This window comes from Lactuca sativa, chromosome 3, assembly GCF_002870075.4.
Source record: "Lactuca sativa cultivar Salinas chromosome 3, Lsat_Salinas_v11, whole genome shotgun sequence".
NCBI classification, from domain to species: Eukaryota; Viridiplantae; Streptophyta; class Magnoliopsida; order Asterales; family Asteraceae; genus Lactuca; species Lactuca sativa.
This window is the reverse complement of record NC_056625.2, coordinates 41,975,901-42,047,989: the sequence shown is the minus strand read 5'-3', so window position 1 is coordinate 42,047,989 and position 72,089 is coordinate 41,975,901. Positions and strand designations below refer to the sequence as shown.

Genomic DNA, 72,089 nt, shown 5'->3' with positions numbered 1-72,089 from the left:
GCGTGGGAATCGAAGAGACAGATACGCTGTTTGACTTTGAGGGAAGGTTTTACAATATTTGTACCTAATTGTCCAATGTTAGTATCTTACCATTTGGATTGGACTGTTAAGATGTTTGAATTTTTAGATGTGTGATCTTACGATTTGGATCGGATAATTTGTGTTCAGATGTTTGAATTTTTAGATGCGTGATCTTAAATTTGGATCAGATAATTTGGATTGGACGTTTGAATTTGAATTGGATTATTTGGTTTAAAAACTTTCAACAAATATATTATTTAATATATATTTTTATCAAAAGTTTTTTGTCAATGAAATATTAAATTATAATTAATTTTTCTTAAGTTGTTTATAAATTATAATTCACAGCTAAAAAGTTTTATTTAGTTACTTTTAAAGAGTTATTAGCTAATATTTAAGTTCTATATTATTTAAAATGTCTTGCCTCTTAAAAAACTGAATTGTAAAAACCGATCCAACCGAACTGTAATTTGGTTGTATCAGATTTGATTTGAATTTAGTTTGAATTATTCGGATCCATGTTTTGGAAACGGATATCCATTTGGATTTATTTGATTGGATCGGATCAAACCGATCCATCCAAACGAACACCCCTAAATATTTGTGGGAGGGGGTAAAATCTAAAATGAAAAAAAAGGGTAAAATTGTTTATTTGTAAAAAGTTGTATGTTTCTATTTTTAAATATATATATTTTTGGTCAAACCAACAAAAAAACAGGCCTTATTTTACTTAACAACCATTTCCTATGCGTAACCCTTGCAACGTCATTTGGCTTAGTTCAGGCTAACGTGTGTCATGCTTGAACATGGGAAAGTTATTTTAGAAAACATATGGTAGTATTTAAATAAATTTATGGAAGAAACTTGTAGTTATTAAAAGAGATAATCCTATACTTAATGACATATATATGTTGTATCAACACGTACAAGTAATTAACAATGTTTTAAAAACCGGTTTGAACCGGCCGATTGAACCGGTTGGACCGGGAACGGGAGGAGGGAACGGTTCAATTATTACCGGTTTTATATTGATTTATGAACCTGTTGTTTTTTAGAAAAAACCGGTTGAACATGTTAAACCGAATAAAAAATACGAAAAAGAACAATTTACATAATAAACTTTGATGATTATTTTTTCACATCTATTAGTTTTCTTTAAATAAAAACATATGATAAATGGTATAAAGTTTTTTGATGTGTTTGTATTCATTTAAAACTATATTTCATTACGGTATTATATTTCATTTTCTTTTTGACGTATATGGATTGATGTAAAACACTAAAACTTATGGTTATGTGTTATTTTAATGTATTTGGATTCATCTACAACTTAAATTTATGTGTAGGAAAATAGAAAAAAACATGAAAACTATAGAAACCGGTTGACCCGGAGGTCGAACCGGTTAAACCGGGAACCAGTCATCATACCGGTTCAACTAAAAAACCGGTTTTTAAAACATTGGTAATTAAAGTATACTTCCGAATTTTGATGTCTAAGTACCACTGTTTTCGGTCTTTACAAGTCCTTTATGCATATTTTTACATCAACCTTTCATCTTTTCTTATGGATTTTGTATGCATGATATTGCAACCTCACGTGCTATTTATTCCAAAGACACTTTTTTCCAGTTAGAGTGAGTGAGTGACCATATAGTGTTAAGATATGTTACTTAACCTTTAGTCTTCATATATACCCATTTATTATATAAAACACACACACACACAATAAAAGTGGAACGTTATGGAATCCATTATCATGAGCATAATATTGGAATCCAAGTTTTAGATTATGCTTCTTTGAATTGTCGTATAGCATTCTTGGGTTATTTTCTTTCGATGACGAGATTCCAAAAGAAACGAACCTTATAGAGGGAGAGTTATGCAACTCTAGTCTCTAAAAACTGCATGTAATTAGGATCACGATCTATCTTACTAAATTTAACTTAAAACTTGTTAACTCATCATACATCAACTAAAGGCCATTTACATAGACATAAAAAAACTTTTTCAAACTTTGACTTATTGAAAGTTATCTATATAAGATGTCCCTCAAAACTCTTGTCTGACTAAAAGTTATGACCATTTGAAATTATGCCTCTTTCCACCTCGTTTTTTTTCACCGTCACAAACTCTCATTTATCCATAAAATACTCTATTAAGTCCTTGGACACTTAGAAATAGTTTGCATCACATTTTGTTTGGGATTAAGCCAATAAATCATACTTAAGGAAAAAAGCCCAAATTTTAAAAAGATGAGGTAACTACTACAAATTATTATGTTTAACTCGTAGATTAACTAATTGCACATTCCATGTAGTAAAATTGTTTCTTCGAATATATGTCACCAAGTAGTACCTTTGAAAAGTGTACTACATCTTCGAAAATTCATGTTTCCGAAAATTGTGGTTATATGATGTGATTTTTGAAAAGTCTGGTAAATATGTGATATGAGTTTTTATTAGTTTGTCAATAAAGTCAATAGCTCTTTTTAATTTATGCTCCTGGTATTGTTTATAGAAACAAAACAAACCGGTGATGAAGTGGTGGTTTATTAATATACTTTTAACTCAGGTTGTTGAGTAATTGATTCCTTCCACATGGCACGTCCTATGCTTAATAATTGTGTCTTAAAATCTTATGTTTCTTGTTTATGTATTTGTGATTATGTAAGTCTCTGGATGTGCATACGGTAAACTAGGAGATGTGTTGCATAGGGTAAAATTGGGTAAAATTATATGGTTAAATTTTGATAACTATATATATCGAAAGTAATTATGTTATTAATACTAACCATGAAATAGTAGAATTTTACATTAATTTATTATGTAAATTTGTAATTATTTTGAACTATGTTATAACATTTGCTAAAATCATATCATTTAGTGATCCTTATTCGCATGTAACATCCTGATTCTTATGTATGAGATTTATTATTCAAAAGACAAATTTTCCTTAGAACTCGGCGAGTTGATGGCCTCAACTCAACGTATTGAAAGGCTTTGGGTCGTGCATCTTTTTAGACCAACTCGACGAGTTGGAGAGGAAAACTCTACGAGTTGGCGGCTGATTGCGAAACCCTAAATTTTAAGGTTTGCACCTTATATAACCTCCTTAAGTCCTTGAGGCTGATCTTTAATCAGCCTCCAAACCCTATTATCAGCCTTGTGAATCTTAATCATCATTTCATCTCTTATTGTGAACTAGTGTGGCATTTTGGAGCAAAAGAAGAAGAAGATTGAGAGAAGGAAGCAAGGATCTAGCAAGCAAAGCTCTTATCTTCAGTTTGACACTCTTTTGGACCGTTGTAACTGTTCAAGATCCGATTTTTATCTATCTATGTAGCTAGATCTTGAGTTTTGTCCCTTTTTCTCCTTTTTCTTGGATGTTGCAATGGATGTTTGCAACTTTATGAATCTCCAGGTCACGGTGACCTTATAGTGGGTTGGATCTGGTCTTTAGCCAAGCTTTGATGTCATGCATGGAGTTTAGGTCATATTTCCCCTTTTTGACTAATTTTGGGTTCAATACATGCATTGGACATGCATGTCTATAAAGCATTAACCTTTGGGACGTTTTTTAGGCTAGAATCTCTTCTGGAAAAGTTGGGTTCCAGATCTCAAGGATTTTGTGCTTAATGGTTAAGCCTTTGAGTTTTCAAGCCTTGTAGAAGGGTTTTTGAGCATTTGGAGTAGCCCCAAAGGATAAAGTTGGAAACTTTATCCTTTTAGACACATTTGGAATTCAGATATGAGCCTTAGAGTCCCTGGAATCAAAGAATCATCTAAATGTGTTAAGCTGGGAAAAACTCAACGAGTTTCCCAACCAACTCGGCGAGTTGGCTAGGGTGTTCCCCGACGTTCTGAGTACTGTGGAACTCGACGAGTTCAAGAGGTACACTCGACGAGTTGGATTAACATAGATTGTTGACCTTGACCGTTGACTTTGACTTTGTCCATGGTTGACCAAGTTGGACTTTTGAGGGCATTTTAGGTATTCTGGGATTTTGATGTGTTTGGTCATGATGGTTGTAGGCATTGATTCAGGAGCTGAGATTCGGAGTCAGACCTTATCAGTTTTGCACTACTTGTGAGGTGGGTTGTCCTGACTGTACTTGCGGGTCGAAGGCACCAATGTCGACCCATTGTATTGATATCCTGTTATGCATGCTATTGTATGTTTATGATATGTTAGATCGGTATCCTAGTAGATATGATTTTGTTATGCTTAGTGATTTGTAGATCTCTATGACTGGATGTAGACTGTTATATGATTATCTGTTATATATGCACATGGTTTTTTGGTGGTTGAGGCTTCACTACTTTGTGCGTAAGCCAATAGGTCGATGCATTCTAACCCGATGGTTGAGGGCCTAGGGTATTCCATCTCGAGGATAATTGGACCCATAGTATGTTGGCATTCCAACCCGATGGTTGAGGGCCTGTGTTATTCCATCACGAGGGTGATTGGACCCATAATATATTGGCATTCCAACCCGATGGTTGAGGGGCCTAGGGTAGTCCAACCTAATGGTTGATTCAACCCAAAGTATGTTGTTATTTTAACTGTGTTGTTTGTTATGTATTGGTATTTTGGGGGAACTCACTAAGCTTTGGGCTTACAGTTTGGATTATGTTTCAGGTACCTCATTGGATCGCAGAAATGTGAAGGCGTGATCGTGCACCTCCTCATGTTTTGATTTTACGATTTTAGGATTTCTATGATGTGAAACTTATTTTGAAAACAAATTGTAATAAATGATGGTTTTGTGTTTGTTTAAAAATTTCAAGAATTTTTTGAATGTTACAAGTTGGTATCAGAGCCTTGGTTTGAGTGAATTGGAGGAACAATCGTGTGAATCCAGTCTCAAACTAAGGAAATATTTTCAAAATGATTTTTCAAATGGTTTTCAAAATACCCAAGGAGGATGCGATGTGTACGATTAGCCGAAGCCAGTAAGTAGACCCCAAAATACCATACTGTTAGAACAACATGCTAATGATAGGATAGGGATCTTCAGAAATTACACGATAAAATTACCTGATTATATGATGCCTGATATCCTGAGAATGTTTGGTTTGGCCTTATTTCCTATTCTTGTTTGATGAAGGGCTTAGGGTAGGATCAGATATTCGAATGTCTATAGGGTCTAGTGTTATGTATGGCTAGCATACACGAGTGCCTCAAGGTTGGTGGATGTTTCATGGATGAGTCGTCTGGGGTCAGTCGGCCAGTCATGAGATATTTAGCCTTTCCTCTAGGGAGTGAGGGTTGAGTGTTTGTCTATGCTTATGAGTATTGTTAGGGCATTGTGATGATCCTTGAGACAAATACGGTTAGGTGTGGAAGGTAGTATGGGTCCGTACTACTGAAAGTAGAAGACCCATACGCGTAGCAAAGAAGTCACAACCCCTAGGGCTTCGTTGGGAGTTGGTTCCCCGTTATGATATGTGGATTATCTGATATCTTCCTGGTGTATTTTTAGTATGGTGACTACGAGGCGAGTTGAGATCGGATTCGAGTTGGGATCAAGCGCAGGCAGACAGGGTGAGTCAGTATTATCAAAGGACTGCGTCAGGGAGATCATTCACAAGGAGGTAGTTGCTATTATCTGGGGTCAGATTCCGGAGATGTTCGGGTCTATCAAGACCACGATGATGGAGTTCTTTGATGATCGCTATGCAGCTATTGTTGAGACGGCTGCTGCTGCGGCCTCCGCAGCCGTGGCGGTTGCAGGTAATGGGACAGGGCAAGTCTTCCAGTATTGGGACTTCGATAATACGAATCCCCCGACTTTTGATAGAGTTTAGGACCCGATCATAGCCGTGAGGTGGCTATCTGATGTGGAGGGATGTTTTTTCACTTGTTTATGCCCTGCTGACCAGAAGGCCAGGTGTGCTTTGAACCTTCTGAGGTCCAGAGCGAAGGATTGGTGGAGGCTCGCTACTAGTTCTTATCCTGTTGAGCAGAGAGCTGTTGTGACATGGGAGTAGTTTTCTAAGATGTTTCGCTCCCGATATGTCCCACTGGTGGAGCGTGAGAGGTTGGCATAAGAGTATCTGGATTTGAGATAGGGTTCTGAGACGGTGACGGAGATCACTAAGATGTTCATGGAGAGAGCTATGTTCTGCCCTATGTTTGCTGCATTTGAGCAAGCTCAAATGACCTGTTACTTGAGTGTGCTCAAGACGGAGATCAGACATTTTGTTTCTACTTAACGTTATGGTTCTTTGTTAGAGATGCTAGAAGCCGCCATGCAGCGTGAGATTGAGATTGAGTTGCAGACTCAGGAGTTGAGACTGGCCCTGGGGCAATCGTAGCATGCCCCGAAGCAATTCAGGACCGCTGACTCTAGGTCGGGGAGTCAGAGGGGTCACACTTGTGGGAAGTGCAGCAAGCTACATGATGGTGTTTTTCAGTCTTCTTCGGGTTGCCACAAATGTGGCAAGCAGGGCCACATTGCGAGGGATTGTCGGCAGCAGACTCCAGCTTCTGGCATCAGAGTTTGTTACCATTATGATCAGGTGGGCCATTTGAAGGCCCATTGTCCCATTTTAGCAGCTAAGTCGGCGTAGGCTACAACACCAATTACTTTGAGGATCATTGACAGGATTCAAGGTAGGGTGGAGCCCCCGAGGACTCGAGGTCGCGCTTTCCAACTCACTGCCGAGGAGGCCAGGACAACACCAGATGTTGTGACTGGTATGTTTATATCCCTTATCTTATTTATTATGTTTGTTTTATGCTCATTTGTTTGTACCTTTGGTAGGTACATTTCTACTGAACTCCTTGCCTGCTTTAGTGTTATTTGACACGGGTGCGAGTCAGTCCTTCGTTTCACGGTCTTTTAGTAGGGAGTTTGCTTTGCCCTTAGGGGAGTTGGAGTGTCCTTTGCGAGTTTCTATCGCCAATGAACACGGGGTTCCGGCTTCTTCGGTTTATCAGGGTTGTATTCTGGAGATCTTCGGAGTATCCTTCCCGATCGATTTGATTCCTATTCCCATGGGGGATGTTTGCGTGATAGTGGGTATGGATTGGATGAGCCATTTCAGTGTCATGATCGACTGCGAGGGTCAGAGCATGATAGTTCGAATCCCAAGTGGGGGTGAGTTGGTTATTTATAGAGAGGGTACCAGGTTGGGTTCAGGGTTTTGTTTGGCATCCAGGGCTCGACAGTATATTTAGCACGGGTGTGCAGGTTACTTGGCTTATATGGTGGACACGTGAGTTGGGGATCAGGTGTCAGTTGCTGATGTTCTGGTTCTCAGGGATTTCGCTGATGTATTCCCGGAGGAGTTACCCGGTGTGCCTCCTGAGAGGCAGATTGAGTTTAGGATCGAATTTGTGCCAGGTGCGGCCCATATTGCCAAGGCACCATAACGATTGGCACCGCCTGAGATGCATGAGCTGTCATCTCAGTTGCAGGAGCTAGTAAGCAAGCAGTTCATCCGTCCGAGCAGCTCTCCGTGGGGAGCGTCGATTCTATTTGTCAAGAAAAAGGATGGTTCACACCAGATGTGCATTGATTACCGAGAGTTGAACAAGTTAAAAATGAATAACCGCTATCCCTTTTTACGGATTGGTGATCTCTTTTATCAGTTGCAGGGAGCATCTTGGTTCTCCAAGATTGATCTGAGGTCTAGGTACCATCAAGTCAGGGTGAGGGAGGACGACGTGGATAAGACTATGTTCCAGACTCGTTATGGGCATTACGAGTTCGTGGTGATGCCATTCGGGCTCACCCATGCGCCTTCAATATTTATGGATTTGATTAATCGGGTATGCAGGCCGATGCTTGATCGTTCGATTATCGTGTTTATTGATGATATCTTGGTGTATTTCAAGACCAGAGAGCAGCATGAGGAGCACCTTCACGAACTTCTAGGGATGTTGAAACGGGAACGAATTTATTCTAAGTTCTCGAAATGCGAGTTTTGGTTGCGAGAGGTTAAGTTCCTTGGACATCTTGTTAATCAGGATGGGATTTTGGTCGATCTGGCCCAAATCGAGGCGGTGATGTAGTGGGAGGTTCCGAAATCTCCCTCAGATATCAGGAGTTTTCTGGCTTTGGCAGGGTACTATCGGAGATTTATTCAGGATTTCTCTAAGATTGTCGTACCCATCACTCGTCTGACGAGGAAGGGAGCGGACTTCTAGTGGGGCCTTGAGAAACAGTCAACATTAGAGACCCTTCGGCAGAGACTTTACAAGGCCCCAGTTTTGACCCTCCCTGAGGGAGTCAATGATTTTGTGGTTTTCTATGATGCGTCCATCACCGGGTTGGGGGCAGTTCTCATGCAGAGAGGACGAATGATAGCTGATGCTTCACGGTAGCTAAAGTCGCATGAGACGAGATATCCCACGCATGATCTTGAGTTGGGGGGGGGGGAGGTTTTCGCCCTCAAGATTTGGAGGCATTACCTTTATATGGTTGTTGTACCATCTACACGGATCACAAGAGTTTGAGGTATATAATGGATCAGCCGAACATGAACATGAGGCAACGCAGGTGGATGGACGTAGTTAAGGATTATGATTGCGAGATCCTTTACCATCTGGGTAAAGCGAATGTGGTGGCGGATGCCCTGAGCCGCAAGTCAGCTGGATCTTCTGTTCCGATAACATGTATGAGGACATCTGTGGATTCTCCATTTGTGAGTTTGATTAGTGAGGCTTAGACTGAGGGTGTTCGAGAGGAAAATTGGAAGATTGCGAGGATTGGGGGTGGGATTACCAGATATGTTCCGGACAGTCGTGGTTTGTTGACCTGTTGCGGTCGGGTATGGGTTCATGGTTTGTTGACCCGTTGCGTTCGGGTATGGGTTCATGTGTCTGCTGCTCACCATATGGTTCCAGTCTCTATTGTTTCAGACCGTGATGTTCAGTTCACCTTCTGATTTTGGCAGAAGTTCCATGAGAAACTAGGTACGAGGCTACACTTCAGTACTGCTTATCATCCGCAGACCGACGACCAAAGTGAGCGGACCATTCAGACTCTCGAGGATATGTTGCGAGCTTGTGTTATTAATTTTGATGGGAGTTGAGACTCGTACCTACCTCTTGAGTTCTCTTATAACAAGAATTTTCACTCTAGCATTGATGCTCTGTCTTTGGAGCTTTTTTATGGGCGGAGATGTCACACCCCAGTCTGTTAGGGCGAGGTTGGTCACATGATCATGGGTCGGACCGAGGTGGTTCTGCAGACTACAGAGATGATCTAACAGATCAGACATATATTATAGACCGCTCAGAGTTTTCAGAAAAGCTATGTCGACCGGCATCGATCTGAGTTGGAGTTTCAGGTCGGGGGCATGGTGTTACTGAAGTTCTCACGTTGGAAAGGTGTGATTCGCTTCAGGAAGAGGGGAGGTTGGGCCCCCAATATATTGGACCATTCTGGATTGTTGCCAGGGTTTGCAAGGTTGCTTATAGATTGGATCTTCCAGAGGAGCTTAGTCAAATTCATAACATTTTCCACGTTTCGTAGTTACGGAAGTGCGTATTGGACGAGGATACAGTGATATCATTGGGTGATATTCAGGTTGACGAGTGCCTGACTATGTTGAGAGGCCGATAGCTATTCTGGAAAGGAAGGTAAAGTGTAACATCCCAACTCTTAGGTATGAGATTTATTGCTTAAAAGACAAATTCTTCTTTGGGAACTCGTCGAGTTGATGGACTCAAACTCGACATGTTGGAAGCTCTCAACTCGTCGAGTTGTTTAGAAAAACTCAACGAGTTGATGGTTGTGTATGAAACCCTAATTTCCTGGGTTTTGCACCCTATTTAAAGACCTTATGACTCATTGTTGGCCTCCCTTATCGTCCCCTCAGTCCAGAGAAACCCTACTTAGTGCCTCATTTCTCATTTTAAGTGTGTGTGAGCTTGGAGTGTGATTTTGGTGCTCTTTTGGAAGGAACTTGAAGCTTGGAGAGGATTGATTCAGAGGAAGGCTTTAGATCCAGGGTTTTCATTGTTGTGGCAGTCATTTTGAGGTATAAAGTTGATACCTTGACCAATCCTTTGCTAGATATCTTCTTTTGAAAGTTTATGGCCATTATTGGCCCATTTTGGGACCATTATGGGATTTGAGCATGTTATGAAGCTATGAATTCAGATTTGGGCATCTCATGGACTCCATGGACTTAAAGTCGCCAACTTTATCAAGTCTTGGCCCTCCTCCATGCTCTAAGTCCCTTAATAAGCTTGGTTTAAGTGTTTTAGTGTAACGTCCGCGTTTCCAGACTAGGCATTTTCATTGATATAATAGTCTAGGTTAACCGTTGTAACCCGTTTTGAAATAATAAGAGTGTATTATTTGAGTATTATGTGTTTTGTGCTTAATTGCTTAATTATGTGGTTTGATTAATTAAGAATAAAAATAAGCGTCAAAATTTAAGTGTAAAATAAACTTGATATCTTTGAATAATGTTGTAGTAGTTGAAACGAGGTTTCCGAATATATATAGAACGCCCAAATCTGACTTCGTATGAGGAAGTTATGATTTATTGAAGTTTCGATTTAGCGGTATGCAACCTGAAATACTCGATTTGAGATCGAGCGGTTTTTAGCCGAAACAATCTAAACGAGAATCGAAGATCTCGTTGTTCGTATCGAAGCGATGAAAAGTTAGGCGAGAACGGACGTCAAATGAAGAAGTTATGAATTTATAACAAAGTTTTCCTGTCCAGGCCTACTAAAAATAAATAATAAAAATAAAGTCAACATTAGCCGACGAAGTCTAAACGAAAGTTATAGAGCGTAGTCTCACCTACGCGTGGATATAAAGAACGTAGAAAACGGAGTTCGTATAAAGAAGATATGAATTTCCGAAGTTTATTAAATAATTAATATTTAAATTTAATTATAAAAGCCGGCATTATCCGAAGAGGAGTCACCGATCTGATCCGAGGTACGCCCCGCGTACTCGCGTACGCCCAACGTACCCCGATGCATGCACCGCCTCACACTCAAGTGACTTCGGATACGTAAGCCATGACGACCGAGGCAGTACCCCCCGCGTAAGGCCGTACGCCCCGCGTACTCCGAGGCTCTAGCCTCCTATAAATAGGATGCGAGGGCAACCGACTCATTTGCTTTTTTTCTCTCTTCTCTCTCCCGTTTTGCATCGTTTTGCGTGCTAGAAGTACCCCGAAGCCCCGGTATCATTCCCGAGCCCCGAAGCAAGTCCCGAGGTCCCGAAGATCCCGAGAAGTAAGATTCCCGAGCCGAAGCTCTGCCCGCGAGGAGTCCGGTTTTTGTGAAGATCTTCCAGATCTACGGAGAAACACTACTTCTATAAGCCGTAGTGCTGTCTGATCATCTTCTGATCAAGTGAGTGTGTAGTTATTTTCTTCTAACGCATAATTATGAAGTATTATATATAAAATACGTGTTATGTGTATACTTTGTTGTTATATGTATGAATGTATATTCACTTTCTTCTATCTTATAGATCTGATTATTTCTCTATGAAATACGTGTTATATGTGTGTGCCTCATCTGTTATATGGAAAATGTATTGATTGAGCATGCTATACAGGTTTTGAAACTATGTATAAAAATGTATATTTTATCTACTAATATGTTGGGTAGAACATGGGTAGATAGTTGGTGTGTAATAAACAGATGAGAGGCCTCGATGTTGTTTTGATCCAGTCATCTAGCGTAATTTAGATGACGACCACGGACTTTTCTAGACAGTCCAGTGGAACGCTAGTAGGCTCATAACCTATAGGTGTTAATGAACTTGGGTGTTCATTCGCTGTATTCCATTCCCCCTCATGGTTGCCTTTTTTGACTTATATTGCTGAGGAACCCCCGAAGCATGTGTTGTCGCCCTGATGAAATATTCTTAGACTAGGTCCCTTATGTTAGTTGTCTTAGGGACGTAAAGTGAGAATAACGGTAATGGGTAATTGGGTTATTGTTGGTTGGTGGAAATTAAATATATTTATTTATTGTGGGTTGAAAACCCTATATGCTCACCAGGCTCCCAAGCCTGACCCACTCAGTTTTATTTGTATTACAGGAAGTGGCACAAGTGCATAAGATGGATGAACCATCAAGTTGTTTTGTTTACAAGTCTGTATATGTATATATTTGTTGAATGACTTGTAATGTTATCGTTTATGCTTTATGGTCTGTATCGAAACATGACATCCCGAGTTTAGATTATATAATAAAAATACATTTCTTTTATGAAATGCTTTGGTAAACATTGTTTTATCACGTTTTGTTTTTGGGAACAAATTTCGCAACTCTTTCAAATCAAAAGGATTTAGTCTGAAATTATTTTAAAAGCATAAATGAAAATCGGTCTTTTCTGGCCGAGATTTTGGGGATGTCACATTTAGCCTCTTGATTCCATGCATGGACGTAAAGTTAGCAACTTTACGTAGTATTTCAGTTATAAGGGACTAAATATATGGTTTATAGCACTAGATCCGCTTAGGAATGGGCTGAATGCTTTATGACGAGGAGAACTCGACGAGTCGGATTAGGGTTGTCCCGCTTTTCTGGAATACTAAAGGAACTCGACAAGTTGCCCAGGGACTCAGTGAGTTGGCTTGGACTTTCCCCCGTTCCCCTGAACACTGTAGAAACTCGACGAGTTGTTCTAGCAACTCAGCGAGTTGATTCGGGTTTTCTCATTTTCTGAAGCACTGAAGGAACTCGACGAGTTGGCATGTGCAGTCGACAAGTTGGGTCAACATGGATTGTTGACCTTGGCTGTTGACTTTGACTTTGACCATGGTTGACCAAGTTTGACTTTGAGGGAATTTGGGGTATTTGGAGGTTTTGATAGAACGTTCATATGGTGGTTGTAGGCTGTAGAGTTTGAAGCTGAGTTTTTGGAGTTGGATTTCACGGGTTCAGCACTTCTTGAGAGGTGAGTTCTCCTCACTATACTATCACGGTCGAAGGCACCAATGCCGACCCTTTGGATTGTATCCTGGTTTATCATATGATGCTATGTTTAGTGATTTATTAGATTCGTGTCCTAGTATATAGGATAATGCTATGATTGATGATCGGTTAATATTGGTATGATTATGTATATGCTAGCTAGCATTTGGTATTTATGTGATGTTGTGTGATTGTGGGTGGGTTGAGGTTGTCATGCTGTGTGCTGAAGGCTAAGAGACCCAGGGTGGCCTGGAGAGATTGAAGGCACAACGAGTCGTACTAGTTAGGCCGAAGGCCTAAAGAACGGTCCAGATAGGCTGAAGGACCAATGAGGCGGTCCAGTCATGCTGAAGGTTCTGTGAGTGGTCCATTCAGGCTGAAGGATCTGTATGCATACTGTTTGTTTATGATATTGTTTTGGTTTGTATGATATTGGTATTTTGGGGAAACTCACTAAGCTTTGGGCTTACAGTTTTGGATTATGTTTCAGGTACCTCTGATGACCACGGAATGACGAAGGCTTGATCGTGCTCCTCCCCACATTTTGTGTTATGATTTATGGGATTACTCTGATGATAAACTATTGTCAAAACAATTTGTAATAAATGGTGGTTTTTGGATGTTTGAAAAAGTTTAGAATTTTTATGAAATTTATGGATGTTACATAAAGGTTCTGCATAGCAAGGAGGTACCTTTGGTAAAGGTACAATGACAGCATCGGTGGGGATCTGAGTGGACCTGAGAGCCAGAGGCTAAGATGCGGGAGCATTATTCGGATTTGTTCACTGCAGCAGGCTTCAAGGACGAAGATGTTAGATTAGATGTCTGAGCCGATAACTATTATTGATATGTACTCGACCCGAGAGTAGCATGGTCCATTTGGGTTACATAATACCAAGACAATTTGTTAGGATGGACTCTTGAGATAAGGTTATATATGATTTATTAATATATTATAAGTTCTAATATATTACTATGAAATCATATGTTCTAATTAGTATTAATCAAGAATTAATTTAGTGATCAAAAGAGACTAATTAAAACTATGTGGACTGATTATGTTAATTAGTTATATTTATATGTGTTGGGCTATGATCCATGTTGGACCAAATTTATGTTTGGACACATAAAGAGTTGGGCCACATGAACCATGGATCATAACAACCATGGGTATGGATTTGGGTTATACCCATGACCTTTGGAATCCTACATATAAATATGTTATTTCATGACCAATTTTGTGTGCTTCTTTGGTGACAACATGTAATTTCTATCTTGTACAAATTCTACATTCAATCAAAGTCAAACATACTTTGCTAACTTTTAGCACTTTTAGAGTCCGTTTGGGTGTTTTAATCTTAAATACATCAAATGAATAAGTGAAAGGGAGTGTCAGTTGAACTTGTAAACTGTCAAGCAAGCCTTAAGCCCTCAAAAGAGGAGTTTACGGCCAAAACCTTAAAGTTTACGGCCGTAAACTCAAGGTGGCCGTCAACCCCTTAGTATATATATGATCATTAGTCATTTTAATCACTTTTCACCCTTCAAACCCTAGAACTCGGAATTCTCTCTCAAGGATCTTGATACTTTTGCTTCTAAATCTTCCAAAAATGTAAGTAAATCACTTCATCTAGGTGTTATACATCACTTCTTCTTGATTCACTCATGATTTCATCCATGACATCCTTTCATTTTGGTAGATCTTCAAGTGTTCTTCATTTCACCAAGAACACACACTAGTGTTCTTCGACTTTAAACACCCTTACAAGCTTCTATATTGTAAGTACTCTTACCCTAGTGATGTGCACAAAAGTACCCACTAATTTTAATATTTATAACCTAACAAACTTAGACTATCTATGCACTTATAGGCAGTGTACCTAGTCAGATTACAGTATAGCTTAGGTAAGTCGGGTGTCGATCACAGGGAACGGTGGATTAATTTAATATATTTGATTATAGGTTATAGATCACACGAAAATAATAAATAAAATGGCTTAATAAATCTCAAATTAACAATTAACAACTCTCGATAAACTAACAGGAAAGCACATCTCTTCAGGTACTTTGGTTTAGATAAATTACACTTTAAAAACATAGACAATTGCATACACAAATTCATTTATTCATGTTCACCGATTCCTAAAATGATTAGATTCGCGTTCACTATAACTAATCCTTTAGCAAACAAGTCAATTCAAACAGTGATCAGTTGATTAAACTAACATGCTTCCTAGTATTCAGTTCGTATCAAGCAAGACTTGTAAATATAGTTAATTAATGTAAACATTTAATCAACCTCTTGTTGATGGTCATCAAACAAGGCTCACACATTAACTTACTTATTCTCAAATTAATCCTAGTTTCACATTCGTTATTTCTAGTCTTATAATCTCGATGGTCATCAAAAATCATAAGAGACAAGCAATCGAGCAGATGTTCAAGCACTCAATTTACTTAACAATTAACAGAAAATAATCATCATTAACACATGAGGATCTTTTAACAAGCTTGGCAAAATAAATTAAACACAAATAAACTATTTAATATAGCAATTGGTCTAATAATCAAAGCTTCATTCAATCATAAACACAAAGTAAAAGGTTTTTACACCTAAATCAGAAACTAAATACAGAAAAATACCACCATAGAATGCTAAACATGGTCACGTCAGCAAACCATATGATAATCAACATGTATCCGCTCTCCAATCCTTCCGATCTCCGCTCCCGTTAGCTTAACGGCCTTCCGGCCGCCTTCTAGACCCTCAAAACGGCTTAACAGAAGTTAATTGTCGACTAAATTAGGTTAGAAGTCGAATCCCCCTCTCTGGTTAGCTATAAATCGACATTTATAATCTTTATGACCGACCTAAGTACGCTGGGCGTACTTAGAATTACGCAGCGCGTACTCAAGATAATCACGCGATCAAGTATATCTGTTGCAAGCAGGTACGCGGGGCGTAACCTTAAGGTACGCGGGGCGTACTCGCTACCTCAGCATTCTTTTCTTTCTTTTATCTTCTAAGCCCGGTTTCCACTTCAATCTTTTCTTTTGTGCTTTATCGACAACGAATAGCTGCAAAACATAATTTAAAGTATTATGAGTACTTTTTAGTTCTAAAATAGAATAAATAAGGCCAAAATATTAAGATAAAGTGCATAAAAATATATATAAAAATACACATATCAAAATACCCCACACTTAGCCTTTGCTTGCCCCCAAGCAAATTTACTTTTATTTTACCAATATTGCACTAAACAATCCTTTTAAAACTCAGCCATTATGCCAAGACCTCAACGCGTACATTTGTGTCTAATATTTTCCTAAAGTACCCCCCCATATTTTAAATACTCACAATCTTCATAAACACTCGCCCACTTTTTCCGAACAATGCTCATTTTATGCAACCCTCCGAATCCATCCGCAGAAAACCTCCTAACCTCAAGGTATTTTTAGTTGAGCAACCTAAGCATACATATTCTAGAAAATTACAACTTTCCAATACCACTATGGAGCTTTATTTGAATTCTTCATTTCTTTGGCATTTTGATCTTTGATTTCTTTGAATTCAACACCTTATTTGATTTGATTTCTGGTATCTTCAACTTTTTGAATTTCTTAGAATTTTAATCTTTTGATCTTTACTTTATTTGCTCCAAAATTCTTCAAACTTTTTTCGTAATTCTCTCTTTTTTTTTTCTTTTTTTTTTTCACATGTAACTCACTTTTTTTTCACTCAAAACCCTACATGCTTAAGCAGAGGCGCTCAACCTCAACCTTTATTGGTTAATGATAATAATTTTCCTGGATACATTTCAGGTTTAGGCTGCTAAACATATTGCATCCCTCAAACCAAGCGGGGTTATGTTTTTGTTCCATGATTTCACTAAAATAAGGGAGGCCACAAATGCACTATAACGTATATTGGCTCAACTAAACATTTGAGTTCTCATCGGATCATTTCATACAATATTAGCAAATTTTAAATTATCACTAGATTTTTCTAAATTAAACTATTATTTCAAGTTTTAAAATTTTTAAATTTTCCTAAATTCTAGCAATTTTTTTTTTCTTAATTTACTAGCAATTTTTTTTCTTAATTTACTTTTACCGATCCCCTACCCCACACTTATTTCATACAATGCCCTCATTGTATGCTAAAACAAATTAAGAACATAAAAAGGGAGAAAAAGGAACAGACTCCCCTGGGTAGTTGTGGCGAGATCGAATGGGGCTGCTACAAGTTGCTTCAAATTTTGCCGAAAGACTGAAAACTGGAACTGCTGCCTCTGAATTTGCCGAAAAATAAAATCAAGACCGCCATCTTCAAAAATGTGGTGCAAAATATTGCAAATAAATGCAAAGTATAGTAACCATGACGTGGGAAAGTGTCGACCACGTCGTCTCGTCAAGAATGACATCCTCTACTCGCGATGAAAAATCCCCCATAACATAGGAAAGTGTCAACCATGTCGTGGCAGCCGGGACGATACTTCTTCCTCGCGTCGAAATAAAATTCTATAGTATGGGAACTGCTCATCCATATTATAAGAGTCAAAACATCGTAATAATGCCAATCTTCAAAACGATCGCTCATGAAATAAATATGCACTCCACACTTATGACAAATCGTGGGTCTCGACTATAATCTTCAACCCTCATACCGCTCTCTCAAGCAACAGTCGGACCTAGCTGCTGAACTTACTGCCAGCTTCCTAAGGGCGAAAATTCTGCAGAAATCTAAACAACCAAAGAGCATCAACATGAAAAACAAACTAAATCAAAGTTTAATTACATACCAAATACTAAAAACTAAACTAAACTAAAAATAACAAAAAACAAATAAAACAAAATAAAAAAGATCACTCGTCATCTCCATCATCATGTGGCTGTGTCCCAGAAGTACCGGCCCCATCAAATCGTGACTGAAATGGTGGTGGAAAGGGAACCGAATACTGAAACCCCTGGTGAGCAAAGAATGCATTCAATGCATTCCCTTGCCACCGTTGTTGCGCGTCCACATGTGCAACATACTCGCTAAGACGATCAATGCCCTGAGCCAGATAGCGCATATCAATCTCCCGCTCAGGTCCCTGCTGCGCTCCCCGAGGAGCAGGTCGACGCCGCTGGATCCGTCTCGGCTGTGGCTCGGCAGCACCCTCCTCATCTGCCTCATCATCTGCTCGAACTCTCAAAACACCATCACCTCCCCGCTCTAATACGCGCATCGACTCTAATAGCTGAAGACTCATCGGCCTCATGTCGTGAAACACCATCGATCTCGTGATCTCACGTGTCATCAACTGGTATGATCGAGCTAACCGTGTGATAAAATGCCCTCCGCATATCGGGCTATCTCCCCGAAGTCCCCTGGCCCTCCGTCCCAAGTATGCAGCTAAAGCAACTGGAAGGTTCAGGTGCCTCCCTGGAGTAACTAGTGCCCATAGGAAATACAGGTCTGTCGAAGGCACTCTCTCACTATTCTTGTGATGCGTGAGAGACATAGAAATCAACCGGTGCAACATTCGGTATGTAGTGGACCGAATCATCCCCCCTCGAGCTGTAGATGGTGTATACACTCCTCCTGTAATCTCGGCCCAAAATGTGTTCTCATTATAGTCCGCTGGCCGTTCCGTGAGACAGTCAGCAAGGAATGTCGGGAAGTGGACACTCCTCGTCTCGTCGGCTGTGTAAATACCAACCCGAGTAGCTAGCTCTATCACGCTGCATTCCCGGCTCACTCCTCCCAGTCTGAAAGCAAAGGCTGTCCTGTCATCGAGTGGCTTCCTAGGATCATAGGAAACTGTAGCGTAGAACTCCAGCAAAAACTCCCGATACACAGGCTCCTGGATCCTGAACAAACGCGCCCATCCCTGACACACAAACAATTCCACACCACTCGCGTCCGAGTGTGTGTATTGCAAAAATTCCTGGATCAATGCAGCAAGTCCGGTCCTGGTAGCCAATTCCCAATCAAATGAGGGTGCAATATCAATCTCCTTTGTGAGAAGCAGGCTCAAGTTGGTGACATAACGCGCCCGGGTAGCATCGTTCAGCGTTTGCGGAAATTGTAAAAAGCGATGATCGGTCACATCCTCGGGAGGGTTGGTTCTTTGCGCCCTTCGAGCCATAATCTGCACATATTAACAAAAAAAAAACACAAAACCAACAAAATATGGCAACATTAGTAGATTTTTAAACCAAAAAATTGGAGCTGGATAAAGGCAGTACGCTGGGCGTACGTCCAGCGTACGCTGGAATCTGTGTCCTGGTCCCAGTCCCTTTCTTGTGCTAAATTCATAATCCGTATCCAAATAAACACAGCAGGGGAATCAACACAATTAATTTTTAAACATCCCATGGTCCAAAGGTATTAGGAGAAAAATCGGGACCTCCTAAAATATTAATTTTAGGGTCAAACACATGGGGAACCAACCTTGAGGTTCAAGGCAGTAGAAAACAAACAAAGAAAAATCGAAGCCACCCTTTAAACTTATGAACAAAAAGATAACTCAATCCCCTATTAGTTCCTGATTTATTCAAGATTGGTAAACAGAAAAACTTCACGGGCGTACGCTTGGCGTGCGACCCCAAGCTTTAATCGATGGAGCTGGGACGGGATTTAGATGAAATTAGGTTCGAGGGTTTAGCCTATGGATCGAAATCGGTCCATTTAAGCCATAATCAAACACGAATGTGTGAAATCGACCCCTAATTTGAGAAATATGTAAACCCTAGATTTCAAGCAAAAGCTAAATGCAGCTTATTCCACCGATTGAAACACGAATATATGATATTGAGTAATCGAAAATCTTACTTGTGTGTTGAATTTGACAAGAAAAGAAGCAAAATCGAGATTATTGGATGAAATTGCCGTCACAGTCCGTGTTTGAGAGAAGAGTTGTGAATAGAATAAAGAAGACGTCAACGGGTCAAGAGATATACCTAGTCGCTGTGTTACGCGGGGCGTAACTCAAGGGTACGCGGGGCGTAACCCCAACACCCTGAGATGTTCATCCGCGATTCGAGTCTTATTACGCATGGCGTAATTAAACATACGCGGGGCGTAATTTTTAAATGAAAATTTCCTTTTTCCTTTTAATTGAATTTCCTTTTCTCTTTAATCATTTCATCTAGGGACTTAAAACTTATTTATTTTTTTTCTTTTTAATTTCTTAAGCTAATGATGACTTCACGATGAGTGATAAAAAAAATTAAAAATGTGAGACATCATAACCACTTATCTTTGTCGAGATCAAACGACAACGGTTGATCAAAAACCTTTGCATGCAAGAATTGGTTTGCGAAAACACCCACTTTCGGGACCCGTTAGAATATTTCCTTTGTTTTCCTTGCACCTTTAACTAAAAGCGGAACAAGAAGTGACCTAACTAGTCAAGAACAGCAAGAGCTCGGTCTTCCACTTAACCACCACAATACGCCTTGCTATACTACGCCTCATGGATTGAGTAGGACAAATCAACAAAGTAGTAGGCTAAGCAGGTCAAGAATTCCCTAGTCGCTTTTATTCCCGAAACCCATGCCAAAAGTAAAGTCAAGCAATGTGTACAATCCCAAATTCCTGCAAAATAAAAACAAGAACCTTCCCGACAAGTGAAATGATATCATCGAAAATCAAATTAAAAATAAAAACTAAAAATAAAAACTAACTAAAAACAAATAACGAATAATCAAATAAAATAAATTAATGACAAGCCGTTCCCCGGCAACGGCGCCAAAAACTTGATGTGCACAAAAGTACCCACTAATTTTAATATTTATAACCTAACAAACTTAGACTATCTATGCACTTATAGGCAGTGTACCTAGTCAGATTACAGTATAGCTTAGGTAAGTCGGGTGTCGATCACAGGGAACGGTGGATTAATTTAATATATTTGATTATAGGTTATAGATCACACGAAAATAATAAATAAAATGGCTTAATAAATCTCAAATTAACAATTAACAACTCTCGATAAACTAACAGGAAAGCACATCTCTTCAGGTACTTTGGTTTAGATAAATTACACTTTAAAAACATAGACAATTGCATACACAAATTCATTTATTCATGTTCACCGATTCCTAAAATGATTAGATTCGCGTTCACTATAACTAATCCTTTAGCAAACAAGTCAATTCAAACAGTGATCAGTTGATTAAACTAACATGCTTCCTAGTATTCAGTTCGTATCAAGCAAGACTTGTAAATATAGTTAATTAATGTAAACATTTAATCAACCTCTTGTTGATGGTCATCAAACAAGGCTCACACATTAACTTACTTATTCTCAAATTAATCCTAGTTTCACATTCGTTATTTCTAGTCTTATAATCTCGATGGTCATCAAAAATCATAAGAGACAAGCAATCGAGCAGATGTTCAAGCACTCAATTTACTTAACAATTAACAGAAAATAATCATCATTAACACATGAGGATCTTTTAACAAGCTTGGCAAAATAAATTAAACACAAATAAACTATTTAATATAGCAATTGGTCTAATAATCAAAGCTTCATTCAATCATAAACACAAAGTAAAAGGTTTTTACACCTAAATCAGAAACTAAATACAGAAAAATACCACCATAGAATGCTAAACATGGTCACGTCAGCAAACCATATGATAATCAACATGTATCCGCTCTCCAATCCTTCCGATCTCCGCTCCCGTTAGCTTAACGGCCTTCCGGCCGCCTTCTAGACCCTCAAAACGGCTTAACAGAAGTTAATTGTCGACTAAATTAGGTTAGAAGTCGAATCCCCCTCTCTGGTTAGCTATAAATCGACATTTATAATCTTTATGACCGACCTAAGTACGCTGGGCGTACTTAGAATTACGCAGCGCGTACTCAAGATAATCACGCGATCAAGTATATCTGTTGCAAGCAGGTACGCGGGGCGTAACCTTAAGGTACGCGGGGCGTACTCGCTACCTCAGCATTCTTTTCTTTCTTTTATCTTCTAAGCCCGGTTTCCACTTCAATCTTTTCTTTTGTGCTTTATCGACAACGAATAGCTGCAAAACATAATTTAAAGTATTATGAGTACTTTTTAGTTCTAAAATAGAATAAATAAGGCCAAAATATTAAGATAAAGTGCATAAAAATATATATAAAAATACACATATCAAAATACCCCACACTTAGCCTTTGCTTGCCCCCAAGCAAATTTACTTTTATTTTACCAATATTGCACTAAACAATCCTTTTAAAACTCAGCCATTATGCCAAGACCTCAACGCGTACATTTGTGTCTAATATTTTCCTAAAGTACCCCCCCATATTTTAAATACTCACAATCTTCATAAACACTCGCCCACTTTTTCCGAACAATGCTCATTTTATGCAACCCTCCGAATCCATCCGCAGAAAACCTCCTAACCTCAAGGTATTTTTAGTTGAGCAACCTAAGCATACATATTCTAGAAAATTACAACTTTCCAATACCACTATGGAGCTTTATTTGAATTCTTCATTTCTTTGGCATTTTGATCTTTGATTTCTTTGAATTCAACACCTTATTTGATTTGATTTCTGGTATCTTCAACTTTTTGAATTTCTTAGAATTTTAATCTTTTGATCTTTACTTTATTTGCTCCAAAATTCTTCAAACTTTTTTCGTAATTCTCTCTTTTTTTTTTCTTTTTTTTTTTCACATGTAACTCACTTTTTTTTCACTCAAAACCCTACATGCTTAAGCAGAGGCGCTCAACCTCAACCTTTATTGGTTAATGATAATAATTTTCCTGGATACATTTCAGGTTTAGGCTGCTAAACATATTGCATCCCTCAAACCAAGCGGGGTTATGTTTTTGTTCCATGATTTCACTAAAATAAGGGAGGCCACAAATGCACTATAACGTATATTGGCTCAACTAAACATTTGAGTTCTCATCGGATCATTTCATACAATATTAGCAAATTTTAAATTATCACTAGATTTTTCTAAATTAAACTATTATTTCAAGTTTTAAAATTTTTAAATTTTCCTAAATTCTAGCAATTTTTTTTTTCTTAATTTACTAGCAATTTTTTTTCTTAATTTACTTTTACCGATCCCCTACCCCACACTTATTTCATACAATGCCCTCATTGTATGCTAAAACAAATTAAGAACATAAAAAGGGAGAAAAAGGAACAGACTCCCCTGGGTAGTTGTGGCGAGATCGAATGGGGCTGCTACAAGTTGCTTCAAATTTTGCCGAAAGACTGAAAACTGGAACTGCTGCCTCTGAATTTGCCGAAAAATAAAATCAAGACCGCCATCTTCAAAAATGTGGTGCAAAATATTGCAAATAAATGCAAAGTATAGTAACCATGACGTGGGAAAGTGTCGACCACGTCGTCTCGTCAAGAATGACATCCTCTACTCGCGATGAAAAATCCCCCATAACATAGGAAAGTGTCAACCATGTCGTGGCAGCCGGGACGATACTTCTTCCTCGCGTCGAAATAAAATTCTATAGTATGGGAACTGCTCATCCATATTATAAGAGTCAAAACATCGTAATAATGCCAATCTTCAAAACGATCGCTCATGAAATAAATATGCACTCCACACTTATGACAAATCGTGGGTCTCGACTATAATCTTCAACCCTCATACCGCTCTCTCAAGCAACAGTCGGACCTAGCTGCTGAACTTACTGCCAGCTTCCTAAGGGCGAAAATTCTGCAGAAATCTAAACAACCAAAGAGCATCAACATGAAAAACAAACTAAATCAAAGTTTAATTACATACCAAATACTAAAAACTAAACTAAACTAAAAATAACAAAAAACAAATAAAACAAAATAAAAAAGATCACTCGTCATCTCCATCATCATGTGGCTGTGTCCCAGAAGTACCGGCCCCATCAAATCGTGACTGAAATGGTGGTGGAAAGGGAACCGAATACTGAAACCCCTGGTGAGCAAAGAATGCATTCAATGCATTCCCTTGCCACCGTTGTTGCGCGTCCACATGTGCAACATACTCGCTAAGACGATCAATGCCCTGAGCCAGATAGCGCATATCAATCTCCCGCTCAGGTCCCTGCTGCGCTCCCCGAGGAGCAGGTCGACGCCGCTGGATCCGTCTCGGCTGTGGCTCGGCAGCACCCTCCTCATCTGCCTCATCATCTGCTCGAACTCTCAAAACACCATCACCTCCCCGCTCTAATACGCGCATCGACTCTAATAGCTGAAGACTCATCGGCCTCATGTCGTGAAACACCATCGATCTCGTGATCTCACGTGTCATCAACTGGTATGATCGAGCTAACCGTGTGATAAAATGCCCTCCGCATATCGGGCTATCTCCCCGAAGTCCCCTGGCCCTCCGTCCCAAGTATGCAGCTAAAGCAACTGGAAGGTTCAGGTGCCTCCCTGGAGTAACTAGTGCCCATAGGAAATACAGGTCTGTCGAAGGCACTCTCTCACTATTCTTGTGATGCGTGAGAGACATAGAAATCAACCGGTGCAACATTCGGTATGTAGTGGACCGAATCATCCCCCCTCGAGCTGTAGATGGTGTATACACTCCTCCTGTAATCTCGGCCCAAAATGTGTTCTCATTATAGTCCGCTGGCCGTTCCGTGAGACAGTCAGCAAGGAATGTCGGGAAGTGGACACTCCTCGTCTCGTCGGCTGTGTAAATACCAACCCGAGTAGCTAGCTCTATCACGCTGCATTCCCGGCTCACTCCTCCCAGTCTGAAAGCAAAGGCTGTCCTGTCATCGAGTGGCTTCCTAGGATCATAGGAAACTGTAGCGTAGAACTCCAGCAAAAACTCCCGATACACAGGCTCCTGGATCCTGAACAAACGCGCCCATCCCTGACACACAAACAATTCCACACCACTCGCGTCCGAGTGTGTGTATTGCAAAAATTCCTGGATCAATGCAGCAAGTCCGGTCCTGGTAGCCAATTCCCAATCAAATGAGGGTGCAATATCAATCTCCTTTGTGAGAAGCAGGCTCAAGTTGGTGACATAACGCGCCCGGGTAGCATCGTTCAGCGTTTGCGGAAATTGTAAAAAGCGATGATCGGTCACATCCTCGGGAGGGTTGGTTCTTTGCGCCCTTCGAGCCATAATCTGCACATATTAACAAAAAAAAAAACACAAAACCAACAAAATATGGCAACATTAGTAGATTTTTAAACCAAAAAATTGGAGCTGGATAAAGGCAGTACGCTGGGCGTACGTCCAGCGTACGCTGGAATCTGTGTCCTGGTCCCAGTCCCTTTCTTGTGCTAAATTCATAATCCGTATCCAAATAAACACAGCAGGGGAATCAACACAATTAATTTTTAAACATCCCATGGTCCAAAGGTATTAGGAGAAAAATCGGGACCTCCTAAAATATTAATTTTAGGGTCAAACACATGGGGAACCAACCTTGAGGTTCAAGGCAGTAGAAAACAAACAAAGAAAAATCGAAGCCACCCTTTAAACTTATGAACAAAAAGATAACTCAATCCCCTATTAGTTCCTGATTTATTCAAGATTGGTAAACAGAAAAACTTCACGGGCGTACGCTTGGCGTGCGACCCCAAGCTTTAATCGATGGAGCTGGGACGGGATTTAGATGAAATTAGGTTCGAGGGTTTAGCCTATGGATCGAAATCGGTCCATTTAAGCCATAATCAAACACGAATGTGTGAAATCGACCCCTAATTTGAGAAATATGTAAACCCTAGATTTCAAGCAAAAGCTAAATGCAGCTTATTCCACCGATTGAAACACGAATATATGATATTGAGTAATCGAAAATCTTACTTGTGTGTTGAATTTGACAAGAAAAGAAGCAAAATCGAGATTATTGGATGAAATTGCCGTCACAGTCCGTGTTTGAGAGAAGAGTTGTGAATAGAATAAAGAAGACGTCAACGGGTCAAGAGATATACCTAGTCGCTGTGTTACGCGGGGCGTAACTCAAGGGTACGCGGGGCGTAACCCCAACACCCTGAGATGTTCATCCGCGATTCGAGTCTTATTACGCATGGCGTAATTAAACATACGCGGGGCGTAATTTTTAAATGAAAATTTCCTTTTTCCTTTTAATTGAATTTCCTTTTCTCTTTAATCATTTCATCTAGGGACTTAAAACTTATTTATTTTTTTTCTTTTTAATTTCTTAAGCTAATGATGACTTCACGATGAGTGATAAAAAAAATTAAAAATGTGAGACATCATAACCACTTATCTTTGTCGAGATCAAACGACAACGGTTGATCAAAAACCTTTGCATGCAAGAATTGGTTTGCGAAAACACCCACTTTCGGGACCCGTTAGAATATTTCCTTTGTTTTCCTTGCACCTTTAACTAAAAGCGGAACAAGAAGTGACCTAACTAGTCAAGAACAGCAAGAGCTCGGTCTTCCACTTAACCACCACAATACGCCTTGCTATACTACGCCTCATGGATTGAGTAGGACAAATCAACAAAGTAGTAGGCTAAGCAGGTCAAGAATTCCCTAGTCGCTTTTATTCCCGAAACCCATGCCAAAAGTAAAGTCAAGCAATGTGTACAATCCCAAATTCCTGCAAAATAAAAACAAGAACCTTCCCGACAAGTGAAATGATATCATCGAAAATCAAACTAAAAATAAAAACTAAAAATAAAAACTAACTAAAAACAAATAACGAATAATCAAATAAAATAAATTAATGACAAGCCGTTCCCCGGCAACGGCGCCAAAAACTTGATGTGCACAAAAGTACCCACTAATTTTAATATTTATAACCTAACAAACTTAGACTATCTATGCACTTATAGGCAGTGTACTTAGTCAGATTACAGTATAGCTTAGGTAAGTCGGGTGTCGATCACAGGGAACGGTGGATTAATTTAATATATTTGATTATAGGTTATAGATCACACGAAAATAATAAATAAAATGGTTTAATAAATCTCAAATTAACAATTAACAACTCTCGATAAACTAACAGGAAAGCACATCTCTTCAGGTACTTTGGTTTAGATAAATTACACTTTAAAAACATAGACAATTGCATACACAAATTCATTTATTCATGTTCACCGATTCCTAAAATGATTAGATTCGCGTTCACTATAACTAATCCTTTAGCAAACAAGTCAATTCAAACAGTGATCAGTTGATTAAACTAACATGCTTCCTAGTATTCAGTTCGTATCAAGCAAGACTTGTAAATATAGTTAATTAATGTAAACATTTAATCAACCTCTTGTTGATGGTCATCAAACAAGGCTCACACATTAACTTACTTATTCTCAAATTAATCCTAGTTTCACATTCGTTATTTCTAGTCTTATAATCTCGATGGTCATCAAAAATCATAAGAGACAAGCAATCGAGCAGATGTTCAAGCACTCAATTTACTTAACAATTAACAGAAAATAATCATCATTAACACATGAGGATCTTTTAACAAGCTTGGCAAAATAAATTAAACACAAATAAACTATTTAATATAGCAATTGGTCTAATAATCAAAGCTTCATTCAATCATAAACACAAAGTAAAAGGTTTTTACACCTAAATCAGAAACTAAATACAGAAAAATACCACCATAGAATGCTAAACATGGTCACGTCAGCAAACCATATGATAATCAACATGTATCCGCTCTCCAATCCTTCCGATCTCCGCTCCCGTTAGCTTAACGGCCTTCCGGCCGCCTTCTAGACCCTCAAAACGGCTTAACAGAAGTTAATTGTCGACTAAATTAGGTTAGAAGTCGAATCCCCCTCTCCGGTTAGCTATAAATCGACATTTATAATCTTTATGACCGACCTAAGTACGCTGGGCGTACTTAGAATTACGCAGCGCGTACTCAAGATAATCACGCGATCAAGTATATCTGTTGCAAGCAGGTACGCGGGGCGTAACCTTAAGGTACGCGGGGCGTACTCGCTACCTCAGCATTCTTTTCTTTCTTTTATCTTCTAAGCCCGGTTTCCACTTCAATCTTTTCTTTTGTGCTTTATCGACAACGAATAGCTGCAAAACATAATTTAAAGTATTATGAGTACTTTTTAGTTCTAAAATAGAATAAATAAGGCCAAAATATTAAGATAAAGTGCATAAAAATATATATAAAAATACACATATCACCTAGCTTGTTATATGACTAAATCACTTAGTTTACACCTTGAAAACAACACAAAATCAAGATCAAAAGGGAGTTTACGGCCAAGGCAATCTCCTTGGGCCGTAAACTCTATTGATGGGTGCATATGAGTCCTCATTTCTTTCCTTAGCCTTAGAACTAGGTCTAGAACACTTTCAAAATGAGTAAAGGACCTTAAACATCAAAATGGCACAAGTTACCATGAGTTTACGGTCGTAAACTCATTAGGGCCGCAAACCCTTGGCCGTGAACTCATGGGGAGTTTACTCTTGGGCCGTAAACTCCAAGGTGAAGCCCTACAACCCTTAGATGCAACCCATTAGTACTTATAACATTTGAATCAAAGTGTTTTCCATGTTCTAGGGTGTCTATACTTGCTTAATTAGTTGTTTAATCACTAATTAGATACATATATGTGTCATTATATGTTAACTTGGATCTGTGTGTGTGTTCAAGTCTTTACTTGGCACTTAGCATCCTATACAAAAGTTGATGGGTTTTAGCCATAAGAACATCCTATGTGCTAATACAAACCCTAATGCTTGGATCTAGGTTTCTCTATTGTACATGCAATTCATCCAAGACTTCAAACCCTAGATCTAATATATAATAATCAATATAACATATGAATTAGGGTTTACATCATACCTTGATTGTTATGTAGCAATAACAATCTCAAATCCTTCTTGTGTTGACTTTAGAAAGTTTAGAGTCACAAATGTCACTCCTCTAATGGTTCACAAACACCAAGAGCAAGAGGATGAAGAGGAGAAGAGAAGGAGGCTGCCCAAAACGTGTGGAAACCCTAGAGAACAAGTTCACCACGTTTTTTGGAGGGTTCTTTAAATAGTGAGGCTATTAGGGTTATCTAACAAGGAAACCCTAATTTGGATGCTTAGGCCCTAAGCAACCCATGAACCCCTTTTTAATAAGCCTTGGACGATTTCTAATGGGTTTCCCCATAGAATTCGTCCAACCTTATATTATAAGGTAATCCATAGCCCAATTGCAATTATCTTATAATTACAGTTTCAATCCCTTAAGTTTAATTAATCTCTTTTAGCCACAAACTTAATTCTTATAAATTCTTGACTAATATTAATTAAACAATATGATTTCTTCTTTAATATATTATTCTCATAATATATTAATAAATAATATTTAATCCTTTCTCTCCATAATTCATTCTATCAAGTTGCTTTGGTGAAGGCAACTCAAAAGGACCATGTACCATCGAGTCAAGTACATACCAAAATAGTTATGGACTTAGACACTAATCCAACAGAAGTTTCATCCATACCTCTCACTACAGGTGAGTTCATAGCCCTTAGTCAACCTTTTAAATGTTTGTAAATGCTTTTAGGGGGGGGGGGGGGGAATACAAGTTGAATCATAATAGTTATAATATCAATCACATGTGATTTATAACTATTAAACAAATGGATTCACTATACTTTTAACTGTTTTGTCAGCAAACTACTTCAAAATGATTATCAAACTCTTTTACATGTTAAACTCTTTATAAAACTTGTTCTAAATTACCAAATCTTTACTTTCAATTCTTTAAACTTATATATTGTCAAAATCATGTCCAATACGTATATCGTTATATATGTAAGGTTTGAAGGACTTAGGACTAATAACTCACTTTAATTCATGTTCCTTGTTTGGTTGTGGACTTAAAGTACCCTGTTGTTTGCCCGAGTGTCGTTCAATCGTTAGTTATATATCATGTATATATGTGTAGATATAAATCTTTTACCTCAGTTCCAACACCTTCGGGTAGCAAAGGTGTATAAACTTACTAAGTCATTTAGACAACATTTCCAGTAAACTATAATAGGTATAGTTTAGAGTCATACTACTTACTAATTATTAGTACAATGAAACATACAAAGAGTCAGTTCATACATGAGTCAATACATACTATGATGAGAATCAGAGAGAACATACTATACACTATTTAGAGAGAGCATACACTAGTACATACAATACATACATACTATAAAATAAATGTGAGGCACTAATTCGGGGTGTGGCTTCTCTGTCATGACCCGCCTTGTAACCAGAGTCTTCTGAAGGGAGAGCGTGAATTCGTGTATAGATTTATACTGGACTGACCGTCCTACACCATGTTGCTAGCTACAGTGGGACCTGCATGTCTTCGGGTGATGAATGTCATACCATTTCGACGTCTTCGAGCGTCGTGTTTTACTAGGTCGATTAAGTATGGTTACAATTATATCACGTTATACCTTATTTAACAATTGGTTTAAGGTAGTTAAGTACAGCAGTAGTTACTATAACATAATACTACAGTACTTCATTATTTTCCCTATTACATTTACTTTGTGATCTTCACATAAACAATAATGTACAACTATATTTTATTAATGATAGTCACATTTGGGAGGAATACTCACTTTTACAGTAAACAAACATACAACACATTTGATGCCTTGGTAGAAGGCTACTTTTAGTAGAAAATATAGGATTTTCTAGGAGATACAAACATTTACTACAAACATTTACAAACTTATACATTCAAACGCTTACAAAAATTTTCATACAAACAATAACACTAAAATACTTATGAACTCACCAGCTTTTAAGCTGATCAACTCTTTCAAAATAACTTGTATTCTCAGGTCATCAGTAGACAGGTACCGAGGCCAGCTTTTGAGAAGATGGAGCGCATTCAAGACTCATCTTTTATTTTTATTCATATTTTTCATGTCTTATAAACTATACAGAACACTCTTGTATTAAAATACATTAATAATGCAATGGATGATGTTGTTTGCTTGTTTACTATTATTCCGTGTTGTGATACTGTACATGACATCCTCCGCCCCAGAACGTTTCCGTCGTTCCGGTTTTGGGGCGTGACATCTTTTCTTAGAGAATGATGGATGATTTTGGTGCATGGAAATTCTCTCTCAAGAGTCACCTTTGTCCTAGGTGAGTTGTGAGCCATATAAGGCATTCATACTTTTGGTGCTAAGCTCTTAAGGCCAAATACGACAAGGTTTCAAGCTACATAAAATGTATGTCATCTTAACTAGTATTTCATATTGTTTATGTCAATTGCATGCTAGTTATAGGCTTAATGCTTTGGAAACACCATTACATGTATAATTAAAGAAAACATAGATCAAGACATTTACTGTTGTATGTGCACCATAGGATGTTGTAGTATACTAAAACCCAACAGTGATATCAGAGCCATGGGTTGTTTTCTATTATACGTGATGTTATTATTGGTTTTCAAAGTAAAAAAATCGAAAAATCTGACTTCTGCCCAGTGAACTCGCCGAGTCCACTGGGTGACTCGCCGAGTTGCATGTGTTTTGTCTTGGACTCGTCGAGTCCAGTAATGAGCTCGATGAGTTGGCAGTCCAGAATGCAGTTTTTCGAGTTTTTTGGCCTGTTTTGGATTAGGATCATTACCACAAAATGTTTTTGTTCATAAAATTTGATTTTGATGCTATGGTAATGTTTATCCTCATCCAAATAAAGATAATTGTCATAATTTCGAGATTTGTATTAGTTTATATGTTTATGCTAATTTCTTGAAGATTGATAATATGAATTATCTTGTTCTTATGAGTTAGTTTAGATTAGTAGAAAAATTATATGATAATCGGTTTTCGATTCAAATTGATCTAAAAGTTGTTCATACTATGAGTTTTTGTAACTTGTCATCAAGTTATATGAAAAGTCTCATTTATGAATTTTAAAACTCATAAAATCTCCATAAGTTATGAAAATGAAGAGTCTCATTTTTAAATGTTTTTAAAGTCTTCCATAACATGTCCTCAAGTTATGGAACTTGAAGAGTTTTCCATTAAACTACTTTAAACTCATAGGTTATGGAAACCAAAAGCTTTTGAATTGTTAAAAAATTGCCCTCAAGTTTGGAATTTATAAAGTTACTCCCCATGTATACTTTAATTCCAACCCTTAGAATTTTAAAAGTTTAGAATTCAACCCTTACACTATTATAATATTAAAAGTTTAATATATATATATATATATATATATATATATATATATATATATATATATATATATATATATGTATGTATAAGAACCAAGTCAGTCTTACCATTAGTAGGCCTCATTCACGAAGCCGGTCTATAAGGGGGTATAAGGTTACTGCCTATAAAATGGCAGTTGAATGAGTGTCCACTCTCACCCACCGCTTCCTTGACTGGTGGAAGGTCGTTAGCCGAACGGGTAGGACATGACATTAATTCTCCCTTCATTAAGAGTATAATGATAAATATAAAGTAACTAAACTTTATTAAATTCCTAATCTTATTTACCTTAGGAAAATGTGAATTTGGTGCTAACCCATGAAATTGCACTTTGCACCTGGTTAAGTCGTTAGTGGAGCGTGTGTGGTTAACCAGCACACTAATCTGGGACTGACAATGTGTGGCAAATGGTAGCTTGATGTTAATCATAGATCAATGGAGTGTATGTGGTTAAGCGGCACATTGATTAGGTGGTTGTAACATTAAGCGTACCAAGTTAATTTGCATGGTTATTCACTCCTTGTTTGTGATCCTTGGCATCCCAGTCACAAACTTGAAGGGCACAATCGAGATTTAAACATGTCATTGAATAGTTCAATGAATCTCAAAAAGATCTAGGAGTTTCAATTTATTTAAAACCTAATGTTAAATTTCGTTTTTCATGGTGGAAATTGGTAAATCGTTGACTTTGACTTTGTCCATGGTTGACCAAGTTGGACTTTTGAGGGCATTTTGGGTATTCCGAAATTTTGATGTGTTTGGTCATGATGGTTGTAGCCATTGATTGAGGAGCTGATATTCGAAGTCAGACCTTATCAGTTCTGCACTACTTGTGAGATGGGTTGTCCTGATTGTACTTGTGTGTCGAAGGCACCAATGCCGACCCATTGAATTGATATCCTGTTATGCATGCTATTGTTTGGTTATGATCGGTTAGATCGGTATCCTAGTAGATAGGATGTTGTTATACTTAGTGATATGTAGATCTGTGTGACTGGATGTAGACTGTATATGATTATCTGTTATATGTGCACATGATTTTTTTGGTGGCAGAGGCTTCACTACTTTGTGCGTAAGCCAACAAGCTGAGGCATTCCAACCCGATGGTTGAGGGCTTAGGGTATTCCACCCCGAGGATGATTGGATCCATAGTATGTTGGCATTCCAACCCGATGGTTGAGGGCCTGGGGTATTCCATCTCGAGAATGATTGGACCCATAGTATATTGGCATTCCAACCCGATGATTGAGGGGCCTGGGGTATTCCAACCTGATGGTTGATTCTCCCAAAGTATGCTATTATTATAACTATGCTATTTGTTATGTATTGGTATTTTGGGGGAACATACTAAGCTTTGGGCTTACAGTTTGTATTATGTTTCAGGTACCTCAGTGAATTGCAAAAAGGAGAATGCGTGATCGTACGCCTCCTCATGTTTCGATTTTACGATTTTGGATTTCTTTGATGTGAAACTTATTTTAAAAACAAATTATAATAAATGATGGTTTTGTGGTTGTTTAAAAATTTTAAAATTTTCAAGAATTTTACGAATGCTACAGATGGACAGAGTAAGCAGACTATCCAGATGCTCGAGGATATGCTCAGAGCATGTTTGTTGGATTTTGGCGGTAGTTGGGATACTTATCTTCTATTGGTCGAGATCTCTTACAACAACAGGTATCACACCAGTATTGATCGAACTCCCTTCGAGATGCTTTATGGGAGGATATGTCGGACCCTAATTAGTTGGGGAGAGGTCAAGCATCGGGTTATGGGAAGTAATGAGGTAGTACTCAAGACCACCAAGTTGATCCAACAGGTGAAAAGTAGATTGCAAACCGCACAGAGATGCCAGAAGATTTATGCTAACCGGCGCCGATCAAACCTCGAGTTTTGGGTGGGAGATTATTTGCTTCAAAAGATTTCACCTTGGAAAGGTGTCATCCGATTCCGGAAGCGTGGCAAGCTAGGCCCCGATATATTGGTCCTTTTAGGATTATTCCCAGGGTGGGCAAGGTTACGTTCTGGTTGGACCTACCTGACGAGCTCAGTCAGATCCACAACACATTCCACGCATCTCAATTGCAGAAGTACCTAGTTGATGATTCTGCAGTGATTCCCTTAGATGATATTCAGGTGGATAAGATCCTGAATTATTTGGAGAGACCACTTATGATTCTTGATAGGAAGACGAAGACCTTGTGCAACAAGGTGGTGGACTTAGTTAATGTGAAATGGCAGCACCGGAAGGGTTCAAAGTGGATGTGGGAGCCTGAGGAGGAGATGAGAGAGCATTACCCGCAGTTATTTGCAGCAGCTCCGAGGGAGAAGTCTAATTTAAATGGGGGAGACTTGTAACACACGTATCCTCAAGTATGTCCTTTTATTATTTTGTTAAATATAAAACTTTAATGTAACATCCCAAAAATCAAGACCGGAAATTTTTGTTTTGAATTATAATACTTGTAAATCTGTTTGAGTAAAACATTACTGATATCACATTAAACCACAAAACCATAGTTACTTGTTTTCAAAAACCATCATGTCTAATAGTATAGAGTCAGAGTAGAATCCCAGGGTTCTCAATGCAAAATCATGTGTGTTCGATGCACTGCTACCCTGCCGGCTCCTTCCCATTAGATGAAGATGTACCTGAGGCCAAAACTGAAAACCGTAAGCACAAAGCTTAGTGAGTTCCCCTAACATACCACATACCATACAATCATACTTACTGTCGGGCAATTCTGGGGTGCCCGACCTACCCATGTCAAGCCATTCTGGGGTGCTGACCTACCCAAATCAAGCCATTATGGGGTGCCTGCCTACCCTTCGGTCTATCTCACCCAATCATGGGGACTATTTCACCCCTACTACTATCACATAATAACATATCATAATCATGCTGTAAAACATATCTGGGGTGTCCGACTTACCCTTCGTTCCTAACGACCGAATCGAGGGACTATTCCCCTCCCACTACCACTACCACATAGAACATATCCTACTGGCACATAAAACACATCAAGTAATAGCAAACCAGGCAATTATCACAAAGACAATCATCTCAACTATAATCAACTACTAGTGGGTCGACCTTGGTGCCTTAGACCCACTTTTACTGGAAGGTAACTCACATCAATGTCCTGTAGTGTCTGCACTGTCCTTGGTATGAAAATTGACTCTCCTCGACTCCTCAATCCCTACACGACAACTTTTCTAAGTTATCAATTCATACTCATAACCCTTACAAGGGTTACTCATGTACAAGTCAAAGTCAAGGTCAAAACCTTGGTCAAAGTCAACATCTGGTTGACTCGGCTCGCTGAGTTGGTCCACCAACTCGCCGAGTCCCCATGTCCACAAAAACCTACCAAATCATCCTTACTCATGGAGTCTAGCAAGAGCTCGATGAGTTCGCCTTCAACAACACATCGAACTATCTTCAACCGACTCGCCGAGTTCGTCCTTGAACTCATCGATTTCATCTTCATCCATATGAAGGTGTTTAGTCTATGACTCACCGAGTTCATTGTTGAACTCGTCAAGTCCATCTTCATGTGGTTGGGACATTGCCTTGAACTCGCTGAGTTCCTTCTTAAACTCGTCGAGTCCTTTGATCTCTAAGTCCATAACAAACCCCTAACAGGATGGGTGTTCCTCACACTCAACAAAAGACCATTTCCAGAAGACATTTGGGGGAAAATGTGACCCGAATTGCCGAGTCACCTAAGCGACTCACCGAGTCCCTCTTTGTCCAAAACTATTCAATCAATTATAATGGGTCTTAATGCATCAAAACCATAGATCTGACCTCCTAGGGTCCATTTTATATGTAAAGTTCCCATCTTGACGTCCATGCATGGGGTTTTTGGCTCAAAAAGCCATAAAAAGATGTATATAAGAAGCATGGGTCTCCCATGGCCATAAAGGTGGCACCTTTATGCCATGGGAACCCTCAATGGTTCCAGATCTGAAGTGTAACTCCAAACATACTCACAAAATCCGATTATAACTTCACAACTCATGAAAGGGTAGAAAAATAGCCCCAAAATAAGATCTAAGAGATAGATGGTCAAGGTTCAAGCTTTTTACCTTGAATGAACTGAGAATGAAGCAAAACCTCTGGATCTACTAGCTTCCACTTTAACTCCCAAGCTTCCTTCTTCTCTTTCAAGTTCAAATGCACACAAAAGTCACCAAAAGCTCAAGAATACTCAAAAAAAGGCTTAGGGTTCGAGTTAGGGCTTTCTCTGGGTTGGGAGGAACAATGGAGGCTGGGTTGGGGCGTTATAAGTTGTTTAAATAGGGTGCAAACCCTAAATATTAGGGTTTCATCCATACAACTTCTACTCGTCGAGTCGGTCTCCCGACTCGTCGATTAGGTCATTAAACTTCCCGGTCAATAATCGAGTCTACTCGACGAGTTGGGCCTCCAACTCGCCGAGTCCCAGAGCAAAACATGAACTTACTTGAATTAAAATACGTACAAGGAACCGGGTGTTACATTTAACTTTGGAGAAATTGGTCCTATGCAGGGCATAGGTGTCTTCTTATGCATGGCATAAGAAATTAAATCCATTCGAGGGTTTTACACCCTATGTAGGGCATAACTCTATCTATGCAGGGCGTAAGTGCGCAGGGTTCTGTAACAACGTAAATTTAAAAAAAAATCACTTTTTAAAAATGTAATTTCATCCATAAAGATTTTCAATTCTCAATGTATCACATAACAAATCCATAAAATCACATCCCAAGATCAAAATGTGTGAAACTCCATTAGTGTGTACTGATCATGCCGACGCCTTTCCGCGATCCTCACTGGTACCTGAAACCCATAACACAAACACTGTAAGCACACGGCTTAGTGAGTTCCCCAAAATACCACATATAACACATATTAGCCACTCGAGGCTATAACTCTGTGGACCCTCCGGTCCTAATTCTGTGGACCCTCTGGTCCTAACTATGTGAACCTTCCGGTTGTAACTCTGTAAACTCTAGAACATACACGGCATGAATCACATAGAAATAATACAGTGTATCACAATCACATAAATAGCATACAAGATACTCTATCATATAACTCTAATTACCACTCTAGGTAAAGTATAGTGAGAAGACTCGCCTCGGGTAACTTGGTAAATCTCAAACTCGGTAAAATTCTGGTCTAGCCTCCGCCTAAACACATGGAATACGTACTCTAATCAATACAACTCTCAAGGCTAGACTAAATCCCTCTCTTAACACTCTCAGAAGGGTAAAAGACCATTTTAACCCTCTCATGGCTCAAAGACCCAAACATTGACCAAACCCTAAAAGTCAACAAAAGTCAACTCTCCGGGTTACGCTGCGCGTACCAAACTTGTACGCTGGGCGTACCCAGCAACCTCACAGAATCGGGGAACGCGACCCCCTACGCTGCGCGTACTGGGATTACGCCCCGCGTAACTCCCAATTTCATGCTCCTTTGCTTTTGGGGTCTTAAAACGGTTAAGACACACACCCAGCTCCCAGATCTTACTACCCCTAAGCCTCTTAATCCATAAAGTTGGTGACTTTAAGCCTTTGCATGGCTATGAGTGTAACGTCCCAAAAATATGAGCCAAAAATTTCATTTTTAAAACATACACTTTGCAAAACATTAGAAATAAAGCATTCACGAATCATATCATTTCATAAAAGATGTTGCGTGTCTGGAAACCATTTTATAAAACATAATACTGTCAGAGTACAAATCCCCAGGAAGATCTCATAGTGCGGAATACAAAGCGTGTGTGTGATGTGCCGCTACCGTGTCGGCTCCTTCCCCTTCGAAGAAGAGGTACCTGAAACCAAAACTGAAAACTGTAAGCACGAAGCTTAGTGAGTTCCCCAATCTTACCACATACCATACAATCACATATCATACATACTGCCGGGCAATTCTAGGGTGCCCGACCTACCCGGTACGGCCATTCTGGGGTGTCGACCTACCCGTGTCAAGCCGTTCTGGGGTGCTGACTACCCATGTCAAGTCATTCTGGGGTGCTGACTACCCACCAATCATAACAACCGATCCTCGGGGACTATTTCACCCCTACTGATACTATCACATATATCATAACATAACATATTACCAGTCATATCTGGGGTGTCCGGTCTACCCTTCGGTCCTAACGACCGAACTTGGGGACTATTCCCCTCTTACTACCACTATCACATATAACATATCAAGCCAGCATATAAACATATCATCACATACTGTCAGGCATATCTGGGGTGTCTGACCTACCCTTCGGTCCTAACAACCGAACTCTACTACTATCACATATACATATCATGCCAGCATATAACACATCAGGTAGTAGCAACCCTAGATGATATCACAAAGACAATCATCTAACATACAACTCCTACTGATGGGACGGCATTGTGGTCGTAGACCCACCGCTATTGGAAAGTAACCCACCTCAAAGTAGCCACTGATTTGCGTGGGAACTGACTGCCTTTTGCTGCTGCTGCCTCGGAAGTCCTCGGGCTATAATCCCCACAAAACACTCAGTCAAATACTGCTAATCGACCTCAGGGTAAAATGACCATTTACCCCTAACCAAGTCAAGAGTCAAAGTCAAAGTCAAAGTCAAAGTCAACTTCCAGTTGACCCGACTCACCGAGTCCCTATCCCTTTGTCTGACCATAGCCCCATCTCTACTCGTCGAGTCTGGCATCGACTCGACGAGTTTTCCTTCTAAACGGATGTCCAAACGTCCTTCATCCTACTCGCCGAGTTGTATGAACAACTCGTCGAGTTCGTCTTCATCTGAAGAACACTCTATGCTGAGACTCGCCGAGTTGTATGAACAACTCGCTGAGTCTGTTCTTGAGGCAAGAAGATTGCCTTGAACTCGCCGAGTCAGGGCATTGACTCGCCGAGTTTCTTCATGGGTGAGTATGGCTTCCGACTCACTGAGTCACACCCCATGACTCACTACTCCACTCCGCAAACACAAAAAGGGGGAGAACTCGAGGGCTCGCGACTCGACTCGCCGAGTCTTTCGCATGCAAACACTATATACTCGATTTTGCTCGAATCCAGCTCATGTCATACATAGATCTGGGATTCTAGGGCCTGATTAACACGTAAAGTTTCCAACTTTACGTGTAAATAAACACCAATGAAGGTTTTAGGGCTCAAAATGCACTAAAAGAGTAGATCTAGGGCTTTCATGCAATATGGCTCCATAAAGGCAGTAGATCTGAGCTCCTAGAGCTCAATCATGCCTAGATCTAAGGGTTAATCAATTTATTACAAACCCTAATTCGTGATCAAGCTTGGAAATGGCTCAAGGAGGACTTTAATGGAGCTATAAGGGACTATAAGCATGAAAACAAGGGGGAAACTGAGTTATATCTCAAGGAAATCACTGAGATAACACAAGGATGCCTGGCCTCCTTCTTCTCTTCTTGATCTACTCTTCTTTCTTCTCGAAATCTTCAAGAAATACACCAAAGCACTTCAATCTCACAAGGAATAAGGGTTTGAATGATGTTGGGAGCTCTGAGGGTGAAGGGGGCGAGGTTGGGGTGCATAAGGATTGTTTGAAAAGGGTGCAAACCCTTGAAATTTAGGGTTTCATCAGACAGCGGGGACTCGCCGAGTCCAGAATGTGGACTCGCCGAGTCGCCAACTTAAACGTGCTCCCAAACCCGTCTCCACTCGGCGATTCGGGCCTACAACTCGTTGAGTCCAAGGCTATAAATGTAGACTACTTAGATAAATTTTTACGTACCGGGAACCAGGTGCTACAATGAGAGTCACCAACACCCAAAACATTCCACTTCCAACACTTAATTTAAAGCCCATAACTCAAACATGACTTCATAATGACGACCAAGCTGGGATTTTTATGGATCAACAACACACATAACACTGAAATGGGACAGATCTAGGTCCATGAAGCCCCTTTTGCTCATAAAGTCTGCACCTTTGGGACTTAAACCCTAGAAATGGACCATAAAACACCAAACCAAAAATAAAGAGGAAAGCTTTGAGCTTTATACCTCTAAGTGAAGCTCCTCCCTTAGAAGAACTCAGATCCAAGCTTGAACTCCAAACCTTAGCCTCCACAAGCACCCCTCCTTCTTCTTCACTAACACACAAAGGCACTTTTAGCTCAAAACACTCACACACAAGCTTTAGGACAAAGGAAATGCTCTCTTAGGGTTTCACTCTCTCAAATGGTGGCTAAGAACAAGGCCTTAGCATTCTTTTTATAGTGCATAAGCCACAAATTAGGGTTTGCATCTGGACCCGCTACGCCCAGCGTAACCCTGGGTACGCCCAACATACCTAGGTGAGTCCGCGTCCAACTTAAGCGCATGAGTACGCGCATCGTACTCTTTAGTACGCCCAACATACTCATTTTCCTTAATACATCATTTAAGGGCTTAACTTGACAATCTTGGAAAAGAGAAGGGTTTAAGAGACATACCTGAAATTCGGGATGTTACAGGTTTAAACCCTAATTGTTGGGTTTTGAGCCCTTTTTAAGGGCCTTAACTCCTTGAGACTCTCTCCATACTCAAACTCCACCCCTTCATTCATTCACCTCGAAACCTTAGCCCTTTAGTGTGAATTTTAAAGCATTTGAGTGATTCTTTGTGTGTTTAGTGAAGAAGAAGGCCATTGAAGGTATACTTAGGAGTCTATAGCTTGTAGATCCAAACTTTGTTCTTCTTCAACATTCTCCATGAGGTATATAGTTTGAAACTTGATGATTCTTTTGTTAGATCTAGTTAGCTTGTGGGGTTTATAAGTGCTTTTGTCCCATAACCATGGTCTTAGTGAGTAGAAGCTACTCTAGACCTTATGAGTGTCTTTTCCTATCATTTTTGATCTTGTAGAGTGATAAAAATGGGAGCTTGGTCACTCCCATCCTTTCATGCATGAGTTCTTGAGCATTGGAGTGTCTTAGGAACATAGGGTTTGGTATTGTGTCCTTTTAAGCCATGAAATGGCATAAAGTCAGAGACTTTATCATTTAGGATGTTCCTTAAGAACGGATTTGGGTATTGGACGTTTAGCTTTAAGTATTAAGAGTTTATTATGAAGTTGGCAAAATAGAGTAGTATGTAAGGCGTAATTTTGGCTACGTAGAGCGTAGCCTGATTTTGCCCCATTTCCATCCAAAGGCTTTATGTTGGGCATAGAGCATGGTACGCGCGGAGCCCCAAAAGTTGATTTTTGGACAAAATGGGTTTTAGTTCAAGTAGGGTGGATTCCAGCCATGGAAGGGTAAAATAGTCTTTTACCCAAGTAAGACAACTATGAACCAAGGCCTTAAGGTGGTTTAGCATCTAAATTCTGATTAGGGTTTTATTGTGAATTTGGTTAGTGTGAGGAGTTCTAGCATTGGCAATTCGGGTGTGCGTATTGTTTATCTTCATAATGAGATGAGTCTTCTCGTTATACTCGTGGGTCAAAGGCACCAATGTCGGTCCACGGAATTGTGCTAGTTGTCTTTGTAACTCTTGCATGTATATGTTAGGTTGGGCCAATTGTATGTTGGGCTGGGCCCATTATTATTTATGTTGGGTCGGGCCCATTTGTATGCTAAGTTGGGCCCATTATTATTTATGTTGGGTTAGGCTCATTTGTATGTTGGGCTGCGCCCATTTGTATGTTAGGCTGGACCTATTTACATATGATGGGTTGAGCCTATTATTTATATGTGGGGTTGGACCCATTTATTTGGTATGTGATATTTTGGGGAACTCACTGAGCTTTATGTTTACGGTTTTTTGGTTTAACATTTTCAGGCACTTCCAGTTCAAAAGGGAAGAGTCTGACGTGATCGCACAACATCCCATTGATTTTATTCCACATTGACATTTGATTTTACTCTGATGTTGAGAATATTTTATATTATGGTTGATTTGAGACAAATTGGTTGTATTTTTGGGTGTTTGGAAAATGAAAATTTTACCACTGTTTTTAGGATGTTACAGTTAAAGGCAACCATAATATTACATAACTACATCTAGTCAATAACTTTAATTCAATATGTAGTTCACATTTCACACCATATTATAGGGATGTAGTCTTGTAGGACCCCGATCTCGTACGAGGGTATTTGATTGAAAAAAATTTGGGGAAGGGACGGGGGCAGGGGTTGAGTTAACCCTCGTTTTAATTTTGGGGGCGGGGGCGGGGGCGGGTGTGGGCAGTCTCATCCTGAAATCGTATGAGGGCCCCGTTAATATATATTATATATTAATTATATAAATATAAAAAATAATAACATGATTTTGCACTGCCAAAATTCAGCAAAAAAAATTATATTTTTAAGTTGTTAGTATAATGTTTTTGAAATGTCACAACATTCTGTTTTTAACTTTTCAAATTCTGCTATAAATAATTATTTTTTACCCAAAAAATAGTTTTTTTTTTAACCTAAAAAACGTCTTTTAACTCAAAAAAAGACAATAAAAAATCAACCAGTGGCAGGGACGATAATCCTGGAGTTCGAGGGCGGGGAGGGAAGAATAGAGATTGCGGGGGTGGGGCAGAGGACGCAACCTGCGTCCCGTTTACTTCCATTAACATCTCTAACACATCATGGGTGCTATGCCTTTTGAGATTGTTTATTTAAAATAACTTATGTTTTTTAGTAAAAATATTTATTTCCGATGTCAAAATGTAATTTAAAAAATGTATTTGGTGTGGTTTATTAGGTACTATAAGAAATCGGTAAATTAGTGTTTGGCAAATGGTGCGGAAATAACATATCAATATTCCTTTAATAAATCAATAAGCAAGAAGAAAATAACTTATCAAAAACTCATTATTTAAGTCAATAACTTTTTATGAAATCTTAACACTTAAAATACATATTATTATCGATATTAAACCCTATATAAATCAATAAACACTTTAAATAACTAATTCCAAAAAACACATAAGCATAATTTAATATATTTCTTATTTTTAATAGTTTTTTTAAGTATACAACAAAAGTATATAGTTTTATCGACTTATTACATAATAATAACTACTTTTTCTGAATATTAATATAATATTCTAATATATTTGAATTTGTTACCAAGACTTTATCAGTTTATACTTTATACCATAAAAGTTAATCACCAACCAATGTATGAATACAATAAATGATAAATGTTTAGTAACTTCTAACAACAAAAAAATGATTAATAAAGAAACCATTCTATTACATTTAAGATATAAAAAGGTCATTGACCTTTTTCTATATAAGCATTCCTAAATCCATCCCATTTACTCCTAAAAAAAGACCACGTACTCTTCTTACAGAAGAATGTATACATCTCAACCACCTACCTCCTCTATCCGACGATCACCGGCAATCTCAGCCACAGGAGAAACTACCATCAACGTCCCGGGTAAAAACCGAGTGTGGGTTCATGGTTTCAGGCCAAACCTCCGGAGCCAAACCCGTAGGGTGCGAGGGTCAACGATCAGAGCAGTGGTGAGCAAGGAAGAAAGCAAGAGTAGTACAGTAACAGTAGAAGATACGACCGCCATTGATGGAGTTGGAGGGATGATGGATCTGAAAGCTACGATCACAATAAAGAAACAGATGAAGGAGAAAGTGATAGAGAAGATTGAAGACCAGTGGGAGTCATTCGTGATCGGAATTGGCCGTGGGGTCTTGATTCAACTCATTAGCGAAGAGATTGATCCAGGTAACCACTTTTTTCAATTACTTTTACAGTTTTACTTGCAATCAAAATCAAAAGTAGATAATAAACTAATCATTTGGAAAGGATATATAACATGCATCCCATAAATTTTTTATTTTATGAAGATATTATTTTGGAAATTGATATTCTAAATATGTTGACTTTTTTATCTGTCTTTCATTTAATTATTAATTATCTTATATGTTTTTAAAGGATGCCTCTAGAAATATATTTTTTTAAATAAAGTTGAAAGTGCATTCTCTTTGTGTATAGTTATCGCTGATAGATAGAGATAATGTGTAACAATATTATATATTTATTTGATCCTTAACTTGTAACATATGTTAGATTCAAAAAATTACATTTCTTAAAATAAAAAATTATCAAAAATATATTATTTTACGTTTTAATAGAACTAATATATTACATCATTGATGTAGTATAATTTACAAATTTTTTTTCTTGATTATTACTATATTTCTATTTCTTTTTTGCCTGAAAGTTTTATAGGGAAACAGTTTTATAACCTTATGGTAAAATTAACAAAACTGATTATCTATAATTGTAAAGTAAAATTAACCTAAATATTTTTAATTCAGTCTTGTCTTATCTAATACTTTATAAATAGTAAAAATTTGTTAAACGTTTGACACAATAAAAAAAAGACAATATATTACAATGATAAACAACAAAAACATGTCTATCTTTTCTTAAATCATGTTTATTACAACGTAATTTTAACTATTTAATATCTCGACATTCTAAAAACACATCCAAAACAACCTTGCATGTTTTATATAATCTTATTATATTACCAGAAATTATAAAAGCCTATAAGGTCTAATCCTTAAAATAACTAAAAGTATGGTTCTGTCGTCAATGACCATATTCTAAATTATTATCACAAAATGACAGTTCACTTAGCAAATTGGATTTCTTCAAATGACATTTTTGAACAGGTGATATTTTGGAATATTTATTAAAAAAATACTTTGGAGTGAGATAAGAAAATGAAATATGTAAAATAAAATGTTGTATAATTTATTGCTGTAAATATGATTTGTCAAATTATTCCCTCGCCTACCTATTTCCTCTAAAAATATAAATATACGTCGCTTGATCTCCAAATAAATAAAACCAATTTATTGTAAGGTTATTCGGAAACAAATTAATCCGTAGTAAAATTAAATTTATTTTTCTTTGATAAATTAAAATGCAAAAAGAAATAATATAAACGTATCATCGTCTTGTTGCAGTAACAAAATCGGGCAAGTATGCAGAGTCTAGTCCCAGGGGTTGGTTACCGAGTGCATCCAGTCATCCTCACGTTCTGGAGTTCACGTCGAACATAGTCGTTCCGGTCAACTTCGGTCGTCCGGGAGCCGTTCTAGTCACCAATTTACTCCGAAGAGAGTTCTACTTAGTAGACATTGTCATCCATGGCGTCAACCAAGATCCGGTCATCTTCCCAGCCAAAACTTGGATTCATTCGCAACAATCCAACCCCGACAGCCGAATCATATTCAAAAACCAGGTACGAATTACATTGATTTTGAATTTCGCCGGAAAACAGTTAGGATCCTAACTATTTCTGCCGTTGAAACAGGCTTACTTACCATCACAAACCCCACCGGGGCTTAAGGATCTCCGTAGAGAAGACCTACGAAGCATCAGAGGCAACGGAAAAGGAGAAAGGAAACCACATGATAGAATTTATGATTACGCCACGTATAACGACTTGGGTAGACCCGACAAGTCACCGGACTTAGCCAGACCGGTTCTTGGTGTCCCAGAGACGCCGTACCCTAGGCGGTGCCGGACTGGACGACCACCAACCAAATCAGGTAGATTTACCCTTCGGCTTTCGTCTTTTATCACCTCTAGAATTCCTCGATGATCCGAATTTGCTAATAATCACTCGATATAGATCCGAATTCTGAGTCTAGAATCGAGAAACCACATCCTGTTTATGTTCCTAGAGATGAAACCTTTGAGGAGATCAAGCAGAACACCTTCTCTGCCGGAAGACTGAAAGCCCTTTTGCACAACTTACTACCGTCTATCGCCGCCAAGCTATCGGATACGGACATCTCTTTTGAATGCTTCTCCGAGATCGATAAGCTTTACAACGATGGGGTTTTTCTTAAAGAAGCAGAACACAACCAGTTCTTGGTTAACTTTACCAATCAAGTCATGAACGTTGGTAAAAGATTCTTAAAATACGACACTCCAGCCATCATGAGACGTATGTATAATTCAAAAGATTCAGATTAATCTAACATTTTGTGTTTCGATAAGATTCACAGGTTTTTTTGTGTTCTATTCAGGGGATAGATTTGCATGGTTGCGTGACGATGAGTTTGCTCGACAGACATTGGCTGGGGTTAATCCAGTGAACATCGAACTATTGAAGGTACTAAACAACAGAAGCACGATAAAACTTTCTTTGAATCAATATCAAAATAGATTAATTTCGGGGTTTTTCTTCAGGAATTCCCGATTTTGAGCAAACTCGACGCATCGACTTATGGTCCAGTTGAATCTGCACTAACTAAAGAAGTAATAGCAGAAGAACTCCACGGAATGAGTGTTGAAGAGGTATAGATGTTGTATATATTATGTTCATCATCTCCAGATTTCTGATTAACTAAGCTTGTGATTTTTCTTCATGACACACAGGCTTTCCGGGAGAAAAGATTGTTCATAATCGACTATCATGACATGCTTCTACCGTTTATAGAAAAGATGAACGAATTGCCAGGAAGAAAAGCTTATGCTTCTAGAACCATTCTGTTCTATAATCGAGCCAATGTTCTACGACCTATAGCCATCGAGCTCTCACTCCCACCTACACCTTCTTCTTCTTCTTCTTCAAATAAGCGTCTATTCAGACCAGGCCATGATGCAACAGCTCACTGGCTATGGAACCTAGCCAAGGCTCATGTTTGCTCCAATGATGCTGGCATTCATCAGCTAGTCAATCACTGGTTAGATAAATTTTCTTGAATTAAGACACCCAAATTCATCAAATTACTGAATCTTGACTAAAAAGTGAACATTTTTTTTAATTCTTCAGGTTGAGGACCCATGCGTGTATGGAGCCTTATATAATTGCAACCCATAGGCAGCTTAGCTCGATGCACCCTGTGTTCAAGCTTCTCCACCCTCATATGAGATACACTTTGGAGATCAACGCGCTTGCTAGACAAAGTTTAATCAATGGAGGTGGGATAATCGAGGCTTGTTTTAGCCCCGGAAAATTCGCCATGGAGGTGAGCTCAGCCGCCTACAAGAGCTCATGGCGGTTTGATTTGGAAGCATTACCGGCCGATTTGATTCGCCGGGGTATGGCTGTCGAGGACCCTACAACGCCACATGGCGTAAAGCTTGTGATTGAGGACTACCCATATGCATCAGACGGGCTTCTAATATGGTCCGCTATAAAAGAACTGGTTGAAAGTATTGTATATCATTATTATCCTGGATCTGACTCTATCACATCTGATGTAGAGCTTCAGACGTGGTGGAGTGAGATCATAAACATGGGCCACCACGATAAAAGAAACGAGCCGTGGTGGCCCAAACTTGATACAAAAGAAAGTTTGATTGGTGTGCTGACCACTATCATTTGGATAGCTTCTGGTCAACACGCAGCAATCAACTTCGGACAGTACCCGTTTGGTGGGTACGTGCCTAACCGGCCTACACTTATGAGAAAACTTATTCCTGAAGAAGGACCTGAATACGATCATTTCTTAATGAACCCTCAGTTTACTTTTTTGTCATCTTTACCGACTCAACTTCAGGCCACGAAAGTGATGGCGGTTCAAGACACGTTGTCGACTCACTCGCCTGATGAAGAGTATTTGGGTCAGGTGCACCATCTCTCTAACCATTGGCTACATGATGGTGAGGTTTGGGGTTTTTTTGAGAGGTTTGGTGCTAAAATGGAGGAAATAGAAGGGATTATTAATAGTAGAAATAAAGATGTTCGTTTAAAGAACCGAAATGGGGCAGGGATACCTCCATACGAGCTTCTTCTTCCGACGTCTGGCCCCGGTGTTACCGGTCGTGGGGTTCCAAATAGTGTTTCCATTTAGGACATATTCATATACACCGTTTATCTTTGTACACTAGGAAACAAATGAAATTCTTATGATGATTAAAAAATATACAATTTGTTAGTAAACTAAAGAAATGGTAGATACTAGATATTACAAATTTTTTAGTACAAGTTTGCATTTTGTTTCTTTGTAATTTTGCATTGTTCTTTTTTGTGAGTTTATTGTTGTTCTCTATGCTTTTTCTTTTTGGAGTTCGGGTTAACCCGAACAAAATTTTGTAGTATGTTACTAACTTACTATGACAAACCCAAAAATTTTGTTGTTCTCTATACATTATTGCCCATTTTTTCTAAATCAAATTTAATAAACTCAATCCCGCAACCTCTTTACTAAAAGAAATTTATGAATATATAAATTTGAGAATTTGTTATATATTAATTTAATGATTTTAGTTTTTAATATAATAAAAAAAAGAAAAATTATATATTTTTCTATCTTTTGTTCATAACGATCTACTCACGAAATAATAAGTGTATTAATTTTCTCTCTTAACATTTTGATATTTGTGTTGATCTAATGAATAACAAAATACGAAGAAATAAAAATAAAAAGATATTTGATTTTATCTAAAACAAATTATTTAATTAATTTAAATATGAGAAATCTGCAAAAAAAAAAAGTCATTACATTTTGACTCTATTAACTAGGGTTGTAAACGAACCGAACGTTCAACGAATTGTTCATGAACCGTTTCGATGGGAAGTTCGTTTATATTCATTTATTTAATAAATGAACGGATATGAACACAAGTTTTCGTTCGTTTAGTTAAACGAATGAACATAAACAAAGGCTTCGTTCGTTCAATTATGTTCACGAACGGTCGTTTACATTCGTTTATGTCCATTCATTTAAGTTCCTTTTATGTTCATATATGTTCAGTTGTGTTTGATTACATTATGATATTATATGTTTGTTTATGTTCAATTATGTTTGTTTATCTTCGTTCATTTGTTTATGTTCGTTTAACATGTTCATTAACATAAACGAACGAACATTAACAATGTAATTTAATAAACAAAAGAACATGATGAGTAAAACTCGTTCGTTTATCTGTTCGTGTTTGTTCGTTTGTTGGCTAACTTAAATAAACAAACATGAAGTCATCGTTCGTATTCTTTCGGTTCGTTTATAACCCTATTATTGACAAAAAAAAAACACATTTTTTTTGCAGTTTAACCATTGAAACCAGTAAACACTTGTACTCGGTTAGTGCCAATTTTAAGGGATAAAAAAAATGAATGACTTTTTCGTTAATAAAGTTAAAGTTTAAAGACTTTTTTAGAGATTTTCTTTTTTGTATATATACTAAAGTTATTTGAAGAAAACTTATATTTATTTATTAAAAATACATAAAATAAAAATACATCTACGTCCCTTTCACTAAAAAAAAGCTCATAATTTTTTTATTAATACACAATAATGATAATTTATATATCATTTGTAGGATTTTTTGTGATTCTTTTTAATAAATATAATCACTACAATCATAAAGATATCATCTAAATATAATTTCTAAATAGAGTTCCATTATATATATGGCATAAAAGTTATATTAATTTATTTAACATGTGTTTTTATAACTATTGTAGCTCTTATATTATAGTTATTGTCATAAAGCCCTCATATTTAAACAAAATGTGTGGTTATATCCTAATTCCAAATTTTTGTTCATTAATGCCTCACATTTAGGTAAGTTTTGTCATATAGGGTTTTTTATCGAGAAAGAATTGTAGGCGGACGATGGTGATGATGGAGGGTTGGAGATAATGTTAATAGGTGTTATCAGTGTTTTGTGGTGAAAATGATGTTGTTGGTGGCAAAGGGTGGTAGTGGTGACAGAGTGTGGTAGTAGTAATGTGTAAATACGAGGACTTTTATGGCAATATGTAACCGGCTAAAAATGTGCAAAACCTGATAAAATGTTAAAATATAAAAGTGTGACAAATATGAGGCATTAATGAATATTAAAACTGACTTTTGTTGATTTGTCGTAAGAAGTGCGTTTCTAGGTCACATAATTTGTACAATGAAGCTCTATTTAGGAATAGGAGCCTCTGATAAACCTTTATTTTCTAAAGTGTCGTTTGATTGTGAAAAAATCTTTGGTAAGTTATAGTTTTAATGTAAATGTTTTACATGTAAGACCTACAAATTCAACAATGAAGTAACATTTGGTCTAGAAATACACTCCTTGCGACAAATCAACAAAATCCTCTTAAGTTATAATATAAGATATGGATGATATTTTTATGATTGTAATAATGATAGTATTTATTAAAGTGAATCACAAAAAATTCAAAAAATGATATATAAATTATCATTATTGTGTTTTTTAATATAAAAAATTACATTTATTTTGAGTTTTGTAATAATTCAAATAAATCTAGTATATAAAAAATCTCCAAAAAAGTCATTAAATTTTAATATTGTTAACGAAAAGGTCATCAACAATTTTTTTTTTTTTTTTGCAATTTAACTCTTAAATAGCAAATATTAATTTGCAAGCAATTCCGGTTTCAATGGTTAAATTGAAAAAAAAAATTAATAACAATAAAAATAAAAATAAGGATGACTTTTTTGTCAATAACGTTAAAATATAAAGATTTTTTTTTCGTAAATTTCCGTTTAAATATTTATCATAATTCTTTTTGGTTTATTAGTTATAATTTAAATTACATGAAAAAAAAATATGTGCTCCAGTAATAGTGCCAACATTATAATTACCTTGAGTTGCACACTACTGTTTATACTAGTATAATTAATTAATAAAACTGTTTTATTTATGTATAAATGTGTAAAACGTTTTTTTAATCATAAAGGCATGATACTGATGTTTATACTTGCGTTCATGTTATCGACTTCAGAAATAAAAAGCTGTTTTTTGTTGGTTTTATCCATATATGATTTTTTTCCGTTTATGTTCAAAATTTATCTTTTTTTTTTTTTAGTTTTTCCCTTATTACTTATAGTAATGAGAAATTGAGTAATCTAACTATTATTTCGGGTATTTTTTAAAAATATAATCTATTTTTTTTTTAATTTTTTTGCAAAATAACCACATAGTTCGGAATGGGTCGTTTCGGAACCTATTTTGGATTATTTTTCGGGTGGTCCAGTCCATTTCATTGGATCCGAAATGCCTACTGCGCATCAACGTATATATTCCAGATCTGGATTTTGAATATCAAATCTATAATATAATTTGAGGTGGCGATTTCATTCCAGAAAGGCGCATTCTGATTACGACGTTCCGATACGCAACTTCGATATCCGAAATGGAAGACGAACACTACGACCCCGTTATTTTATGGGTACGTTCTCTGTTTTCTCTTTATATAGTTTCCTTGTTTGTTTAAGGTGTCTATTTTTTTTACTATTACTATTCCGGAATTCGTAGAACACCTCTGGAATGAACTGAAAACGTTATGGAGTTTAAATTAAAGATGTCATTGTTGTAGGACTAATTGAAAATTGGTTTAGATGTTTAGGTATTGTTGATTTACATCGAAATGTCGTGTTCCGGATCTTAATGGTTCATTTCGAAAGCCACCAGAACACGAGGAACTGGTCCGGAATACGATGAACTCGTCTGGAACATGAGAAACAATTCTAGAACTACTCCGGAACTGGTCTGGAATATTGGTCATTTCCATTTTAGAATGAAGTGATAACACCTTTTTTATTTATGCAGCACGACATGGTTTTTGATGCATCAATTACACTCTCGTGTAAACCCAAAATCGGCGGGCAAATTCTTGTGGCATTCAGAGACACACCCGAATGTGAGACTATGTTTCGGAATACATGTTTTGGGAGGTGGTTAGACATTCCTAATGTAAATGGGGATCATTTTCTACATTACGTCTTTTGCCACAAAAGGTGTCACTGACCCCCGAAGCCAAGTAGAGGAAATGATTTTAGAGATTAGGGGTTACGAGCTGTCTTTCGGGAAGAAATAATTTTGTCTCAACACCAGCTTTCGGTTTGGTGACTATTTTCCTGCTTCTGCATTCGATGCCGCCTTCCGTTCCCATGCCTTTCCTATGGTCCCGACTAATGTCTCGGTCAAATTCAACCATGTTATGAAGGTGTTTAAACATGCACTTAATGAGTTATCGAACGAGGATGCCGTCCGTGTATGTCTTCTATACCTATTAGGGAAGGGTTTTAATGGGCGGTTGGCTACACAACCTGTTACAGAAGAGTATTTCGCTTTGCTATCCAACGTTGATGAATTCAACAGGTAGAATTTCGTCTATTTTATAATTATAATTACTTATCGTTACTAATATTTTTTAGATATTTAATTGTTAACTAATTTTTTATGTGGCAGATATCCATGTAGGAGGATAATTTGGGATCAAGTGTACAAATAGCTATTTAGTGTATTCAATATGGTTAATAAGCTTATACATCCAGTCGAACCGAAAGAGAACCAACCTCAAAAATTGACCTACACCCTACAAGGGTTTTTATACGCTTTTAAGGTAAGTATATGATGAAAAAATTATTATTTATTTTTGTTTGCTAACATTCTAACTATTTTTATTTATTTATTTGCTAACATTCAGATATGAATTCTTGAGACTTTTCCGGCGAGCAGTTTGTTTGGTACCCGACAACAAAATGCGATCTCTCGAATTGTTGCATGGTCAAAACCGAGGCTTTTACAAAAGACTCACTGCAACCAATTTTTACAAATCGATGACGTATGGTTACTATATTATTTAAATATTTGTTTATTTATAGTTTATGTTTATTTAAAATTTTATAATTTTGTTAGCAAGATAATAGACCCGTATAAAAGTTAGAGCCAATAGAAGATGAGATGTGTGTTGAATGGTGGATAGTTAGCTCGGAGTGGATTGATTACCTTGATTTTTCTAACACTGAAGTTCACAAGGCACCTTCCCTAACACCATCACCCAAAAACTCCTCTACCCATGAGCCTCGAGAAAAGAAAGCATAGATCATGATCCATCTCACCCGCCACCACCACCGCCGCCGACCACTGACCCATCAACTGACAAGGACCGAATTATTAGTGGCTTGCAAAAAAGGTCCGTCAATTGAAAAATAAGTTTTATGAATGTCGCGAGCAGTTGCGGTCTCAGGATGAGCGTTTAGCAGAGCATGACGCTACTTTACCCATGGTTCTAAAACTTATCAATAAGATTCCCAGACACGATGTTGGTACCTCGAAGGGGATGGAGGTACATTTTTAATTATTTCATCGTTTATGATCGTTATGTTTTTGCATCATTTACAAGTATACATAATTGAACTGTACATGGATACTACAATGACAATGACTTATGGGAGCATGATTATGTCTTAAGCACCCCCGAACAACCGCTAAATGACGGCCCTGAACAAATGTCGAATGATGGCCCTGAGCAGCCGTCTTCAGTTATTCAATCATCGGATGTAAAAGAGATTCCCCGGGATGAATACAAAACATCGTCGTGAGCACTTCTTAGGTGTTCTAAGCGCCAAAAAGTTATGTCCATATGGTATAAGTCGACATGGATACAAATGAAGAGGAAAGGTGTTACATGACAACAACCAGGACAATCTTTTAGAACCTACCGTACATAGTGTATATAAAGAACGGGATGGTTCATTATTGTTTGGTCACAATTATTTGACCGGTTTTGCTACGTTTGAGTTTTGGGCACGGTTATATGCGGATAGTCATGAAGGACGGTTGTCATGTGATGTAAGTAATATAGTTATTTTCTCATTACACACTACGCTTATAATAACAATACTTACTTTACTGCAAAAAAAAAATAATTGGCAGCACATCATGATGTGGATCTCATTTTTGCTAGAGCGTAGAAAGGATGATGCTCGGCGTATTAAAGCCCAAAAACACAAATATGGGCCCAACCCTAGGGTTTATTTCAACCCGATCAAACAATAATTGGCCTATCCCTAGGGTTTATTTCAACCCGATCATACAATAATGGGCCTAGCCCTGGGATTTATTTCAATCCGATCACACAAACATATAAGAGTCACATAATGGATAGCATTCTACATAACAAAATAATGGGTCGACGTTGGTGCCTTCGACCCACAGGTACAGTGAGAAGACTCACATCTGACAGAAGATAACTATATCACAGACTCAAGCTGCTGCTAAGATGGCTCCTTACAATAATCATAACCTAATAATAACCCTAATTAATAATAATGGCCAAAACATAATTTATCCTACTAAGGGAAAAAGACAATTTTTCCCCTTCACACATGGCCCAACCAACCAAATCCCAAAACTTCCTAGTAACCCAAAGCCCAAATGGCCCAAAAGACTTCCTGAGTGTACGCCCAGTGTACACCTTGTTACGTCCAAGTATAGCTCGACCTCAGAAGACTTACGGGATCGCAACCTGATACGCCCAATGTACCCTGGGTTACACCCAACATACTCAACAGGCTTAAAAAACTCTATTAACGTCTTAATACCTTAAGACTTTGCGTCTAAACTTCAGATCAAAAACTAATAAACGTCTGGAATCATAAAGTTGCAAACTTTATGTCTTTGCATGGCTACTAGGAGTCCAAAGTCCAAATCTAAGTCTTATTGATGACCAAAAGGCTTAATAGATCCATCATGCATGATTGGGAAGGACTAAGATCCCTTTTGTTATGAACCACCATGCTCTAAAATGAAAGGAAACTCTCCTTATTAGGCCTAGAGTTGCTCAAACTCTCAAGATGAAAGGCTATGGGACCATTAAAGAACAAATCTTACGATATAGATAGATCTAAAGAAATAAGCATCAAGGTTGGAGCTTTATACATCTAGAAGATGTACAAGGATGAGTAATTATTGGATCCAAAGGCTGGAGGGAAACACCACAACTCCACGAGTCTTCCTTCACCACCAAGAACACCAAAATGACACTCTAAGGCTTCAAAACGCACACACACACATACACTTAAGGTTTCAAAATGGAGGCTAAGAGAGATGTAGGCTAGAGGTAGGAAAGGGTTAGAGTCCATAATGTTTTTTAAATAAGGTCTAAACCCTAAAAATTAGGTTTTCCCCCTGCAACATCACGCCCGACGTACCTATGCGTACGCCCAACGTAAGAAAGGGACTCGTGATCCTCATTTAAACGCCTACGCCCAACGTACCTATCTCGTACGCCCAGTGTAGGGACCAAATTTACAAACTTTTAAAGAATTGAACCACAATCGAAAATACCTAGAACATTGGTGTTACAAATCTTCCCCACTTGAGTTGGACTTTGTACTTGAAGTCCGCCGCTACAAACAGGTCTAGGTAGTGCTGCCTCATCTCATCCTCATGCTCCCACGTCCATTCTGAGCCTTTACGGTGCTGGCATTGCACCTTCGCTAGGTTCACCAATTTGTTGCGCAGAGCCTTGGTTTTCCTATCAAGAATCGCAATCGATCATATTTTAGGCACTCATCGATCTGAATATCATCCAAAGGGATCACCGCCGAATCATCGGCTACACACTTTTTAAACTGAGAGACATGGAAAGGGTTGTAGATTTGATCGAGCTTATCAGGAAAATCCTACCGGTATGCAACCTTGCTCACCCAGGTGGTAATCCTGAAAGGACCAATAAATCCGGGGCCTAGCTTGCCCCGCTTCCGAAATCGGATGACACATTTCCAAGGTGACACCTTCAGAAGAACCAAGTCCCCTACCTGAAACTCGATGCCCGAACGATTCCGGTATGTATAACTCTTTTGTCGACTTTGCGCGACTCGCAACTTGTCATACACTTGCTTAATCAACTCAGTGGCCTTGAGCACCACTTCATTAATCCCCATGACCTAATGTCCGATCTCACCCTAGCAAACAGAGGTCTTGTAGCCTCCCATACAACATCTCTAAATGTGGTCGGTCAATACTAGCATGATAAATGTTGTTGTAAGAGAACTCGACTAGTGGAAGATAAGTACCCCACCTCCCTCCAAAATCTAACACACACGCCTCGAGCATATCTTCGAGTGTATGAATTGTCTGCTCGCTCTATCCATCAGTTTGGGGGTGGTATGTTGTATTGAAGTGTAGCTAAGTAACTAAATCCTCATGAAACTTCCTCCAAAACCTGGAGGTGAAACGAACATCTCGGTCTTAAACTACTAAAACTGGCACCTTGTGCCTAACCACCACCTCCTGAATGTAAATGTCGGCCAATTTCTTAGCAAATATACTCTCGGCAGTAGGTATGAAGTGTGCGCTCTTGGTAAATCTATCAACAATGACCCATATGGAATCAACTCCCTACACCGTTCTTGGCAACCTCATGATAAAATCCATGGTGATCTCTTCCCACTTCCACATGGGAATGGGTGATGGCTGCATCTTGTCGTGGGGTCTATGATGTTCAGCCTTGACCTTCCTACAAGCCAGACACCACTCTACAAACCATGTTATCTCCATTTTCATATAGGGCCACCAGTAACTCAACTTTAGATCCCGATACATCTTCGTGGCCCATAGATGGATTGAAAACTTTGACTTATGAGCCTCTTCTAGAAATATCTGCCTCATCCTGCCAGTAGTCGGAACCCAAACTCTACCACACCGAGTCAACAATCGCCGACTGTCTCTGACAAATAAAGGAAGCTGCCTCCTGATCCGCTCTACTTTCCAATTCTCCTTTTTCAATCCCTCCACCCGAGCCTTCTTGATCATATCGAACAGAGTCGAAATAATAACCATCCTCAGACATACATCCCTAAAAGGTGTACTCACTACCTTGTGGCTCAAGGCATCGGCCACCACATTGGCCTTCCCAGGTCGGAACAAGTTCTCACAATCATAATCCTTTACCACATCCAACCATCTCTGTTGCCGCATATTCAAATTCGGATGATCCATCAGGTACCTCAAACTCTTGTGGTTAGTGTAGATAGTACATCTAACCCCATACGGATAATGTCTCTAAATCTTGAGGGCAAAAACCATACCCCTAACTCCAAATCATGTGTAGGGTAATTCGCCTGATAAGGCTTCAGCTGCCTCGAAGCGTAAGCAATCACATGACCCCTCTACATAAGACTAGCTCCCAACCCAGATATAGAGGCATCATAATAAAACACAAAGTCATCCATACCCTCAAGAAGTGCGAGAATCGGGAGCTTGCATAATCTGTATCTCAGAGTTACAAAAGCCAAATGCTAATCAGGCACCCACCAAAAAATAACATTCTTCTTCGTCAAGCGGGTTAATGACACTACAATCTTGGAGAAATCCTAGATAAATCTCCGATAGTGAGAAGACCCACCTCGTAAGCAGGCAAGTAAACCTCGTACCCCTCGAACGGTCAAATCCCCACCTCCTCTTTGTTCATGTGGTAGGTCATCCTAAATTGATTGTACATTGGAGGCAAAGAGTGAAGCACCATGTCGATCGCCAAGTCTTCCCCAAAGTCAACATTTAACTTGCGAAGGCGGTTGACATACCTTTGCATCTTTTGCAAGTGCACGGTAAGAGATTCTCCATGACCCATCTTATCTGAAATCATGTTAATGAAAATCTCATAACGCTCTTGTCTCGCGTTTTGGTGGTATCTCTCCAATAAGTCTTGATGCATCTCGTACGGGTACATGTCCTCGTAGGACTTTTGGAATTCGGAGTTCATGGTGGCTATCATGATGCAATGTACCTTCGTTGCATCTCGCTCATGAGTTTCAAAAACGGTAATTTCAGCCGGAGTAGCGATTTCAGGGTTGATCTTCTCGAGCTTCTCATCGAGGACATACTCCTTATCCTCATTGCGAGCAATAGTGCGAATGTATCTTATCCATTCGCTAAAGTTCGTTCCATCGAAGGTGACCTTTTGACAAAGGCTCATCAACGTGAAAGAACTAGCAGCAGCGTTGTTTGCGTTCGACATCTACAAATAGAAAGGACAAAGATAGATTAGAATATGAATCCCTAATTATCACCCAATAAGAAAAATTAGGGCTAGGATCCAACAACAACATTTACATATTAGAAAAGGGATGCCGTAATCTAACATGCAAATAAATTGAAGGTAAGTGAATGACGATTCACTAATTCTCCACCATAAAACCTAACTATTAGTCCTAAATGTATTGAGAATTCCTAGGATCGGATGAGATTCATTGAGACTATTCAATGGCATGTTTAAATCTCGATATGCCCCTCTAGTTTGTGACTGGGATACCGAGGATCACAAAGCGGGTGTGAATTACCATGCAAATTCACATGGTGCCTTCATTGTAACGATCACCTATTCGATGTGCCGGTAAACCACACACGCTCCATCGAACTATGATAAACAATGAATCACCCGTTGCCACCTTTGCTTAGAACCAATTAGTGTGCCGGTAAACCACACACGCTCCACTAACTTCTTATCAAGGGTGCAAAGTGTAATTTCATGGGATTGCATCAATTCACTTTTCTTAAAGTAACTAAGATTGGGAAATTTTAAAATATGTGTAGTTACTTTGTATTACTTATTATACTTTTAATGAGAGGATGAGGTTGCCCTATCCTACCCGTTCGGCAAACGACCATCCACCGATCAAGCAAGCGGTGGGTGTGAGTGTACACCCATTAAGCGTCATTTTATAGGCCGCAACCTTATACCCACCTTATAGATCGGCTTCGTGAATGAGGCCTACTAACGGTAAGACTAGCATTTTAGTTATATATATATATATATATATATATATATATATATATATATATATATATATATATATATATATATATATTATTCTTGTAATATTATATTAGTATAGGGTTGTATTTTAAACCTCTAAAATCTAGGGTTTGAAATTTAAATTGTCTAAATTAAAACTTTTAATCACAAAATATAAATTTCAAAACTCGAGGACAAGTTTTAAACATTTAAAACATGAAGGATCAAATAACAAATAATTTCAATTAACAATTAATTTCCTAATTATCTATATTTGATTTATTTAAGATTTCTTTCAAGATAATTACCAAAATAATCAAAATAATTAATTAATTATCATATAAGGAAATTAAATATTTTATTAGTTGATAAATATCTTTAATTAGATCAAGATTATAGTCATATATATCAAAAAATCGGATTAGGGTTGATCTAATATGATTAAGGTAAGTTTCCATAAGATAATCATGAAGAAATCCCGAATCTGGCCATTCCTAACGCTTGGACTCGCCGAGTGCACCAAGGGACTCGCCGAGTCAGGCCAACTCGCCGAGTCCACTATGGGACTCGCCGAGTCCATGACTCAGAAACACAAAATTCGAATTTTGCAGTTTAGTTTCACACAATTAAGCAACAAGTTAATGAAAACCAAGCTAGGCTCTGATACCACTGATGGGTTTTAGCCATAAGAACTTTCCTATGTGCGCATGCAAAACCCTAATGCTTGGATCTAGGCTTTCTAATTAAACATGCTTTGAATCCAAGACTTCTAATGACTATTTAGGTGTAATAACAATATTGAAACAGATCTAGAACCATACCTTTGAATTCCTTGTTGATCTTGTTGTCTTGGAGCTTCTAGAGTCACAATTGTCACTCCTCTAATGGCTTACAAACACCAAATAGCAAGGAGGATGATTTGGGAGAGAAGAGAGGGGAGGAAATCGGCCAGGGTTTCTATACTTTAGTTGAAGTACCGATTTCCTTATGCCATAGGGTCTATTTATACTTGTAGACTCCTTGAGGGCTACAACCTAAACCCTAATTGGATAATCTTCTCTTAAAGCTATCCAAATCCATTCCTTAGATAACCCCTTGGACGATTTGAAGCAATCCTTAGCTTCTAGAATCCGTCCAATACATATCTATATGGATTTACAGTCTAAAGTTTACCTATCAAACAATTGACAGTTTATACCCTCTTATTTAATTAATCTCTTTAAGCCACCAAATTAATTCCAATTAATTCTATGACTTATATTAATCAAATAACAATATTATTATTCTTTATATTATTCTCATAATATATTAATAATATTTACTCTCTCTTAATAAATCATCCTATCAAGTTGCTATGGTGAAGGCAACCCAAAAGGACCATGCACAACCGGATCAAATACTTGCCTAATATAGTTGCAGCCTTAGACACTATTCCAACAATTATTCATCTTTTATATGATCGTTTTAATAAATAAGTCCCTCAAAAAAAAACTTTTTTATAGCTCCTTAATTTTTTTTATCGTATCCTACAATAATTTATAGGACTGTTCACTATTTGGATAAAACCGATTTGTCCAATTGGACAATTTGGATCGGACTATTTGGTTCGGATATTCGGATTTTTGGATTGATTTTTAGCAAAACCGAATTATTATTTTGGATTTCGGATTGGTTTTGGTTTATAAAATAAGAACCGAATAATCCAAAAAACCAAATAATATTTATTTATTTATTTATATTATATCTTTAATCTTTTATAAATTTATTAAGTTCTATTGTTAATAGCTAGATTAGAAAACTTCATCCAACATAATACATTAATGTATATTTCTTATCAAAATATTTGTTGTCGAAATACTAAACTACACAATATTTTTCTTAGTAGTTTTTTTATAAATTTTAATTCACAACTAAACTTTTTTAATATATTTTATAAAATTGGCTAATATTCAAGTTATATAATATTTAAAATGTTTTGCCTCTTGAAAACTGAATGATAAAACCAATCCAACCAAATTGTAATTTGATTGGATCAGATCGGATTTGAATTTAGTTTGTATTATTCGGATCTATGTTTTGAAAATCAAAATTAATTTGGATTCACTTGATTAGATCGGATCGAACCGATCCATCCAAACGAACATACCTAATAATTCTTCCGTATTATTATTATTATTATTATTATTATGTATAATGGTTTATTCATTTGGTTAAGCTTTAAACCTTTTGCCACTTAATCACTAAATATTTAAGAACAAAGTTGGAAGATTCGTCCGAAAAAAAGTTAAGTAGAGCAAGAAAAACCTAGAGATTGAAGCAAAGACGATAGCGATGCCATTTCTCCTCTTTAAAGGCACCCTAAAATTCAAACTGCGTTCAAATTAAATGGTTTCCATTCCAATCCTCTTCTAAAATCTACAGATTTCGCATGAACTCCGACAATTACGTAACACTTTCTTGTGCCAAATGTCAGATCACTCACCAGCGCAAATAGAACAGGAATCGAAAGAAGAAACCCCCCCAATCAAAACCCCTCTTCTTCCCCTCATTCCGGACCAAACCCAAAACCTAAATGAAGAAGATGAAGAACATAAAGAGGACGACGAAGAAGAAGAAACCCGTCTTGATAAAAGCCTTCAAAGGTTGAAATTGATTTTAATTTTGTTGGGTTTCGATCAAACTACTGTTTTGAGATTTGGGATTTCTTGGGTAACGTTTTTGGTAATTGGGGTTGCGGTTCCTGTAATTGTGCTGTGGCTGACCACCAACTGTGTGAATTGTGATCTCTACCAAATCAAAGGCTTTGAGCTTATCATCGTTGCTTCACATGCTTGTTTGGCAGCTGTTTCTCTGCTTTGTCTTTCCCATAATTTGAGGAAATATGGTCTTCGAAAGTTTCTGTTCGTCGATCAGTATAGTGGCCATGTCGAAAGATTCTCAAAGGAGTATATCCAGAAAATTTCTGTAAGTAAATACCCAATTCGAATCCATCTATATCATTAGAGTAAATCTACAACTATATAAATCGGGCTTTGTTTGTCTTGTTTATCACAGGAATCTATACGATTGCTAATACTATGGGCTCTGCCATGTCTAATTTTAAAAATAGCCCGTGAAGTGATTCGTATTACATACATGCACAATGAATCATGGTGGAAGTCTTTAGGGATCCTTGTAGCTTTGACTTGGTCATGGGCATATGTAAACTTCATCTATTTATCAGCATGTCTCGTGTTCCATTTAGTCTGTAATTTACAAATCATCCAGTTTGATGATTATGGAAGACTCTTGGAAACAGAAACCGATGTTCTTGTATTCATAGAGGAACATGCTCGTTTACGCCATGATCTCTCAAAAATAAGCCATAGGTTCCGAATCTTTCTCATACTCATGTTCACCGTTGTCACATCAAGCCAATTTGCAATGCTGTTTCAAATCACCGAGTTCAGTAACAAAGTAACCTTTATAAACAGCGGTGATTTTGCAGTAAGTCGGATACCAAAAAACCCTAAACCATAAACCCAGATCCAGAACCAGTTGATGATTTATCAAGTGGTTGTTGCAGGTGTCATCAATTGCGCAAGTTGTGGGGTTGATTTTGTGTTTGAATGCTGCTGCGAAGATTTCTCATAGAGCTCAAGGGATTGCAGCATTAGCAAGTAGATGGCATGCATTGGCTTCATGTGGTCCAGATGATGCGTCGCATATGAGAGTTTCTAATCAAGCGATGAGTGTGTCTTCTGAAAGTGATTTGGAGGCAATGAGTTATATACCCCTTCCTACGAATACGCAATTGGCTTCTTATCTGTCTTCCTACCATAGGAGACAAGCTTTCGGTAAGCTGATAATAAAACCCTAAACCCTAAACTGTATTGGAATTTGGTCTAATTTGAGTTCTGTTGTAGTGATGTATTTGCAGAATAATCCGGGAGGGATTACTTTGTATGGATGGACGGTGGATAGGAGTCTGATAAACACCATCTTCTTTATTGAGTTGTCTCTGGTTCTATTTGTTTTGGGAAGGACTACGGTTTTCACAAGTGAGACCTTGCCATGATTATTATGGGTTCTATTTGATGATACCCAGAGAACATAGAATGAAGGAAAATGTATTATCATATATTGGTTTTGGGTCTGCTATTTATAACTGTCGTTACAGTTATAGTTGCATTCTAACTTCCAAGAGAGAAGGACTAAAGTCTATTGTTTTTCTCTAGAAGAAGGGCTCATTCCTGTAAAGTGGGTAGAGTTGTGTAAATAAGAAATTTTAAGTTTTTAGCTTCTTGTGGTAATCTCAACATAAAAGTTATGGCAATCATATGGAAGTAATCAGAATATACTAGATAATCATACCAAGTATTTGAGTCCCACTGTCACATCTCAATTATGTGCAACATTTATTGATAAAATTTAATGTACAATAATACAAAGCTTAGAATTACGTATAAGAATTATATTCTTTTAGAAACAATACCAACATTAACAACAAACATATAATAATAGCAACAAAATGAAAATGAAATGAAATGAAATGAACCCTTCCGAAATTTAAATAGAAAGGGAAAATGACTTAAAAAGGTTATAAAGTTTCAAGAATGTACAAAAAATATCATTATTCTTTTTTTAGTGTAAAAAATACCATTTAACCGGGTATTGTAAGTTACCCGGTTAAATGATCACCAGCCATCACACAACTGTTCATGGTAATAAAGTCCCCACCATCACAATAGATCAAACAGATACACCATTTATGAGATCAAATACACACACATACACCATTTCTGAGATCAAATACACACACATACATCATTTCTGAGATGAAGAAAACGAGACAATTTAGACCCAAACAATACCTAAGTAATTTGTTTTCTTCTTGACAACCATTATGTGTTCAGTTATCCCCAAATGGGAAGTATGCTTCCTACACACCTGAGCAGGTTGAAGCCCTTCAAATGATCTATCTTGACTGCCTAAAATCGAATTCTATTCGTCATTAACAACTCATTCATTAATACCCTTTTATCTCCAACATTGAACCCAATCGGGAATGCAGCAGTCGCACCTGGTGTATAAAATGGATCGAAGACACTAATTTGGTGTACATCCTAGCCAAAAATGCAGAAAAGGAGAAAGAGAAGATGGTGGTGTGGAAAAACCATAAACTGTGATGGTGATATGTTGCCGCCACTGTGAAGGTTTTCAGAACCCACTTGCGATGGTGGTTTGCTAGAAATCTAGCCGGAGAAGGAGATCGTTGAGCCGGAGAAGAAGATCGTCCTTCTCGGAGAAGGGCAACGACTGTCGTCGTCTTTTTCGCTGTGGAGATGGTTTCCAATGAAGCAACACATAATTTGGTAGTTGAAGGTGTAAATGTTCATTAAATAACCCAAGTACTGAGGTAACCGATTACCTCAGGTTACCACAAGCCTTTATGTGTACTTCCTTGATGTTTTGTACAAAAATTTCAATTAATGGTATTTTTTACACTAAAAAAAAATATTGATCTTTTTGAAATTTTGTTACCTTTTTAAGTCATTTTCCCAAATAGAAATTCACAAAACTGTTTACAATACACAGATTAAATAAGTTGTTACATACATGATACATGGTTGGTTTCTAACAGCGAAATTTCCCCATTAAATAAAAGTAAAACGATGTCAATTTTCTGTTAGCCAAACAAACCAGCTGTCCATAATTTGGGTTGTTGAAGTTCCTTCCTACGTTGCTCTTCAACAACAAATCTTCCCTTCCATTATTATCAAATATAATATTCAAAAAACAACCGACACTTGTCCTGTGCATGATGAGGCGGAAAAGTTGGCGTAAAATCTTTGGACTTGGGAAGGGCAACCTCTTGAAAGAAACCATGGTTAAGAGCCGCTTCAGCTGTTATCCGCTGCATTGTTCCCTGAATCATATATTCATGTTGAGTAAATTACAGATATGATACTTGTCTTATAGTGAAAATAGCAACTTTGATCCAAGTTTTTTTCTTTACAACAATCATCGTTGTAATTTCATTTTCTTGTAAGTTTGGTATCTCTAGCCAACTTTGTTAACAATCAACCGCTAAGCTAAGTGCATGTAAAAATACATTTTTACCCCTGTCTTCTCATTTTATTATGATTTTTTAAATTTCTTATTATTTATTATATATTATTACTTTATTTTATTTGATGAAAACCTTATATCTCCCCATGTGTGTGATAGTGTGTGTGCGCGCGAGAGAGTCGATTATAAATTTGGTCCATATGGTATATTGTTATCTCAAGTTAGGTCCATAGGCAAAATAGTCATTTAAAAGAAAAGTTAACACTTCAATGGTTAGATTTAACGACAGAGAGACCAAACTTGCAAGATAATGAAACCACAAGGATGGCTGGTGTAATAAAAAACAAAAATTAGACCAAAGTTGCTATTTTCATTATACCACAGGGGCCATTCTATAATTTACTCTAAAACATTTTAAGAAAGATAGGCATACATTAAATTAAGGAAATTGATTAATCTAACCTTACGAAACATTAAATTAAGGAAGTTGATTAATCTAACCTTACGAAGCTTTTCAAAAAATAGCAAACAATTTTAATTTTTGAAATATGACCATCATGTCCGGAACCGGGAATTCCGGGGAGAACTCTTTGGATATCGGAGTAGTATTCCGAAGTAGCATTTAGGAACAATCTTTTTTTTCTTTTGTGATTTATGTTTTTTTTTATAAAATGTATATATTGCAAAAAAAAAAACGGTTCTTAACAATTTTTAAATCTATCAAAACTAATAATTATATAAATCTTCCAAAACTAATAATCTTTAAATATACCAAAACTAATAATTACATAAAGGTAAAAATAATCAGTATTTGATATGTTTTAAATAATACTATATCGTTCAAATGGAACACTAGTTTTTCGTGGTTGCCCAAAATTTTCATCAATCGCTTGAGATATGATATGGCCAAGGTTTCGGTTGAACCCTCTATCCTATATGATTTCCTCGCGATCAACATGTCAATAAACCAACACAAAAACACTCGACAATTCCCTTTATGTCAGACTATTGTGGTACGTTTGCGCCCTTTTCAAGGGTAATTTTGAAACTCTCTAAGGCTCGTACATGAGTGGGTTTGGTACCTCAATAGTTGATATCCGCCAGAAGTTTGTAGATATCGCCTCACATAGGTGTCAACCAAGAAGCATTTTGTTTTTCAAAATAGCTATGCACCCACTGACTATCATATATAGTCATTTTGAATGTCTTCAAATCCAAAACACCCAATGTAACATCATGTTTCGAGAAGTTTCTTATTTCGGGATTGTGGACAATAAATAAATCAAGTAAAGGCCTTGGGCTTCAAGGGAATATGATTTAGACCATATTGAATGTTGAAAATATTGGTTATGCGATCCAAGCCCTTGGTTTGCATTTTGGAGTCAAAAGGTAAAATGAAAAAAGTGATGTTTTGGATTTCTTTCTTGGAATAAGAATTTTAGTTCAGTACATTTTAAGTTAAAAGTAATTAGTTAAGCTTGTGAGGCTCTTCAATACCTTTATGTGCATATAAAGATCATCGAAAACGGAGTTGAAACGATAAAGCTATGGCTGTTTGAAGTTAAGCTAGAAATAAGGAGCCTGCAAGTACGTTGAGTGTATACTAGCTAGTACGTTGGGCGTACTAGGCTGAAGAACGCATTTTTAGGGCATTACACTGGGTGTAAATTTAGCTATGTTGGGTGTACCTCCACAGTAAAAACCCTATTTTCATGGTTCTGATCCCTATTTAAGGTCTCTAACCCCTTGGCGGTCATTCCTATCATGAGCCTCTAACTCGAAACCCTAGCCTCCTCTCACTTATTTTGATCATTGACATCATTTATGAGCTTATTTCTTTATTAGAAGGTGGAATCTTGAAGAATAAGGTGGTGACAAAGTGTATAGAATAAGGATTCAAGCATAGATCCAACAAGATTACATCATTTATGGACCATTGTGAGTAAAAAACTTCAAACCTGCTCGTTAGTTTCATAAATCTTGTTAAATTTTCATATTTGTTACTTTTTTGTCACTTTAGTGCATAAAGTTTAGATCTTGAAAACCTTGTTATGGATAAAGTTGGAAACTTTATCCATCTAAACATCATATTGATTTAGATCTGAAGGTTGGAGACTTAGACTTAATGGATTAAGTTGAGAAAGATGCATTTTTGGTCCGTTTGAGTGTAACATCCCAAAAATTTCAACAATTGTGAACTTTACAAAACGACCCTTTTTCTAATAAAATGTTTACAAAATTAGTGTTTCGAAAACATTATTCAAAAATCAGTCTCTCAAGATCAATGACATAAAACCAGGATGTGTACGGTCACATCTTCGCCTTACCACAATTCTATGAAGTACTTGAAACCATAAACCAAAACTGTAAGCACAAAGCTTAGTGAGTTCTCCCAAAATACCAACACACAAACATATAACATATACAAATAACGGCATGCCTATAGGGCCTTTAGAATGACTGGAACGCCCCACCGGCCTACAGTCTATCTGGCACACTTACAAAGCCTTTATTCTGACTGGAACGCCCCACCGACCTACAGTATGTCTGGTACGCTCACAGAACCTTCAACATGATTGGTACACCACACCGAGCCTTCAACCTATCTGGACCGTTCTTCGTTCCTTCGGCCAGAATGGTACGCCCCACTAGCCTTCAGTCTATTCGGAACGCCCTGGGTCTGTTGGCCTTCAGCACATCGTAGGACCGCCTCAACCCAACCACACACAAAAAGTCAACATATACATATCCAAATCACATATAAGCCCAGTAAACCATGACAACATCTCGATATAAACATTACCGAGTTTGTTGACTAACAGCTCAAAGCAGTACAGCCTCAACCCACCCACACCACGTCACTTATACACAGTTAAGCATATAACCAGTCAACAGACAATCAAGCAGATCTTACAGATCACTAAGCATAACATCATCCTAAATACCAGGATACAAATTTAACAGATCACTACAACGTGATAATATACTATCACATAATAGGATATCAAATCCAAAGGTCCGTCCTTGGTGCCTTCAACTCGTAAGTATATAGAGGAAAACTCACTTCGCACTTCTGAATCACACAAACGATCTTTGGCTGCTGGCTGACAGATCCTCGAACTGTCAATATCAAAATAACACCCCATCAACATTTAGGTTCCAACATAACCATAAATCCATACTCGGGGTAAAAATACCATTTTACCCCTAACCTAGCTCGGTACAAAACCAAGGCCCAACTCTTAATCTGAAAGGCCCAAAGGCCTAATAATCAACCAAGGCCCAAATATGGCCCAATTCTCCAAATTAGGCCCTAACCCCTCACATGGGCCTTACCCTAATGCCCAGTCAATTTTACTAGTCCAAAACACTTCTACTCAGATGGCCCATTAAGTACTCAAACACCCAAGCCCAAAAAGGAAGCCTAACCAAGAAGCCCACATGCAAAAACCCACCTGACTGAGTACGCGGGGAGTACTCAGTTGTACGCTAAGCGTACTCGCTATTTGGCTTGTACGTTACGCGTACAGACTTGTATGCCCAACGTACTCATCCATTAAGCCAAAATCGACATTAAGCTCTTAATGCTTAAGTCCAGAAGTCCAAACCACATATCTGAGTCCACACAAGTGTCTAGAACCATAAAGTCACTGACTTTGTGACTTTATATGCCCCAAAAGAATCAATCTTCAAGATAAAGCATTATACTTTCACCAAATGAACACCATCTCATGCATGGGGGATTCCATACCCTAAAGGAGACAACTTTATGCATCTAGAACCTCAGAAACACGAAGAGTGGCAACTCATAGGTCCTATAGTGGTACCAAACCACTAGATCTTATTTTTGGGGCCAAAAGGGACCAAAATTCATACAACATAGATCTAAGCCAACATTGAACCAGATTAAATCTTTTTACCTCAAACAAGCTGGAAATGAAGCACATAATCAAGATCCCCAAGCTCTTCCTTGATCCAAAACCTTGCACCAAACTCCATCTTCTTGGAAATGACCCAAAAACACCAAAATACACATAATGAGCTCAAAAACACCACCATGGAGGCTAAGGGACGATTTCTAGGGTTTTGGGGACTTGGAGGCTGGTAGAGAGGCCAGCCAAAAAGACTTAATGTGCTTATAAAGGGTACAACATCCAAATTAGGGTTTTCACTTTACCCTTTGTACGCCTCGCGTACTCCTTGTACGCCCAGCGTACAAGCTCTCTCACCCCCGATCCAATCCTTGTAGTACACTAAGTGTACACCACATTACGCCCACCGTAATGCCCTTCACATCAGTATATTGCACGTACTCTCTAGGTACGCCCCGCGTACTAAGGTTTCCGCTTAAACCCTTAAGCACTCCGAAGGCCATAACCTCTTCGTTATAAATTCCGACGATCCTTATATCCATGAAAAGGTAACGAGAAGCTCTACACTTCAATCAACTCATACCTGCCTTACCACATCCTGAACAAACATCCATTTTCCATAGAAGCTCGAGCTGACATATTACCAAAATACCCTTTGGCTCCAAAGCACAAACTGAATACCCAAATCATCCAAAATACATCATCAACCCCAAATGAGTCTAAATCTTAATTCCTCAAGGGTCATTAGCCTGCTAATATCCAGACCATAATCACCACCCCAAATGGGCAACAATTCAAAACATGGCATTACAACTCCCCCTACTTAAATCAGATTTTGTCCTTGAAATCATTCCTTACCATCCCTGATACGCAAAACAACCTGAGCAACACGATCACAACCTAGAGCATACCACAGCCTTCCCAAGGCAACCTACACCTTCCCTAGCAGGACTCTCCAATCTGAGGATGAACGAATCCTTTCTCCATCCAAAAATAATCCCTAGCAAACTAACAATATCCATTCAATCTGAACTCTGAAGTCTCGAGATGGTCTGACTCCCTGACAGACACCCATACTGAACCATTGTTGAATTCATTCCCTACCTTTGAACCCTTCGATTGATTCCCTCAGCATAGATACCTTAATTCTTATCCTACTGAAAAGAATATCTTACACATAACACTCGCGATTCCCAACTCGAGATCTCACCCAAAAACCAACCCGATACTCAACTCATAACCTAAGATCCACAGATCTGCACTTGCATTCTACCCCAAACCTCCTGATTCACAACAAACCTACACTAGATCGATATAAAAAGGTTCCCAAACCATTTCTGAGACTACCAGTCTCGCACCTGGTCCAACCACCAGGTTCCCAAGAATCCAAAGAACAAGGCTACCCAACCTAGAAACCCCTCTATGTCACACATTGGCCATCCACTTAATCATGCACTCAAGATCCAAAACCTTGACCCAACGGTCTCTACCAGGTCCAACCTGTATTTCCATAATCACACATGCCTCGTCGATAGGTCTCACCCATCTAGAGCTACACAGGCCCGACTCTACCTCGGACTCCAATGGTCCTCAACCTAAAATAGAGAAATACTCCTCGACAATCCTGACCGGCATGCCTAAGGCACGAACTGGTTCCTCCTTTACGCTCATGACCACCTCCAACGATAGTCTACCACAAACTGGTGAATGCTACGATCCCACATAGTCTTACAACACTACTAACCAACCATGGTTACCATCCATGGCCTAACTACACCCTAACCATCACAACTCCACTCATCCTAAGCCGAAACCTACATCCAACTACATCTAATCGGGTGTTCAGTTCATACTTAGAATTTTAAACCCCTTAACCTGGACTCAACCACAAGCCTGATATGCATAATAAAGGAGACGCCGACCAGCGGTTGGAAGTTTCCCGAACTCCCACTTACACAACCTCAACCTAAATAGCCACTTGGGTCGTTTTTCCTCCTGGCCAGGATGTGAAACTTTCCCCAGTTCCACATCCTTCCTAACTCCCGAAAATCCTAATCGATTCTCCCCCACTTGGATTTGACGAAGCTCTCTCATCTCTTAAATCTGATGAATTCCTGATCCATCAACCTTACATAGCATGAATCGCCTATGACCTGCGCTAATCAATACTAGCATTCCATTGCTAACCAAACTCAATGATCGCCCAACTCCTGAAATTATAAAGCATACCCTTTAAAATCTTAACCAGTCTGATAATCTAAATTACCTCCTAAGATACCACACCAATTCCTTGAGTCCTTATGCTGGCGACTAGAAACCATAATCCTTGCCCTGAACTGACGAATCTTCACCCCAACTTCCATTCTCAAAGAATCTTTGAATTCTAACCATCTACAACTCATGCGGATATAAAACTCCCCTGACATTTCTAATGACCAACAACTCATGCAACTGACATCACAATTTTCTGCTACCGATCCTCCCTTAGAAACGATAGTGCTTGAACCCAAAAGTTCTTCCATAGGCATCTTCCGATCATACCACAGCAAATGATAAAACCACTGAACCTTGACTAAATATCCTCCAAGCAATACCCCCCCCCCCCCCCCCCCCCGAATTGATCCCGACAAGGACCCGAGACAAAAACTGGACACACTGAAACCCGCTTAACAAGATATGACCCAAAAAATCATTGAAGACTCTCAACATGCAGAGTGGCATATAACAATATTTGATAACCCAAACAAATGTAGAGAATCAACTAGAGATATAACTTATCCAAACCCAAGCAAAATTCCAACACAATACCCATTCTCGATAACAACCCAGAAGAAAATAGAAGATAACATACCCGCAAAAGCATCCGAATGAATCCTGACTTCCTTCTCCTGAGTTACACCGACCAACCTGAGGACATGGTGAGAAACTCCCTTCCGATCCCAAATGAAAAGAACTAACACTAGGATCCTCCTTCCTAAAGGATTCTAGGGATCCACGAGCTTTAGGCTCCAGAAGAGCCCCCAACTGCCCTACTACAACCTCGTCTTGAAAGGCCCCACGATTAAAATCAAAGAGCTTCAAAATCCCTTCCTTGACTGAACCAAAGACCACTGGGGTCCATTTTAGAATATTGCGAGTAATATCCGATGAGATGGACTCCCACATCTACACATCGATCGGCTCAGTACCTGCCACTGATCCGGGACCAGAACATGAACCCCTTTCCTGAGAGCTCAACACCATATCGAAACAACAATGCAAAATATCTGAATATACCCAAGAATCCAAATCCCACAGGCTTCCTAGATTCTCCAAGACTCTCCCCGATTTGAGTATGGATCATGTGCTTTCAGTAGTAAGGGCCCAATACTACATTCCACACCTATTCATACTTTCCTCAACAATCCTCATGAATCCTCTAAGTCGCCTTCTCAAATTCCATATACCAAACACTCGTTAACCAACACAACAAGACCCGCTGAAGCAAACCCTAGGCTTTCCTAGGTTCCCGACCCCACCCTGCCATCAGCTGCTGAAGAACTCCTCATAATGCCAATCATCCACCTCATGAATACAATCACATGCAATAAAGCTTAGATAATCC

The 72,089-nt window shown here is 38.2% G+C and overlaps 2 protein-coding genes and 1 long non-coding RNA gene across 3 annotated transcripts in view; 2 read left to right on the top strand and 1 right to left on the bottom strand.

Moving 5' to 3' along the window:
* LOC122196847 (uncharacterized) overlaps positions 1–219 on the bottom strand; it is a 1,028-nt gene extending 809 nt beyond the window's left edge. Inside the window, exon 1 of the long non-coding RNA XR_006189057.2 lies at positions 1–219. This exon is cut by the window's left edge and continues 163 nt beyond it. This is a non-coding gene — a long non-coding RNA (uncharacterized LOC122196847).
* Positions 220–43,334: 43,115 nt separating this feature from the next.
* On the top strand, positions 43,335–48,028 carry LOC111881537 (lipoxygenase 6, chloroplastic). The gene is made up of 8 exons (XM_023877926.3): positions 43,335–43,774; positions 45,028–45,305; positions 45,378–45,615; positions 45,699–46,016; positions 46,099–46,184; positions 46,262–46,369; positions 46,451–46,758; positions 46,848–48,028. The coding sequence occupies exons 1-8, from the start codon at positions 43,387–43,389 to the stop codon at positions 47,869–47,871; spliced, it is 2,748 nt and encodes a 915-aa protein (XP_023733694.1). The 5' UTR covers positions 43,335–43,386; the 3' UTR covers positions 47,872–48,028.
* Positions 48,029–60,830: 12,802 nt separating this feature from the next.
* LOC111881546 (uncharacterized) lies at positions 60,831–62,843 on the top strand. Its single transcript, XM_023877936.3, has 4 exons — positions 60,831–61,526; positions 61,617–62,048; positions 62,128–62,398; positions 62,468–62,843. The coding sequence occupies exons 1-4, from the start codon at positions 61,029–61,031 to the stop codon at positions 62,617–62,619; spliced, it is 1,353 nt and encodes a 450-aa protein (XP_023733704.1). The 5' UTR covers positions 60,831–61,028; the 3' UTR covers positions 62,620–62,843.
* The last annotated feature ends 9,246 nt before the right edge of the window (positions 62,844–72,089 follow it).

Coding starts and splice junctions, on each gene's coding strand:
- LOC111881537 (XM_023877926.3), top strand. CDS start 43,387: ATGTATACATCTCAACCACCTACCTCCTCTATCCGACGATCACCGGCA. Junction 43,775..45,027: donor TAGCGAAGAGATTGATCCAG/GTAACCACTTTT, acceptor GTCTTGTTGCAG/TAACAAAATCGGGCAAGTAT. Junction 45,306..45,377: donor GAATCATATTCAAAAACCAG/GTACGAATTACA, acceptor CCGTTGAAACAG/GCTTACTTACCATCACAAAC.
- LOC111881546 (XM_023877936.3), top strand. CDS start 61,029: ATGTCAGATCACTCACCAGCGCAAATAGAACAGGAATCGAAAGAAGAA. Junction 62,049..62,127: donor TAAACAGCGGTGATTTTGCA/GTAAGTCGGATA, acceptor TGGTTGTTGCAG/GTGTCATCAATTGCGCAAGT. Junction 62,399..62,467: donor CCATAGGAGACAAGCTTTCG/GTAAGCTGATAA, acceptor GTTCTGTTGTAG/TGATGTATTTGCAGAATAAT.